This window comes from Benincasa hispida, chromosome 12 (assembly GCF_009727055.1).
Source record: "Benincasa hispida cultivar B227 chromosome 12, ASM972705v1, whole genome shotgun sequence".
NCBI lineage: Eukaryota > Viridiplantae > Streptophyta > Magnoliopsida > Cucurbitales > Cucurbitaceae > Benincasa > Benincasa hispida.
This window is the reverse complement of record NC_052360.1, coordinates 36,101,430-36,173,518: the sequence shown is the minus strand read 5'-3', so window position 1 is coordinate 36,173,518 and position 72,089 is coordinate 36,101,430. Positions and strand designations below refer to the sequence as shown.

The 72,089-nt window shown below is 30.5% G+C and overlaps 1 protein-coding gene across 2 annotated transcripts; it reads right to left on the bottom strand.

Moving 5' to 3' along the window:
* Positions 1-41,397: 41,397 nt before the first annotated feature.
* On the bottom strand, positions 41,398-48,464 carry LOC120067122 (isocitrate dehydrogenase [NADP]). Of its 2 annotated transcripts, none has more exons than XM_039018550.1 (16): positions 48,281-48,464; positions 47,186-47,229; positions 46,997-47,106; positions 46,797-46,834; positions 46,587-46,664; positions 46,217-46,270; positions 46,049-46,150; positions 45,878-45,960; positions 45,660-45,763; positions 45,471-45,539; positions 45,268-45,383; positions 45,077-45,111; positions 44,430-44,572; positions 44,212-44,334; positions 44,007-44,093; positions 41,398-41,645 (listed from the first exon to the last, which is right to left on the bottom strand). In XM_039018550.1, exons 1-15 carry the CDS (start codon positions 48,327-48,329, stop codon positions 44,009-44,011), a joined length of 1,233 nt encoding a protein of 410 aa, XP_038874478.1. In that variant the 5' UTR covers positions 48,330-48,464; the 3' UTR covers positions 41,398-41,645; positions 44,007-44,008. The 2 variants fall into 2 exon arrangements, with proteins under 2 accessions (XP_038874478.1, XP_038874477.1); XM_039018549.1 differs by having other exon boundaries at positions 44,015-44,093.
* Between the last annotated feature and the right edge of the window lie 23,625 nt (positions 48,465-72,089).

The window sequence follows — 72,089 nt, the reverse complement described above, 5'->3', positions numbered from 1 at the left end:
GAAATAATATTTAATATTGATTTAAATATCTAAAGATGGAATTGTGTAAAAAAATAATTTAATTAATTTGATATTAAATTAACTAGAATTATTTAAATTATCTAAATAATTACTTATTAATTTTATTAATTTATGAAATTAATTTTGTAAAATTAATAATATTTTCAATTTTATTAAAATAATTGATTTATGAAATCAATATTTATCAAAATTGAAAAAGAAGGAAAAAAAATAGATAATGTAAAATTGATTTTCTCCATTATCTTTTTCCAAGTAACTCACTAACAATCCACTCTTCAAGCATCATTAACTCTAAGTATGAGTTGCATCTCATGCAGCAAATCTCTTTGCATGAGTGTCTGCAATATATTGAAGAGATTGGAGTGTTTTGAAGTGAATGCAATTGATCAAATTTTTCAGAAAAATTCGAGAGAAAAAGTTGTTCTTCCATGGGGTTGTTGCAGTGAGCTTATCTCCAAATTTTCTTTATTTAAGCTTATTTTGAGTTGCAATACTCAATCTAGAGCACTAAGAGGATAGTAGGGAAGATCTTAGGGTAGTTTATAACAAGATTCAGACAAGATTAACAGCTGGTTTCAAGCTTAGATGAAGTTCTTCAAAGGTATGTCACGAAACCCATTTATTTTTGCTATAGCATACTTTTCATTTCTATCAAAATTAATGAATTAGAGTGATTATGGATCCTGGTTACTTCCGCTGCACATTGGTACGTTCCGACAGACACTGCTATGGATAACTGCCTAATGGCAAACTTTTGTTCACTTCCTAAGGAGATATTTCTTAACTCTAGATGCAGCAAGTCTTATTCTAGAATTTCTTTATTGCATAAATTGTCCTAGTTTTCAATTTTTTGTAATGGGTTTGATGAAGTTTCAAATTTTTTTGTTTAAATGCAATGAGCTCAGTTACGTACCTTCATTTTGGCTTGTCTATGCAGATATCATGCGAATCATTCAACTACGAGTAAGTGTGGTTTCAACCAAACTCTTTTCCCAGTTAGGTTTCCTTTGTGTTGACATTGAAGTTGATTATTTTTAATTAGTTTCTAAATTTTCGTCGGTAATGGTTACCTACCTTCGTTTTGGTTTGTCCGCACCGGTGTCATGTGAATCATCCAATTACAAGTAAGTGTCGGTTTCAACTCTTATCAGGTTGGATTTCCCTACGCTGATATTAGAGTTGGTTATTTTGATTTTTTTTTTTTTTTATGAAAAGAAAACCTCGAGTTCATCAAATAAAACCTCTTCCACCCCCAAATTTTAAGAGTAGCAAGGTTTTCATTATTGAAAATCAAACGCAAGATTCATGAAGAAAAAAATTTGAAAAAAGGTTTGATCCAAGACTTGCAAACATGTAAATTTAAGAAGCATATATAAATCGTGGAATATTTAAAAGTTTGCTATCAACACAATCCTAGTGATTTCTATAACTGTGGTTATGCAATGATTATCATCATAGTAGTTATTTTTGACACAATGCAAGAAAAATAATCATGATGGAAAAAAAATAAATACATAATGCGACAATCACAAGGTGATAGAGAAAATTCATTATTAGATTATATCAATACAAAGTGAGAAGTCCTCGAATACACCCTCAAATTTAATTCGGCCTATTAGTGGAGCCATCCCTTTGGGGAGGAGCTAGAGTTTTTGAATCCGTCGAAGGAAAGTTGATGGGCCTTTATAGGTACTCAAGAATGATAGGCAATGGAATGGGGGCTCTGGCATAAAGGAAAAAAGGTTTTATTGCCTGCTAAAAATATAATTGAACTCAAAAGAATGGAGGTTTAAAAGGAATATCAAAAGAATTAGATTTGAAAATAAAAATAAACTTGTAATGTGTATGCATGGATAAGGGTAAAAAGAGTTGCATTTGTTGTGATCAATTAGGACTCTCGAGAAAAGTATAGGTTGAAGGAATGAAATTCCTTGTGAAAGTGTGTAAACGCCGTACAATTTGAAATTCAATTGATAAATAGTGAAATATAGATAAGTTAACAAATTGAAAATGTAGGATAAACATTCATAAAACCTAAGCATGCAATCCACATAATGTTTAGAAGAAAGGAGACTAACCCTTGAAGTTTCACTTCTTCACGAAAATCCTCTCTGATCTGAACAGGAATACCTCTTTGCTTAAACAACAAAAACCTTTCCAAAATATGTACACAATAAGGATGAATACCGCCACTTGGACACCTTATTATTCTTTGGGAACAAGGAATTGGATTTGTAGGCTCCAATTTTGGTTTTGGCAGAGGCAATTTTACAGAGGAGAAAAATTCTGAGAGGTGTGAGAGATAGCTCTGTGCTTTTTCTTTAGGCAAGAACTAACTTACTTTGATTTCCAAAACCACATAAATAAGAGAAGAGTGAGGAAGAGGGAGATACCATAACTCCTCACGATTTTCCAATATAACTTCACTATCATAGGGAGTTATAATTGTATTTTAAATTTAATAATAGTACAATATATTATATGGTTGGTTATATAATTAACAAACGATATAATATGCATTATAATCATATTATAATGCAACTCTTTCTTATAACCTATAGTTTTAATATGAATCATATTTACATTAAATTTTAACCAATAGTTTTCATACAAATCTTATTTATATAAATAATATGTGAATCTCATTCAAATATTTCTCTCTCACATATTATATAGTTTAATTATAAATCATATTTATAATTAACTATATAATATAATATATCAATGTACATTGCACATTATATTAATCATGTTAATATAATTAATTACTTCAATTCTCATAAATAATTTAAAAAATTCAAATTATTCCAAAAACAATTATTCCTTATTTTTATATTTAGTGAGCTAACAAAGGGACCTTATGGACATATATATTAAAAGCTCAAATGATACGAGATTAATCAATTAAACTCTTTAATTAGATTAATCAACATTCATTAACTGTCTGCCACTCCACTAAATACTGACAGTTGTACTTTGTACTGTAGATATATTTATGCGTCCATGAATATAACTAATCAACAATAAGTTGACCCTTCACAAATTGCCCATAACTATAGCTGGGTAAACTACCATTTTACCCTTATAGTTACATCTAACTTCTTAAATGTCATTGATTTCTCTAATGAACAGCTAATCTATAGTCCAACTATAAACTAACCCCTCTCAAGCCAATGAGAGGGTGAGGCCTCATTGGTCAAAACCCAAAATCAGCTATTATGGGAGCAATTTATCTACTTTCCTTAACTGTGGGAAGGAGTGAATTTCATCTTGTGTAGCCGTGTTCTCAGCTCCCTACTTGGATGAACCCCCAAAATGGTAGGCATATTGAGTCAATAAAACTGACCACTCTCACCCATATAGATCCAAGGATTGCCTTCATAGACAAGAGTTCACAACTCATTCAAGATTAAGATCTAGTCACCTATGGTCATCCTAGTGAAATGTTAGTTTCTTTAAGTAACAATGTACAGAGAAACCAATCATTTCGCAGTTCGATCTTATATAAACTTTTCATATAGGCTTCTACTCACATGTTTTACATGGACAATATGGATCATATCATCTGTAACACTTACAAATCATATAACAGTTACAAAATAGGTTGTATCTGCAGTGTCACCAGGATAAGGTATCCAGCCTTAACCATGTATTGCAGACCTTTTAGGTTATTACTTGAACATGATCCACTTGTATGTCTACCACATACTGTTCAAGTTACACTAAACAACCTTAGATCTTAGTTTATTGGATTGAGTTAATGCTACCTAAATGTCAAATAAAATAATTCTTATTTTACTAAATAAATAATTTGTATTTATAAATTACAAACTACAAGAGCCACAAGATTTAGGACACTAAATCCAATATAGGTACGGGTCCCTATGGTGAATGTGTGAAAGTTAATGCCGCTAGATAAAAGAATGTAAGTTTAGGATGCCCTTGTGTGTGTATTTCAAGCATCTTAGTTGATATATTACCTTCTTAAGTCTTTTATATGCTTGATGATTGGTGCATGAGCTAGAGTAGGAGAAAATTAATAAAATTCTGTTAACTCTAAAGTTAAGTCTTAAGTTTTGAATTGAATGTGATTAGCGCACACACATGGGGGATGAATAGATTTGACCTTAACATTTAATAACCAAAGAAGTGCTTGGATGTTATTCTTATTATTGAGGCATGAATCAATTACATGTATATTTGTAATCTTTGCTACTCGAGACTAGCGAAATTCTAAGTTTGAAGTAGTGAAACACACTAAATTTTTCTTTATTTACCTTAGATTTTCAATGATTTTAATATAATTATATTACATTTAATATTGCTTGCTAGTGATTTCTAGTGATTATGTTTGATATGGAGATTCAATGTCAAAATGAGCTAAAAAGAACCTAAATTTGTCCAATGAGGTCAAAATTTGAGCCATACACCAAAATGAGGGGGAAAATAGGAGAAAAAAAAATCAAGTTGCCTAAAATCAGGGTAGCCTTGCAGAGTTGGACCTAAACGCTAAAGCCCAATAAATTCAACATTTGGGATTATTACAGCACAATGAAAAATGGAAAACAGGGGCTTCCGGATGAAGGCAGTCCCACGACACCGGTCTATTTAAGGAAAAAAATATTTTGTTTTTGGAAGGTTTTCTCTATATATTGACCTAGGATTTTGGTTGCCGATTGATCCTATTACTGTTGAGATGTAGTGCCCCAATACCTTGTAGTTAATATGTTATTTGAAATAATGGTTGATTATTTTATGCAATAATCCATGAAAGAAAGATTTGAGATTATTTGTGTAACTTAAACATGTATATAATTGACATACAAGTGGATCATGTTTAAGTAATAACCTAAATGGTCTATAGTATATGGATAAGATTGGGTGTATTATCTTTGTGACATTATGGATACGACCCACTTTGTAAAGTGTTACCGACGATTTGATCCTAATAATTCATGTAGAGACATGCGAGTGGGGGTATTCTATAAAAAGAGTTTCTATATGACTAGACTGCGAAATGATTAGTCTCTCTTTATAACACCTTTGATGAAAGAGATTAACATTCATAATATGACTATAGGTGACTTGACCTTAATCTTGTGTGAGTTGTGAACTCCAGTCTATGAAGACAATCCTTTAATCTGTATGGAGAAAAATGGCCAGGTTCGCCGACTCAATAAACCTACCATTTTGGGAATTTTTTTGAGTAGGGAGCTGAGAACATAGCTTCACAAGATGGAATTCGCTCATTCTTGTCTTTAGGGTAAGTAGATGAATTTCTTTCTTAAGGGTTGATTCTGAATCTTAAACAATGAGGTCTCACCCTCTCGTTGGCTTGGGAGGGATTAGTTTATAATTGAACTATAAATTGTTTGTTCATTAGAGGAAATAGTGGTACTTAAGAAGTTAGATGTAATACAGAGGTAAAACGGTAAATTGACCTATTTGTTATTATGAGCTATTCTTGAAGGGTCGACTTATTGTTGATTGGTTATATTCATGGACATAGAAATATATCTACAGTGCAAAAGATACAACAATATGTCTTTAGTAGAGTGACCTACAATTAATAAATACTGATTAATTTAATTAAAGAGTTCAATTAATTAATCTTATATTATTGAACTTTTACTATAGGTCCATTAGGTCCCTTTGCTAGCTCACAAAGAGTTAAAACAAGGAACAAATGTTTTTGGAATAATTTGAATTGGTTCAATTTATTTAAGGGAAATAAATGTATAGTTTATATTAATATGATTAATATAAAGTATAATATATATTGATACATTATAATATATAGTTAATTATAAATATGATTTATAATTAATAATATATATATAAGAGAGTTAAATATTTGAATAAGATTTAAATTAATATAATGTATATTGATACATTATAATATATAATTAATTATAAATATGATTTAGAATTTTTACTATATAATATATGAGATAAATATATTTGAATATGATTCAAATATTAATTATATGAATATGATTCATAAAAATTCTATATGTTATAATTAGTGTGAATGAGATGTTTATTTGAATATGATTTAAATTAAATTAAATATATGATATTTAATTGTTAATTAATTGATGTTATTTAACCATATATTAAATTGGATTTAATAAATTGTTTAAATAATTAAAGTTTGAATAACTTCGTTAGGAGTTATGCTACGCATAATGGAGAGGAGTTATAACTCCCTCTCCATCCATCATTCCATGATACACACAATGTAATTTTTGTGTGAAGAAGTTACAGAAATATTTTTTTTTCTCATCATACAAATCTTTCAACCTCTCTACTCATCCATTTGAATCTCCAAAAATAAAAAGGATCTCACCATCCTGTTCCTTATCCTAGGAATAGTAAGGAAGACCCAGTAATGGTATATGTTCGTGTTCTTGGAAGGAGTATCAAAGTTCGAAGGAGATGTTTGTGGTACAAAGTGTACGTGACATGAAGAGGAGAGCATCGAAGATTGTCTTCAAGGGTTAGCTTTTCTAATTGATGGGATCGAATCCCATGCGAAAGCGAATGGTCGTCTATGTGTCAATGAATACATTTTAGGAGTAGATTAAAAAAATAGAGAAATAAATAAAATAGAAAGATAAATAGAACAAGGACAAACGCCTAAGCATGCAGTTTAATAAATTTCACAAAGAGGAAAGGGAAGAGTAGACACTTACCCTTAAAGACACTCTTCTCTAAGTTTCCTCTTCAAGCCACGAATAACCAAGAACAAGATCTCCCTCTGAACTCTATGTACAGTAATTCTCCCCTCGAATAGGATAATGCAGTTATGAATTTCCTTTGACACAATCACTCGACGCTTTTGCTATTCTCAAGAATAGTGATGAAAATGTATGGCTCTTTTTTATATTCTTGGGAGTAGTGAAAGCAAAGTGAATTGAGAGAGATTGAGAGAGAATTTTTTGTGGAATTGTTTTACATTTTCTAGTTCACCATATCTCTGTCTTCTTCATACAGAAAACCGATACTATTTAGAAGAAGGAGGAAGGAGGAGTTAATTAACTCCTACATGAAAAAACCACCCAAAATAACTCCCTAGAGAGTTATTAATATTACATAAAAATAATATTTAGTGTCATATAATTAATTAACTAACCCTTGGTTAATTAACTATATAATAGGCATTTTATTCATATTAAAATGCAATTCTCTCTTATAACCTATCGTTTTAATATGAATCTCATTCATATTAATTTTAATCTATAGTGTTTATATGAACATATTCATATATAATGTATCAATATACATCATATTAATTTGATCCTATTCAAATATTTATCTCTCTTATTAATTATGAACCATATTCATAATTAACTATAATGTATCAATATACATTACATTAATTCCCTTATCCATTAATTATAAATCAGATTCCTAATTAACTATAATGTATCAATATATACTATACTTTATTCATATTAAATAATTTGAACAATTGAAATTATTTCAAAAAATAATTATTCCTTGTTCTATCCTTATTGAGGTAGAAAATGAGCCTTATGGACCTATAGATTAGAAACTCTAATGATACGAGATTAATTACTTAAACTCTTTACTTAATTAATTAACATTCATTAACTCTCAGTCACTCCACTAAAGATCGACAGCTATATTCTTCGCAATGTAGATATATTTCTGTCACACCCCGTCCCAGACTACTCTCTGGGTTTGGGAAAGGGCGTGATTGCAGCAGTTATCAACCCTTTTGTTGACACTTACTGCCTAATAACTCTTGCGGAAATAACTCTGATACCAATGAAAAAATTCAACAATCAACTGATTAAGTCAAGGAGACAAACAACAACTTATTAGGTAGACTCATTTTATTTCAACAATGTAATGTTCATACAACTCCAAGACTTAATTACGAAGTTTAAAACCATTCTTAAAACCCTCCGGAAGTGTAATTGTGGCTTGTGGCAGACTTTGACCTTAGTAGCACCCTGGAACTCCTCACCTTTCGCTACCTGGGAAGAAAAATATTTGGAAAGCAAGATGAGCTTGCTAGCTCAGTGAGTGACCAGAAAACTGTTTCTTATGAAATAGCAGTACCCCACACTTAGATACTTCTGCTCAGATACCTTCTCAACTGTGTTCTTCAGTATCGAGCTACTCGGATACCTTCTCAACCGTCCTTTGGTATCGAGTTTCAAGTAAAACTAGTCATACAATGACTTTCTTTAATAAAACATAGAAAACATGTCTTCATCTGAAAGATCTTTATTTAGCACATGGTTTCTTAAAACATTGTAAATATTTTAGTCACTTAACTTGATCGTTTAGGAACCTTTCTCTCTCTAGAAGTTCCTTGGTCACCTCAGGCTCCCTTTTGAACCCTACGATCCAGATTCAAATTATAGCTCAGACTAATCATAGTTCTAAGCTTTATTTCGAGATACTTCTTTCTATAAATATGCTCTAAAATATCTCAAGAATATTACCTCAAAATATTAGCTCATAACGTTTCGTGGTTTTTCCGGAAACATCAAAACATCAAGACTGGTCCCCAGCTTATCTAATAGCTCGACCCCTCTGTCTTGTCCTCAATTTTCAACTCGATTCCTTGGAGCTTCTTCTCCAACAGCCCTACGCTAAAAACTAGACTCTTTTAGCTTTCAGATGGCTTTGAAATCGCATCAAACGCACGAGTATTTTGGGAGAACTCCTTGTCCCAAATTGATGCTACTTCCTGTCATTTCTGTCCGATAGAATCTCCCCTCTTAGAACCTCTTGACCAATGCATGGACTTGCTACCAACGCATTGTCTCCTCCCAATACACTCTTCTTTATGTCCTTTGAAGAGAATTTAAGTTCCCATCTGAAGTCCTTGGCCCTATTTATATGTGTCCAAGATTTCTCTAAGGCCAGCACCTTCTACTTGGCCGCATGTTCAAGTGTCTTTTCCTTACACTATCAACGCAATCTTGCGTCAGCGCAACCCAAGGTGTCTTGCTCCCCTTTTACCAATGTATAGCCCTCAACTTTACATGTCTTCTTATGCATCTACTTCATTTGCTTATGGCTTAAGATTTCTTCCCAACAAGCCACATGTCTAGATGACGTCCTTGAATGCGTTCATCCTTCATATGCGTTCATCCAACTTCATATGCGTTCAACTAGGATAATAACCAACACCCTTTCAACGCATAGTACTAGCCTTGTCCTATGCATCCATATTCTCTCGGATGTCCAACGCATAGCACATCACCAACGCATAGCAACTTTTGTGTTGGCTTGGTTCTCAACTTAACACCTCAAGGCATAGCTCACCATCACCTAGGTTCTTACTAACGCATCCCTTATGACCAACGCAACCCACCTCATTAACCTTATTACCGCAAGCCTTAACAATGCAAGGACAAATCACTATACGTCCACCTTAGCTCGTTACATCGCATAGCTTATACCTTATCAAGGCCACACTCTAGCGTAGCAAGCCTGCTGCAGACTACCCACGCATAGCACTGTCGCATGACATCAATGCATAACACCGCCGCATGTCATCAACGCATAGCTATGTCGCATGACATCAACGCATAGCACTGCCGCATGTCATCAACGCATAGCTCCATCACATGACATCAACGCATAGCACTGCGCGCATGTCATCAACACATAGTACGGTCGCATGACATCAACGTATATCAGCACGCCCATGTCATCAACGCATCCCTTCGGCCGCAAATCGTCGTCCGCATACTCTCGCGTCCAACGCATCCATCGTGTTAGCATGATAACAGGTGAGAAAGTTTCTTCATAGTCTACTCCCTCAACTTGGATATAAGTCTAGCTTTAAAAGTCTGTACCTTTCCATCTACACCCTTTTTTTTCTCTTGTAGATCCATTTGTAACTTATAAGTTTTACCCCCATCAAGTTGATTTTAAAAGTTCTCAGATAGAATTGAAGTACATAAACTCCATTTTGAGATCCATAGCCTTAACCCGTTCATCTTTGTCCATATCATTCGTTGCCTAATTATAGGTCAATGGATCCTCAACATCGACATCTAATATGATGGCTAGGGTTTTTGTTAGTCAAAAATAGCAGTGTTATAAAGAAAGACTAATCATTTCGTTGTCCAGTCTTAAACAAACTCTTTGTATAGCATACCCTCACTCACATGTCTCCACATAAACGATTAGAATCATATCATTTGTAACACTTTACAACTATTGTAACAATTACAAAGTGAACCGTATCCGTAGTGTCACTAGGATAAGGTATCCAATCTTATCAATATACTAAAAACCATTTAGGTTATTACTTAAACATGATCCACTTGCATGTCAATCACATATATGTTTAAGTTACATAAAATAACCTTAGATCTTAGTTTATTGGATTGGGTTAATGTAAGCTAAACAATAAAATAACTTCTTATTTTTATTAAATTGATCCGTGTAGAAAAATTTACAAATTACGAAACCTCAGAGATTTAAGGCACCAACCCCAATACGATGTATGTTAGGTTAGATAATCAATTTGAAAGATTGCATGTTTAATTGGATTTATAATAGTGGATCATTAGTTAATCTATCATCCGAATAGTTAGGTTGTTAATGAAAGTTGATCATGATTGTTCTTATTGTCATGCTTCTTAATTTAGTTTCAAGAAATTAGTAATCAATTATGTTTTCATGAAAAAATATTGTTATTCGAAGATAATAATTCAGAAAATAGTTTCTAGACTTAAACACATCTTTAACACAATATTCATAGGAATCTTTGCATGACTTAATGAAATAATTAAGGAAGTAGGCACGCTTGAACATCTTTGTCTCTTGAATTTCAACGATTGTCATTACTTTTGTTTTATTTTCCAAATTTAAAATCAAATCATCACATGACCAATCCTTAGATAAAATCAACATAATTCTACTATAGCTAGCATAATCCGGACATTTGATCTCCAGAGAACGATACTCGATCTCTTGACTGTTTTATTATACTATTAATCAATACATGCGCTTGCATTTATATCAGTGCTTCGAGACCACTTAGGTCGTGTGCGTCTAACTGGCTAGGAGGTGAAGTTTCTTGAAGCTACGGGGATATGCTCTAGAATTGAGAACTTGTCTTCCATCCTTGTATCAAATATCTTAGTTGTGTTTGAATACTTGGAGGTCATCAATATGCTAAATGATGTTGCTGTTAGTTTTTCTAAAGTCTCATTTATCATTGAGGATGCTAAAGATGGGGGTGGTAAGTTGGGAGTTGTCTCATTCTCTCATGTTCGTCGTAGTTAGAATGTGTTGGCGCAATGTGTTGCACATAAAGTTTTGTAGGATCGTGAGTCTTCAATTCTTTCTACTCCTTATTTTGAGTGGTTTACATTAACTATGTCTCATGATATTCTCGCGTAGTTGTTTGGTTTTTATTGTATCTTTATTATCCTTAAAAATAAAAAATAAAAAATAAAAGTTGGAAAAATAAAATTGCATGAAGTACATTATTGTATTGTCTCATTTAGATTCACATACAAAATAATATAAGAACAAGATATCACAAATCAATTGTTAGTTGCATTTACAAATACTAAAACCCCATTTGGTAACCATGCATTTTGTTTTTGAAAGTTAAGTTTATTTCCTCTCTTTGTTACAATGATTTGCATCTTTTTAAGTACAATTGTTACAATTTGGAGATATTTATATCATCCAATGAATAAATCTCATCATATACGTAGTTTTCGACCGAATATTCAACCTTCTACTTACCGAACAAACTTTCCAATATCATGAGATATTTATTTATGGTTTCATGTGAGGAATTTATGGCTTTGGGCCAGTTTGATGTTGATTTTCCTTTTAAAGTATTGGATGGTGTTTCATTGTTTACTTTTTTTTAATCAACTAGAGGAATGGATATTAAAATGGATCTTCAACTAACATAAATTTGGATTTTATAAATATAATTAAATGTATTTAAATTGAACTACGATGAAAAAATTCCTATCTAAAATTCCTTTTTATTTTTTTTTTATTTTTTAATGAAAGCAAATAGCTCCAAATACAAAAGATGATTTTTTTTTTTTGGACAACTTCATAAAATTAGAAATTATTATAACATAAGACAGTAGAAAATAACACCCTATCAAGACTTTTTTTCCATAGCAATATAGCTACGTGTAAATATTTCCCTTTTTCTTTTGAGTTTCCTTTTTTTTTTTTTTTTTTATGTATCTGTCTTTTTAATTGATTATAATTTCAAATGTATTATTTAAAACTAATATGAAAACTTGTCATGTGCAACAATAATAATAAAAAAAAAATAGAAACAAAATTTGATAACTAATTTGCAGGCTATTGTTTTTATTTTTTTAAAAAATAATATAAATGGGATCCAACCTTTTCACATTTAGAGAGGAAAGTCATATCAACTAGATGACAATATTAATCTATACCACTAATTACGTAATAGCTACTTTTGTTTCTATAAATACATCGTTCAATAATGAATAGTTTTGAAAACAAAATAAAAACTAATTATTTTCTCTAAATGTTTTTTTTTTTATTTGATCAATGACATGAAAGATGTGGATTCGAATCATTGACATTTTGATCAACGTTATAATGTTTTAAGAATAATTGAGCTAAATTTTAGTTGGACTCTTCCGTTATTTCTAAAAGAATGATTTATTTAACGAAAATAAATTTTTATCATATAATATATGCACCTATGCAATGAGCAAAACTTGGTCTTAAAAACATTTACTTTGTGCAAAACCTTATTTTTGAAATTTTCTATTTTAATAACAAAAGAAACCTAATTAGTTTAGTCTCATAACATTTATGACCTTTAATTATTAACCATTTTTGCAACCCACAATAATTTTTTGACATTACAAAGCCATAGCCATTAGTTGTTGAATAATTTTGAGTTTGATCCATCCTTTCATCTTTTTGGAGGTTCTTTATCTAATATTTTTTATTTAAAATTCCAAAATCTTTATTTCCCTCCCTCGACTAATCCATCTACCAATAGTGTGGACCTTTTTAGAAAAAAACTACTTTATATTTCAAATTATAATTTAGATAATTGTTTTAAACGTCAAACCTGCTCAAAATATTTTCATCAAATATATATAGCAAAATGTCACTGTCTTTTCTATCAGTGTCTATCATTGGTACACAATGACATTTTACTATATTTATAAATAAATTGTCATATTGTTTTATATTTGAAATCAACTTTTATAATTTTCATAATTTATTTATTTAGATGTGTAACACATATTTCTACTTATATGAAATGTGAGTAATAAATAATTTACAATTTGATCATTACAAAAAAAATATTATAAAATTTGATAGATTTATGAGTTATAAACTAACAAATGAAAAAGAAAAGAAAAATTCTACAATAAATGAAAGTTGAATAATTCTTATCCTTTTGTTTTGAGTTTTCAATTATATTACAATATGAAGAGATATTTATTTATTGTTTAGTTGGAAGAGTTTATGATTGTGGTCCAATTTGACGTTGATTTTGTATTTGCAAAACTACTCTTGATAAGTCTCATTTCTTGAGATGTAGTTTCAAAGGTTGACTTGATAATTAATTATTTTTTTTATTTCTGATTTTGAGGACTATTTGAGGGAATAAAATTGTTGAAATTAATTATTTTCATTGTTTTCTTATTCTCTTGTTTTTTATTCTTACAAAAATAAACTATTTATTCTATTTTGTCAATACATTTATTTTTGTTATTTTTTTCAATTGATTTGTGATTAATTAGTACATTTAAAACATTATTTTATCAATATGAAATTTTAAAAAATACAAACAAATGTATGATTTTATAATTATGCATATTACATGAAACAATATTGTAAAAATAGTTTGATTTTATATATATAACTAACAAAGTCATCAAAGGAAATATCAAATGAAATAACATGGTAGGGTTTAAACACATGATCTTCTGAACTAATCTGCTCTGATAATATCTTAAAGACTTACATAGGACCTTCCTGGATCATCTATTCTGATATCATTTAAAATCACCGATGGACTCAAAAATTTAAGTTAATAGGTGAAGATAAATTTAATTATATCATCTAATAAAACCAAAAATTAAAAAGTTATTTAAACGGAGTCTAAATTATTGATTAGTTTCCACCTACTTTTGACTTTTTTTAATTAGTTAATTAGTTCATTTTTGTTTAGTTGAAGAAAAATCATATGAGCATGTAGAATAGACTTGATTCTTGAATTTGAAATTTATCTGGGTGTTTTTCACATTTTGATGTTGGAAGAAGAAAATCATGGAATAGAAATGACATGCAAAGTTCTAGTTTTATAAAAGAAACGTCCAAAATATATATAAAATCATGGCAATCCATCATTGTCTCACAAAGTTTTGCTCATATTTATTAGGTGAAGAATGGGAGTATATAGTAAAATTTTAAGTTGTAATTAGAAAAATGGCAAAACTAAAATTTGATAAGAATTTTAGCAAATCTATTGTGGAACACGTGATCTAACTTTTCTAATTCTATATTTTTCCTCAATCTGATTTATATATACAGTGTAGTTATTAACTATTGAGTTAATAGTTTTCATTAGAATCTGATTAAATAAAACCAAAAAACAATTATATATTTTAAACGAATAGTCCTTTCTAATTTTTCTCCTAAATATCTCTAATTTGATTAATATTTTTTTTTCATTTAAACAAATAAAACCTTCCTGATTTTTCTTCCCAAATATCTCTATCTTTTCTTTGCACATTCCGTTTTATCTAACTAATTTTTTTATTTCTTTTTGTTACAAGATTCAATGTTATCTAAATTATTTTTCATTTATTTTTTTCATCTTTTTCCAATGTGTTCGTTTGTATTCTTATCATGTTTTATTTCATATTATATTAATATGAAGTTATGAGATTTAACTAATATATATCTACACATTAGTATAATTGTAGTGTGAAGTTATAAGGGTGGGTGTTGACCATCATTTTTCATGATTCCTAATTATAACGCCATATTGCATCGTCCTAAAAATCTACTAATATCAATATAATATGGTAATTAGTTAGTACACCTTTATAAATACAGTGTAATAATAATATAAAGTTATTAGATTTAACTAATTTACCTTTACACATACAGTGTAATTATAATGTAAAGTTAAGAGGTTTTACATGATACCCAACCTTTAAAAAATAGTTATTTTCAATCAATTCAAATTTAATTATGGATTTTTTCTTTTTATTTATTTTTGGAATAAGTGTGGGTTCGATAAAATCAAAATTTGGCTTAATTTGACTTTAATAGATGTCTAATATCCAATAAGTTGAATTTACAATTGATTAAATTAAAATATTTTAATTTTCAAAATTTTGAATTGGAGATTTTGAATGTAAGTTTCATAATTTTGGAAGTTTAATGTATTTATTTAAATTTTTAATTTTTAAAACCAAAATTGAGTTTATTAGAAAATATTATCTTATAAAAAGTATGAGAAAATAACGATATATTTGGAATTTAAGATGGAAAGAGAATATTTTTTTATTACTATTATTATTATTATTATTATTATTATATTTAAATAAGTTTTTTTAGGTTAAAATAACATATAAAAATTAAATTAAATTAAAAAATTGAGGGAAAAAACACTAGTTATCTAACAGTTGTACAAAACCCTCCCCCCTCCCCGCAAGCCCCTGTCTTATTCTCCTCCTTCGCATGAAGAGCAACACTCTGTGCTGCCATCATCCCTACCATTCCACTCGACTGTAGTCCACCACATGCATCGACCGTCTCAAGCCGTCATTTTTGTTAAGACCACCGTTGTCACGGAAGTTAGCTTTGATAAGTGTCATGGATCTTTCTATCTTATTCATTCTATTTTTCTCATTTCCTCTCTCACTCTTCAAATCTCTTTTCCAACGTTATTTACCAGACACCATTGCTACTGCTATCGTGTGGTCGTAAGAGGAATCGACCAACAATCTTTAGGTGATATTTAAGTGAGTATCAAGGGCTTTTTTTTGTAGGTTTTTGTTAAAGTTTTGGTTTTGCTTTCATATGATTGGCTTCAATTAAATTAAGAATTATTTTGGAGTTCAGTGGTAATTTTGGCTGTTGTCTAACAAAGGGTGTTCGAGGACGTCTGAAATAAATGTAATGCAATATTAAAGTGTATTTGCATAATAGTACAGTGTATTTGCATTGAACTATTTTTTTTAGCTTTGTTTTTATTTGTGAAGTATGATTTTATCAGGTTTAGTATGTAGGGGTAATTTGGATATTTGCTAATTAGTATTTTTTTATTTTAGAAAATCATTTTTCTATTTTTCCAATTTTGAAAACTTTTTTGTTTCCAAATGAAAATTTAAAATTTGCTAGTTATCTTATCAGCCCGACTACAACAACATTTTTTTAAACGGATAATGTTTGGAAGTTTTCTTTCTCCAAAGGACTAAACTCCTTGAGAAATTAAGCACGTTTCTTGCAAATGAAATTGCAATTCAGTCAATTTTCTTCTTAGTTTCTTGTTTTTCAAATTTATATTTGTTTTCTCTCCATTTTTTGTAATTATGATTTTTATGTTAAAGAAATATTGCAATTCTTTATCGAATTGTAAAAACAAAAAATATTTTTTAAAAAATATCTTTTTGTTTTTTTAACATTAACAGAAAGTGATAACAAAATAAAAAAGCTTAAGGGTGAAATAGTGTTTACAAGTAAATTTTAAAAAATAAAAATTAAGGTCTGATTTGATAATCATTCGATTTTTAGTTTTTAGTTTTTTTTTTTCTTGAATCAAGCCTATAAACACTCATTCCACCTCTAATTTTTTTTTTTGTATACCTTTAATCAATATTTAAAAAAAAAACCAGTCAAAATTTAATAACTAAAACAAATCATTTTAAAATGTTGTTTTTGTTTTTAAAATTTTGCTAAGAATTCAATGCTTGTAATTAAGAAAGATGCAAAATATGTTGAGGGTATATAGATGTCCTAGTTTATTGTATTTTCTCTGTGTATCTCAGCATTGTGTACATTATATATTTGTATATATTTGTAACTCACTGGAGTATTAGTCCAAGTGGGAGATTGTTGGAAATGTCCTAAAACTCGCAGTTCGTGAATATTGGAGACATATTCTATTTATCAATAAAAGTATTATTGAGTTGTTCATTCAATAAAATGTTATCGATATTGCATTTTGTTATAAAAATCCGATAAACGAATTCATGACTATAATATGAATGCTTTAACTTTATGTAGAGACATAAATGTGGATCAAGTTTTAATATATAGGCAAAATGGTCTATAAATATATGGAAGAGATTGGGTATCGCATCCTGGTGACACTATTGGATGCGGCCCACTTTGTATAATGATAGAAATAATGTGATCCCAAAATCATTCATGTGGGGACATGTAAGCGGAGGCATCCTATGCAAAGGATGTTTGCATAAGACCGGAGCTCGAAATAGTCACTTTTCTTTATAACGACAGTTTACTATTAAAACTGACTATTTCAAATTCCATGACCTAGGGTAACTCGATCTTAATCCTGAGCTAACTATGAACTCCTGTCTATTCAGGATTATCGTTTGATCTACATAGGTGAGAGTAGTTCAACAGTACTGCTCAATAAGCCTCCCATTTTGGGGATAAGGCCGAATAGATAGCTAAGGACATAATCCTACAAGATGAAATTCACTCCTACCTAATTTAAAGTTAGCAGATAGATTATTTCCTTAAGTACTGAATCTTAGTTTTGAACAAAGGGGCCACACCCTCTCATAGCCGAGAGGGATATGGTTTATTAGTTAGACTATAAACCAATTGTTCAATAGAGGATCCGTGGGAGCTTAAGGAGCAAGATGTATTTACAGAGGTAAAATGGTAATTTGACCTAGCTATAAATACGAACAACCTGTGAAGAATTGACTTACTGATTATGGTTAAATTGAACAGAAATATATCTACAGTCAGGAGAGTGCAACTATCGAGCTATGGTGTTGTGTCTCGATAGTTAACGAATATTGATTAATTCGGTCTAAAGAGTTTAGCCAATTAATCTCAAATCGTTGGAGCTTATGTAGGTCCATAAGGTCCCTCTACTAACTCGTAAAATTACTTATTAGATTGGTGAATTGAGCGAATTTGAAATGTTCAAAATCAAAATTAGGATTTTGAACTTGCAATGTTCAAATTCAATTTAGTGTTTGATTAATTATATTTGATATAATTAAAACATTTAAATTTGTCGAAATTAAAACATAAATTAGAGAGATTAAATATTCAAAAGCAAGGAAAAATAATGAATTTTTGGTACATTATTTAACTTTTGCTAAAATTGAATTTAAAATTGAAAAGTAATTTGATTTTAATTAATTAAATAAATTAAATAATAATTTCATATTAAATATTAAATTAATCAAACACCTAATTCATACATGAATCCTATTCATGTAATTAATATTTAAATCATCATTTAAATATTTTTAAACACTCCAATTACGTTTAATTTCGATGAATTAAACATTAATTATATAGATTATAATTATCTAAACCCATGTTTGAAATTGAACAATTCAAATTCAAATCCTAATTTGAAATGAAATTTGAACATTTCAAATTAAATTCCCAAATTGAATTTGAAACTCAATATACTAATCCAAGATTTACGAGCTAGTAGAGGGACCTTATGGACCTACAGATCATGAGCTCCAACGATTTAAGATTAATTGGCTAAACTTTTGAAACCAAATTAATCAATATTCTTTAACTACCAAGACACACCATTATAGCTCAGTAGTTGCACTCTCCTCACTATAGATATATTTATGTCAATTTGATTTAACCATAATCAATAAGTCAACCCTTCACAGGTTGTTCGTAATAACGGCTGGGTCAAATGTTGTTTTACCCTTGAAATTACTTCTTGCTCCTTAAGTCCCATTGGTCCTCTAATGAACAGTTGGTTTGCGATCCAATCACTAAACCGAGTTCTTCTCGGGCCAATGAGAGGATGGAGCCCCTTTGTTCAAGACTTGGATTCAGTACTTAAGAGAACAACCTCTCTACTATCCTTAAATCTGGTAGGTGTGAATTCCATCTTGCACCCTGGTAGGTGTGAATTCCATCTTGCACCCTATGTCCCCAGCTATCTACCCAGTCTTACCTCTGAAATGGGAGGCTTATTGAGCTGACGCTGTTGAGCCAACCCTCACCTATACAAATCTAAGGATAATCCCTAATAAACAAGAGTTCATAATTAGCTTAGAAATAAGGTCGAGTTACCTAGATCATCGATTTGAAACAGTCAGTCTTAAACAGTAAACAACGTTATAATGTAAGAGTGACTTATTTCTTGGTCCGATCTTTTGCAAACTCATTGCATAGGACGCCCCCACTCTTCATGTCACTACTTGAACGAATCAGGATCACTTCATCTGTAGCACTTTACAACAAAGTGAACCACATCCGATAGTGTTACCAGAATAAGGCACTCAACCTAATTCATATACTATAGACCATTTTGGCTATTTACTCGAACTTGATCCATCTTTATGTTGCCACATAAAATTCAAGTATTCATATAATAGCCATAGATCTTAAGTTTATTGGATTTAGTCTTTACAAGTGCAATTAACATATTTAACAATAGTTTTATTGAATAAATGTCATAAACATCTTTATTGATAATAGAAAATGTTTAACATTACAAACTTCGGGTTTTAGGACATATAACCCAACAAAGTCCTACTTTGACTAAAACTCCAATGGATTTTACATATACAATGTTGAGTAATTAGAGAATAGATACAATAAACTAGGTACCAAGTATTTCTTCTACTTGCCCTAGGTCTATCTATCTCACAGTCCTAGTCCCACTAGGTGACCCTCAAATACTTTAGTCGAGAGGGCCTTTGTAAATGGATCAACCCAAGTTGTCTTCAAAGACAATCTGCGTGACAATCACGTCTCCTCAGTGTACGATCTCCCTGATGAGATGGTACTTGCGCTCAATATGCTTTCCACGCTGATGGTTTCTAGATTCCTTTGAGTTGACAACTGTTCCACGGTTATCACAATATAGGATGATCCGTAGATGCATATTTGGAACTACTTCCAAATCCGTCAGGAACTTTCTGAGCCACACTGCTTCTTTGGTTGCTTCACATGCAACTATATACTTAACTTCCATGGTAGAGTCAGCAATTCAACTTTGCTTTATACTCTTTCACACTTAGCTCCTCCATTCAGAGTGAATACTGACCTCGAAGTAGACTTCCTAGAATCTATATCAGTCTAGAAATCAGAATTAGTGTATTCAGTAAGGATTAAATCCTTAGTATTATACACGAGCATATAGTCCCTCGTTCTCTGAAGATATTTGAGGATTTTTTTAATGGCAATCCAATGATCATATCTAGGATTGGACTGATATCTACTGACGATTCCAATTGCATAGCATATGTCGAGATGAGTACACAACATGGCATACATTAAACTCCCCGCTACTGATGCATACGAAATTCGTTTCATTACCCAATCTCTTGAGTTATCTTAGGACACTGTTCCTTAGACAAACGAATTCCATGTCTGAAAGGTAACACACCTTAATTCTGCATTTTATATCTAGACAACATCTTGTCTATATAAGATGTTTGAGATAATGCTAAAGTTATATTCCTGTTGTTCTGAATTATTTGGATCCCAAGAACATATTGCGCTTCTCCCAAATATTTCATTCGAAATTATGTAGCAAGCCATCTCTTAACATCAGCCAAAAATTCTACTTCATTTCCTATGAGTAGAATATCATCAACATATAGAACCAGAAAAGCTACAGTTTTGTTGACAATCTTATTGTGAACATAAGGTTCATCAACATTCTGTTGAAAGCCATAAGATTTGTTCGCAATATCAAATCTCATATTCCATGATCGAGATGCTTGTTATAACCCATAAATGGATCTATTAAGCTTACAAACTTTTTGGTATTGGCTCTATTCAATAAAACCCTCTGATTGAGAAGTATAGATACTCTCTTCAAGATAGCCATTCAAAAAAGTTGTCTTGACACCCATTTCTAGATTTCATAATCATAAAAAGTGGCAATGAATAAAAGTATCCTAATATACTTGATCATGGCAACTGGTGAGAAGGTTTCTTTATAGTCTACCCCCTCTTTTTGGGTAAATCCTTTTGTCACGAGTCTAGCTTTGTAGGTCTGTACCTTACCAGCTTGGTCTCGCTTTTTCTTATAGATCCACTTGCAACCAATGGGTTTTACCCCTTTTGAATGATCTACAAGATTTTAGACTGAATTGAAGTACATTGACTCCATTTTGATGTCCATGGCTTTTATGTACGAGTCCTTATCCACCTCTTCCATTGCTTGTTTGAAAGTCAATGGATCCTCTAATTTATCATCAGGTATGATGATCTGAGTTTCAGTTAAACCCATGTATCGGTCAGACTATTGCACAATACTCCCACTACGTCGAGGCATACTCAACTCAAAAGAAAGATATGAAATACTAGTTTCATCAACAACTCTTCTTGAAGGACCTACTCGATCAACAACTCTTGTTGATCTATTTGTAGTTTCTCTGGATATCTCATTTAATACTAGCTTATAGCGAGGTTGATGATTTTTAATGTGGTCTTGCTCTAGGAATGTCGCGTTTTTTGATATAAAAAAATTTATCTTCTTGAGAATCATAAAAGTAATCACCTTTTGTCTTTAAGATAACCTACAAATAGGCATACTTTTGAACGGCATTCCAGCTTCTTTGGATTTTGCCCCAACACATATGTTAAGCATCCCTAGATCCTGAAGTGACGTAAACTACCTTTATATTCTCTCCATAACTCGTAAGGTGTTTCTGAAACACTTTTTGAGGAAACCATGTTCAATATATACACCACAATCTCTACTACGTGACCCCAAAAAGAACTTGGCAACAAAGCATAACTCATTATAGAACGAACCATGTCCAACAGGGTTCTATTTCTCCTTTCTGCAGCACCATTTTGTTGAGGTGTGCTAGATGTTGCGAGTTGTGATTGAATTTCATGTTCTATCGAATATTCCTGGAATTTTAAGTCCATGTACTCACTACCCTGATCTGTTCGAAGAGTTTTAATCTTTTTACCTAATTAGTTCTCAACCTCTACCTTATATTCCTTGAACTTTTCAAGAGTTTCAGACTGTGATGCATTAGGTAAATGTAGCCATATCTTGAATAATCATCGATGAAGCTGATGAAATATTCATACCCTCCTCTCGCTTTAACATTCATCAGACCACAAAGGTCTGACTGTACGAGCTCTAGGGTTCTTAGGCTCTAAAACCTTTTCCAGTAAAAGATCTTTTAGTCATCTTACCTTCAAGACAAGATTCACATGGCGGTAAGTAACTATCTTCTAACTGCTTTAGAAGCTCATTCTTAACCAATCTCTCAATTCTATTGAGATTGATGTGACCTAGTCTTAAGTGCCAAAGATAGGCATTTGGAGAAAACTTTCTTTTCTTATTGTGAGTTTCAGTTGTTTTAAACATCTCTATATTCAAAACAACTTTTACTTCAGTCAGTTTTAACAAGTCTAAGTTATTTTTCAAATTTACAGAACATATCTTAAGACCTTTCAAAATAATGAACACTTCATTATTTTCAAAAAAAACTTTATAATTATGTTCTAGCAAACACGAGACAGAAATTAAATTTCTTTTCATAGAAGAAATATAATAAACATTTTCAAGTAAAATGTATCTATCTCTAACAAATAACTTCATATCTCTCACTGCTTTAGCTGAAACAACCTCCCCGGTCCCTACCTTAAACGTTGCTTCTTCTTCTGTAAGCTGTCTCCAAGAACTAGTTTCCTGAGTGAAAGTATAGATATGATTAGAGGCACCTGAATATATTATCTAGATCTTTTTATCATTTTCCACTAAGCATGTCTCAATGACAAGCAAATCATATTTACTTTGTTGTCCTACTTTCATATCCTCATCTATGAAGTTCAAAACTTTATTATTTGATGATACGTTGGGAGATAGAAGACATTCCACTGTTAAAAAAATTTCAAATCATTGTCTACTAGTATATTTGATTTCCATGTTGAATAATTATTATCGTTAATTAAACTAGAAACATGTAATTTTGAAGAATTCAACATGTTGAAATTTTAAACAAATTCTAATTAGTAAATTGCTTTTAAACCCGACATGCTTTGATACCAATTGATAGAGTAAATATACATGCAGTGAAAGAAATCAGAATCAATAAGTACTCTAATTACACTTAATTTGAGTTTAAAAGCATGCAAGCAAAACATTTTCATAGAACAGGGTTTCAAAATGTTATACCTTTGATGAAACTCTATAATACCAGCTCCTCTCCACTAATTGATTCGCCAGAATACCAGTAGACCATCACAATGATCTTCTCTACTATCTTCTAACTTGGCTTGTGTGGTATAAATGCTAAATTGAAGTCAATTGAGTGAGGGAACCAATGGGGTTTGAGAGAGAGTATAGAGTTTCTGCAAACTTTTAAAAAAAATTCAGCAATTCATCCCTTCAGTCTCTGAAATTTGATGTATTTATGCATCTCCTTCATGCAAGCAATAAACGAAGCAGCCATATGACACTTCAATTGGCACCATTATAGTGGGATTGGTGTTGATCAATTGATTAATCCACAATTAATCCAACAAAAGTTGGATTAATCCACTAACTTGGCTTTTTCATTTTCAAAATTTATTTTAAATTTAATTAAAATTAAGATTAAGTTTAACCAAAAAATTCAAATCAGAATTTGAATTTTATAAAATTGAAAAATGTTTTATTTAAATAAATAATTAAACGAATTTCATTAATTAATCAAATAATAATATCAAATATTAAATTAATTAAACACATATTTGATACATGAATCCTATTCATGTTAATCAATATTTAAATACTTTAATCTCTCCAATTTACATTTTAATTTCGACAAATTTAAACGTTTTAATTATATTGAATATAATTAATCAAACCCTAAATCGGATTTGAACATTTCAAATTCAAAACTCTAATTTCAATTTTGAACATTTCAAATTCACTCAATTCACTAATCCAATGAGTAATTTTACGAGCTAGTAGAGGGAGCTTATGGACCTATAGATCATGAGCTCCAACGATTTGAGATTAATTGGCTAAACTCTTTAGACCGAATTAATCAATATTCGGTAACTATCGAGACACACCACTGATAGTTGCACTCATCTCACTTTAGATATATTTTTGTTCACTTTAATCATAATCAATAAGTCGATCCTTCACAGGTTGTTCGTATTTACAACTAGGTCAAATTATCATTTTACCCCTGTAAATACACCTTGCTCCTTAAGCTTCGACTAATCCTTTATTGCATAATTTGTTTATAGTCCAACTAATAAATCATATCCCTCTCGGTCATGAGAGGGTGAGGCCCCTTTGTTCAAAACTAGGATTCAGTACTGAAGGGAACAACCTATCTGCTAACCTTAAATTGGGTAGGAGTGAATTCCATCTTGCATGATTATGTCCCTAGCTATCTATCCAGCCTTATCCTAAGAATGGGAAGCTTATTGAGTAGTACTGTTGAACTATTCTCACCTATGCAGATCAAAGGATAATATCGAATAAACAGGAGTTCATAGTTAGCTCAGGATTAAGATTGAGTTGCCCTAGGTTATTAAAATTGAAATAGTCAGTTCTAACAATAAATGGTCATTATAAAGAAAAGTGACTATTTCAAGGTCCGATCTTATGCAAACATCCTTTGCAAAGGATGCCTCCACTTGCATGTCTCCACATGAATGATTTTGGGATCACAATATTTGTATCATTATACAAAGTAGGCCGCATCCAATAGTGTCGCCAGGATGCAGTACCCAATCTCTTCCATATACTTATAGACCATTTTGGCTATATACTAAAACTTGATCCACATTTATGTCTCTACATAAAGTTAAAGTATTCATATTATAGCCATAGATTCGTTTATCGGATTTTTATAACAGAATGCAATATCGATAACATCTTATTGGATGAACAACTCAATAATACTTTTATTGATAAATAAAATGTTTCCAATATTTACTAAGTGCGAGTTTTAGGACATTCCAACAATCTTCTACTTAAACTAATGCTTCAGTGAGTTACAAATATATATAAATATATAATGTACACAGTGTTGAGATATAGAGAGAAAATACAATAAACTAGGGCATATATATATCCTTGATATTCTCCCACTTACTCTAAATTATGAAGCTCGTAGTCCTAGTGCAACTAGGTGTCCTGCGATCACTTTAGTCGAGAGGGCCTTTGTAATGGATCATCAAGATTATCCTCAGAGGTTATCATTGTGACTATCATGTCTCCTCGATGTACTATCTTCCTGATGAGACAGTACTTTCTCTCGATATGTTTTTCGAATTTGTGAATTCTTGGTTCCTTTGAATTGACAATTGCTCCACTGTTATTACAAGACAGAGTGATAGAAAGATGTATCTTTGGAACCACTTCCAAATTTGTCAGGAACTTGCGTAGCTAAACTGCTTTTTTAGCTGTTTCACATGCAACTACATATTCAGCTTCCATCGTGGAGTCAGCAATTTAAATACATCAAATTTTAAAGCATGATTTAAGCGCTCAATGAATTTTAATTTGAGTTTGGTGGGTAAATTTCTATAGATGCATGTTTGGTTGACTGATATGGTTGAAATTCAACTTTGGAATTAGATTACTCTTTGATTATGTTGTTAAATTTGTAATTGATTCTTGTTTGATGAGCTTATATGCACACTCTAGAGCCTGTAAATTTATTGGAGTCAATAGAGTTGAAACTAAGTTGTAATCGAAGATTGAAGAAACTGGACTGGAGCTATTGCCCTCACAGCATCGCAACATTGTTCACAGAGCATCACGACGTTGTTCATCTTGGAGCCTGAGGTGTTGCAATGATGGGATGAAGCGTCGTGACGCTGTTCATCCCAGCCCAAAAAGGCGCGTGTTTTTTAGCCGGTTCACAATAGTTGATCGGTTTGACCGATTCAGTTGTCTCTTGGTCTGATTCAGCCGAATTTGGTCTAATTCAGCCTCATTTGGAGCCTTGGAGAGTCGGTTCAGGTCCGGTTTGGGTCTAGTCGAGCGGTCCATAGTCAAATTGGAGTTGTTTTTAATTATTATTTGTAATAATTAGTTTGTTTTGCTTGCTTAAGATGCCAAAGTTGAACCATATTAGTGTTATTTAAATATTGATGCATGTGATGTATGTTATATTTAAATTGAAACATGTATGTACATAATGTATGCCATGTAATTTAAAATCCCACCATAGGAAGCATTTTACATGAATTGAAAATGTATTATAAAGAGTTACAATATATAGTATGCATGTCTAGGGTTTCTAAAGTTTAATATAAACGTTATATTAAAGTTTGAATGCCTTTGATAAATGTTATGGGTGGAAAGCATGTCTATTGTTTTATAAGTTGTTATAAAATTGGATTAGACATTAAAATCCATAACAAAGATAAGTTGCATGCTCATTTAGGTTACTAACTTATTTTAATAGTTAAAATAGGTCATTATCTTATAAAATACGGTCACAAACTCAACCAATATATAATTATGTCTAAGGCTAGAGGTTTTTAATTTGACGGACTATGGAACACCTCCTACCTAGGGATTATGGTCAAGTAATTGAGCGTTGTTAACCGATTTTATGAGCTTGCGAGAGTGGTGTGAGGTAATAAAATGGTTTTATCAATTAGATATCGTAGGTTAAATCCAAATATAAACATTATACTTGGATAAACAACATGAACTTATGTTTTTTTTTTTAGCCGAAATATACCTAAGTAAATGTATACCCAATATATTAGAACTTTTCAATGGGAGATCAATAATGTATATGATATACCATTTTTTTCTCTCACGTCCTTAAGAGTTCACATCGTGAGATCCATGCTCGGCTTCGTGTCGATTTTCACTCGACTGTTCCATCCGAAAAATGTGTCAACATATCCTACGGTCTCTTCCATTAGTTTGAACCGTGAGATTCCTATGTTGCGTTTGCTATCGTTTTTAGGCAACATTAACTAATCGTTAACCACGGTGATCCCCTTGGAGGTTTGTAATAAAGAATTCGGAAGAACCCAAGCTTCAATAATGAATAGTGTTTCATAGTTTTGTCTTGATCATTGTCTTCCAGATCGAGGGCATATTCATACTGTTCTATGAAATCTGAAAATGGAGGGTCACACTTAAAAGAGTTACTAAGTGTTAGTAAGTTCTTGACTGAAAGTGGTAGCTAAATGACTATAGGAATAAGAGTTATTTTGGAGATAGTATTTGGTCAAGATTGTCTTACTTAGTGAAGGAATATTTGACTGCCCCTCAGTAGCATCTACTCTGATTCACTAATATATTGTTGCAAATAAATAAAGAAATATGAGTACTTTATTACTTTTTACTAAAATTGGGTTTAGATGCATAAGTCTAATAGAATATTGTTTATTTTTCAATAATGTCGAACTCGATTATACAACTATTAGCTTCCAATAAATTCAACGATGAAGGGTTTTCAGACTAGAAATCAAACATAAATACAATACTAGTGGTTGACGAATTGAGGTTTATTTTAACAGAGGAATCTTCTCCTCTTCCTAGTTCAAATGCTAACTGAAATGTTTGGGAAGCCTATGACAAATGGGTTCGGGCTAACGGTAAAGCCAGAGCCTATATCTTAGCAAGCATATCTGGTGTGCTTATTAAGAAGCATGAAGCCATGGTTATTGCACGTGATATCATGACGTCATTGCAAGAGATGTTCAGGCAACCGTCTTTTCCGGTATGACATGATGCTATTAAGTACGTCTATAACTCCCGCATGAAAGAGGAGACCTCTGTTAGAAAATATGTCCTGGACATGATAGTCCATTTCAATATTGCGGAAGCTCATGGCACTGCCATAGATGAGAGAAAAGTTAGTATGATAATGAAATCTCTTCCGAAGAGCTTTCTAACATTTCGTACTAATATTGTAATGAATAAGATTAATTACAATTTGACAACTCTTCTGAATGAACTACAAGCTTACCAATCCTTAATGAAAAATAAGGAAAGTGAAGCAAATGTTGTTTCACAGAAGAAAAAAAAAAAAGTATGTTTCTTCTTTAAAGGATAAGAGTATCCAGATAAAGAAGAAAGGAAAAGGGAAGAAGGAAGCCCCTGCAAAGAAAAGCAAGAATAAAGCACCAAAAGAAAAATGTTTCCATTGGAATGAAAATGGTCATTGGAAATGCGATTGCACGCAATATCTTGCTGAAAAGATAGCTGAAAAGGAAAACCAAGGTAAATTTGATTTACTTGTGATGGAAACATGTTTAGTGGAAAGTTCTCACTTAACCTGAATACTAGATTCAAGCGCCGCTAACTATATTTGCATTTTTCTTTAGGAAACTAGTTCATGGACACAACTATTAGAAAATGAAATGACTTTCAAGGTTTTACCCAAAGAGAGGGGGATAGACTATGAAGAAACATTCTCTCCTATTTCCATGATAAAACCTATAAGAATACTTTTATCCATTGTTGCATTTTATGACTATGAAATATAGTAAATGGATGTCAAGACAGCCTTTTTGAATGGCCATCTTGATGAAAGTATTTACATGGCTCAACCAGAAGGGTTCACTGAACAGGGTCAAGAGCAAAAGGTTTGCAAGCTTAAAAGATCCATTTATGAGCTAAAACAACCATCTAGATCCTGGAATATAAGGTTTGATACTACGATCAAATCTTATGGCTTTGAACAGAATGTTGATGAACTTTGTGTTTACAAGAAGATAGTCAACAAAATTGTAGCTTTCCTAGTTCTTTATGTTGATGATATCTTGTTCATTGGGAATGAGATAAGTTTTCTTGCTGACGTAAAAAGATGGCTAGCATCGCAATTCCAAATGAAAGATTTAGGAGATGTACAGTACATCTTTGGCATCCAAATTGTTCGAAATCGCAAGAACAAAATGTTAGCGCTATCTCAAGCATCTTATATTGACAAGATGTTGTCAAGGTATAATATGCAAAATTCCAAAAAGGGTATGTTACCTTTTAGACATGGAATTCATTTGTCAAAGGAACAGTATCTTAAGACGCCTCAAGAAGTTGAGGAAATGAAAAGAATTACATATGCATAAAAAATTAGAAGCTTGAAGTACGCTATGTCGTGTACACGTCCTGACATATGCTTTGCAGTTGAAATTGTCAGCATGTTCCAATCTAACCCTAGACACGATCATTTGACTTTTGTTAAAAATATCCTCAAGTATTTAAGGAGAATGAGGGATTATATACTCGCGTATTTGCCTAAGGATTTGATCCTTACTGGATACACTGATTCTGATTTTTAGACTGATGAAGATTCTAGTAAATCTACTTCAAGATTAGTTTTCACTCTTAATGGAGGAGTTATAATGTGGAGAAGTATCAAATAGAGTTGTATCGCTGACTCCACAATGGAAGTTGAATACGTAGTTGCACGTGAAGCAGCTAAAGAAGCAGTTTGGCTATGCAAATTCCTGAAAATATTTGGAACTGGTTTCAAATATGCTTCTGTCTATCACTTTATATTATGATAACAGTGGAGCAATTATCAATTCAAAGGAACCAAGAAGCCACAAACGCGAAAAACATATCGAAAGAATGTACCATCTCATCAGGGAGATAGTACATCGAGGAGACGTGATAGTCAAGAATATAGCCTCTGAGGATAATCTTCCTAATTCGTTTACGAAGGTTCTCTCGACTAAAGTGTTCGAGGGCCACCTGGTTGGACTAGGACTACGAGCTTCATAATCTAGGCAAGTGGGAGAATGTCAAGGGTATATAGATACCCTATTTTATTGTATTTTCTCTTTGTATCTTAACATTGTGTACATTATATATTTGTATATATTTGTAACTCACTGGAGTATTAATCCAAGTGGGAGATTGTTGGGAATGTCCTAAAACTCGCAGTTCGTAAATATTGGAAACATATTCTATTTATTAATAAAAGTATTATTGATTTGTTCATTCAATAAAATGTTATTGATATTGCATTCTATTATAAAAATCCAATAAACGAATCCATGGCTATAATATGAATACTTTAACTTTATGTAGAGACACAAATGTGGATCAAGTTTTAGTATATAGCCAAAATGGTCTATAAGTATATGGATGAGATTGGGTACCTCATCCTGGCAACACTATTGGATGCAGCTCATTTTGTATAATGATACAAATGATATGATACCAAAATCATTCATGTGGAGACATGCAAGTAGAGGCATCTTATGCAAAGGATGTTTGCATAAGATCAGACCTTAAAATAGTCACTTTTCTTTATAACGACTGTTTACTGTTAAAACTGACTATTTTAAATTCGATGACCTAGGGTAACTCAATCTTAATCCTGAGCTAACTATGAACTCTTGTTTATTCGGGATTATCCTTTGATTTGTATAGGTGAGAGTAATTCAATAGCACTACTCAATAAGCCTCCCATTTTGGGGATAAAATCGAATAGTTAGTTGGGGACATAATCCTACAATATGAAATTCACTCCTATCCAATTTAGGGTTAGCATATAGGTTGTTCCCTTAAGTACTGAATCCTGGTTTTTTAACAAAGGGGCCTCACCCTCTCATGGCCCAGAGGGATATGGTTTATTAATTGGACTATAAATTAATTGTTCAATAGAGGATCAGTGGGAGCTCAAATAGCAAGATATATTTACATGGGTAAAATGATAATTTTGACCTAACTGTAAATACGAACAACCTGTGAATGATCGACTTACTGATTATGGTTAAAGTGGACAAAAATATATCTACAGTGAGAAGAGTGCAACTATCGAGCTACAGTGGTGTGTCTCGATAGTTAACAAATTTTGATTAATTCGGTATAAAGAGTTCAGCCAATTAGTCTCAAATTATTGGAGCTCATGATCTGTAGGTTCATAAGGTCCCTCTACTAGCTTGTAAAATTACTTCTTGGATTAGTGAATTGAGTGAATTTGAAATGTTCAAAATCGAAATTAGAGTTTTGAATTTGAAATGTTCAAATTTGATTTGGGGTTGATTAATTATATTCGATATAATTAAAACGTTTAAATTTGTTGAAATTAAAATATAAATTGGAGAGATTAAAATATTTAAATATTGATTAACATGAATAGGATCCATGTATCAAATAGGTATTTAATTAATTTAATATTTGATATTAAATTATCATTTAATTAATTAATTAAATTTGTTTACTTATTTATTTAAATAAAATATTTTCAATTTTAAAAAATTCAAATTCTTATTTAAATTTTTTTATTAAACTTAATCTTAATTTTGATTAAATTTTAAAAGAAATTGAAAATGAAAAAGCCAAGTTAGTAGATTAATCCAACTTTTGTTGGATTAATCAATTGATCAACACCTATCCCACTATAATGGTGTCAATTGAAGTGTCGTATGGCTGCTTTATTTAGTGCTTGCATGAAGTAGATGCATAAATACATCAAATTTCAGAGATTGAATGGTTGAATTACTAAATTTTTTTAAAATTTTGCAGAAACTGTATACTCTCTCTAAAACTTTCTTAGTTCCCTCAATCAATTGACTTCAATTTAGTGTTTCCACCACACAATCCAAGTTAGAGGATAGGAGTCGGTATTATAGAGTTTCATCAAAGGTATGACACTATGAAACCCTTTTATATGAACATTTTTTTTTTTTTTTGTGCATGCTCTTCAACTCAAATTAAATATAATAAGAATGATTTTTTATAAAGAGTTGAATTTTAGTCAAATTTCAAAAACAAAAACAAGTTTTCAAAGACTATTTTTTTTTTTTTTAGAACCTTGCTTGATTTTTTTATAAAGAGTAGATAAAAAGCTAGAAATTTAGAGGTGAAATAGGTATTTATAGGCTTAATTTTTAAAAAATAAAAATAAAAAATAAAAAATAAAATGGTTACAAAATGGAGCCTAAAGTTATGTTGTTGATAACTTTTTGCTTTTGCTTTTTTGTTTTTCTTAAACTTTGTTTGTTTTTGCACATTTTTTTTTATAAGTTTTCCAACTTCCTAAAAAACACATTTGAATTCTAAGTATACTTTCAAAAAAAAAACAAAACAAAACCAAGTTTTAAAAAAATGCTTTCAAAAACTATAGGTAGCACTAGCAATGGTGATTGTATACTTAATTCTTTAAAAAAAGTGACTTTTTAGCTTTGGTAATAGATGTTGCATGAGAAAGGGTGCATTTATAGATCAAGAGAATAGACTTTAAAACTGCAAAATAATATGTATTCGCTTTCGAATTTCATTCCATTCAAATTATCCGAATTGACCTGCGTAAAAGATCCTCGCATCAATATGATGATGAATTTATTACACTATGATGCTTAAGTTGGTATAAAGGGTGAATGATAAAATTAAACACTAAAACATTTAAGGTCGGCTCTCTTCTTATAAGATTATTTACCATTCTCCTTTAGAGTAGTCGAATTAAGCTATTTATATGTCTATCCTATGACACATGTCCACAATTTTGTATGACAGTAGGACATATCAAGAACATTTCAGGTACTCGAGGTTGAGAGTATCAGTCTGGCCTCGACTTTTTTATTTTTTGATTAGTATATAAATACCAACTCGACTGGTCAGCCCAAATCTTAAGGCATTGTCATTTTTATTTTGGGGCGCGCAATCTCCTATGCCCTTTTCCAGATACTCTTTAAGCATAGGCCTGCCCATAGGCTTTTATTCTTATCTCAAGCAATCTTCAACGATATGCTTTAAAAAAATGCAAAATAATAATAATAATAAATTTCAAGCTTAGTCTATGAATTTTTAGGTTTTTAAACTTTATAAAATGTTTAATAAATTTATTGCATTTTTCATGTTTAAAATGTCATGAAAATTTAACCTTTTTTCAAATAAATGAATCTTGATAATGTTAATGGATCCTCCACCTATCTCTCTATATGACAAATTTTGTCTACTCTAAGTATAAATCTTCATGGTTTTATTTTTTACTTCACCCAAAAGCTTCAATGCCAATGAAGATATATTGTTCATTATATACCCATGATCTTCTTCTTTTCTGGTTAACATTGGACTTTGATCCATTCTCAACAATCTTCCCCTCAAACAAAAAGAAAAACCACATATTGATAGTCTCCCCTCAAATAGTTTGTTCACCTTTCTAGCTTCAAAGGGATCGTTTGCTCTTATCTAAGCTAGCTATTCTTATTTTGGGATTACTCTACCTATTTGATAGAATTTAACCACATATTACAATGACTATGTCATCAAGGTTTATAACCATTATTGTTCATCACTCAGAATTGTGAATCGGTATTACCAAGTCTAGAGAGAATAGCTTTGGTACCAAATTGATAAGAACAACTAATTCCACCTATCAGCATTGATATGATATTGTCCCCGTGGCTTTGTTTAAATAGATGTTGTAATTTTTACCCCGACTCAATTTCGGCTAATCCTAATTAACTAAAAAAAATACAGTAAAAATCTTTATAAACTCATTATTTTCACCAAAAAAAGCTTCGCACGAAAGTAACCTTTGTCGGTGTAAAAATTAACCATTGAATGACTTTACCAAAATTCATGAATTTCAACCAAATAAAAATAATTCTAATGTCGTTTTCTCAAGTAATTTAATCAATTTCACAACATACATATATTTTATAATTCATTGAATATATATAAGAGAACTTTTTCTTAATAATGTTTGGAGCGAGAACTTATTAGATAGTTGAAATTTCAAACATCTTTTGAAGTTTAAGGTTAATATTGCAATATTTAGTTTGAGATAGAATTTAATGAAATCGAAAATTTTGAGGTTAAAATTTATATAACTTCATGAGTTTGGGTGAAAATATTAATTTTAGTTTATTTTAGATGACAATTAAATTAACAATGGCCTCAAAATGTCAGAAAAATATCAATTTATACCCTTAAACTGTAGGGTTGTATCAATTTAATTCTGAACTTTTATAAATATATCAATTTGCATCTTTCATTAGGTTTTGGTTGGATAAATATGATGGGAGATTTATAATTGTATCATTAACTTCTAAATTTTCTTAAGCGTGAATCACCTTAGATTTTCAATTAAGATTCTTTTTAAAAATTTCATGCTTAACTCTAATTGTCCATTTTATCAATCTAAAATTTGAAGAAGCTACACATATGTAAGAATTATTCCATAGACGAGTTTCAAAGATAATCTTAATAAAAGAGTCCAAAATAATACACTTCTCACGATTTAGAAGTTTAATTTAATTGAAATAATTATATATTTTATAAGATATTTTTCGAACAAAAATTTTAGGTTTAAGATTATACACATAAGATTTAGGGACTAAATTGAAATTCTCCAAATTTTTTGTTATTGGAAACTACTATCACAAGCAATTTAATAGATAGTTGAATAACTAATTGTTGCTTAGTTGTCATCTTTTACCTGGGATGATAGTGAAAATTATATAATCATTCACTTAATTTAATAAATCTAGAAAACTTCTATGAATAATATCTTTTTGGTCCTAAGTTTTGGCTTTAATTTTTATTTGGTTTTTAGATTTTAAAATTTACATATTTAGTCCTTAAATTTTGAGTTTTGTTTCAATTTAGTCCCTAAGTTTCACAATGTTACAATTTTATCCTTGAAATTTGAATTTTGTTTCAATTTGGTCCATGGATTTCAAGATTTTACATTTTTAACCTCAATTTTTCATTAAATACTTACTTTCAATCATTGACGTCAATTTCTATTGATTAATTAAAAATAATTAGAAGTGAAATTTTAAATTTAATTTTAAAAGTGATAAACATAGTAAAATTTAATTAATAATAACAAAAAATATGTATTTAATAAAATATTAAGGTCAAAAGTATAAACCTCGAGACATAATGATCAAATTGAAGCAAAATTCAACAGTTAAGGGTAAAAATTGTAGCATTTTGAAATTTAAGAACTAAATTAAAATCAAATTCAAAATCTAAGATTTAAATGTGTAACATTTTGAAATTTAATGACTAAATAGTAATTAGACCTAAAATCTAAGGACCATACAGATATTTTTTCCGAAACTTTTAGCATAGTGAAAGGGAAACCAACAAGTTGGAATTTTCTAAAAGATGAGAGGTAAAAAAGACTTTATACATTATAGATTATAAAAGGTGGAACAACCAAGTTGAAATGTGAAATCTAAAAAGGTCAAAAAGTAAGACCAAGATAAAAATATGATTTTCATAATAGTACAAAAAAAAAAAGTAAGAGGCAAAATAAATAAATAAATAAAAGCCCCCATTTAGTGGAGCATTTTATTTCTTCCCATGATTTTGTCCCCACTTTGATATTTTGATGGGTTAGCTTGTTTCCCTTTAGATGGGGATAAGACAATTTAGATATTTTTCTTCCCATGTGCAATTTAACAATATTCTTATTTAAAAAAAACAAACAAACAACAATAATGTCTTTTCTGTATCATATGTAAATTTTTCAAAAAAATTATTTGAGGTGCTGTCATATCATTTTGATTACCATACATATAAAAAAAAGTGTTATAACAAGTTAGACTATTTTCTTTTAAAAAAATTGTTATTGAGTAACAGTTATGAATTTGTCGGTCTTTTTTTTTTAATTTTCAAAAATAAAACATAAACTATTTACACGAAATATCAAAATTTTAATCTTCTCTAGATACTGATAGAGGCTAATAGAAGTTTATCAATGTCTATTAGTGATAGAAACTTATAGAAATATATCACTGATAGACTCTGATATGCTGATAGAAATCTATTAGTATTTTTCCGTTCATACATTCTATTTAGTTACCATTTTGTTTTTAATTTTTGTTTTTGAGTATTGTGTGCTTGATTCATACAAATTCTTTAATGTAGTTTTCATGAAATATTTGATTTTTTAGTCACATCCCAAAATAGAAAGTTTTCAAAACTTAAAAATACTTGTAGTGTGCAATTAACAATACAAAAAAACTATTCTCCAAAAAAATAATAATAATAAACTCAGAGATAAGAACAATATTTCATGAATTTAATTTAAAAAATGCGACGTCGGACCTCATTTGGTTACCATTTGATTAATATTTTTTAGTTTTTGAAAAAGTCTATAAATATCTCTTCTACCTTTAAATCTTTTATTTTGTTATCTACTCTCTACTAATGTCTTCGAAAACCAAGCTAAGTTTGGAAAACTAAAAAAAAAAAAAATTATAAACTCGTTTTTGTTTTTGGAACTTGGCCAAGAATTCAACTCTTTCACTTAAGAAAGATGAAAATCATTGTAAAAAATAAAGAGAAAATATGCTTAATTTTCAAAAATCAAAAATAAAAAACATAAAATAATTACCAAACGATGCATATGTTTTTTTCATTTTCTCCTTTAAAATAAATTATTCAATTGTATTTCTCAACTTTTAAAAAATCTACTTTCACATAGACTAATCGAGATGGGTATTAGGTCCCATGCAATTGAATTTTCGTACACATATCAACAATTTTATCAATAAGATCAACATCGATATGAGAGGTGAATAAAAAATTTTATTACATAAAAAATCCATGAAACATAAAAAATAAATAATAGAATGTTAATAATTTAAACATGACATAGTTAATAAATATGTTAACTCATTTTTAAAATGTAAAATGTTTATTTATCAATTTAAATATTTAAATTTTTGGTTTTTGTAATACTTTCTAAAATATCTATTGATATCGATATTTTTGTCGACATTTCCATAAAATTAAAACTCGACGTTTTCATCGACATCATCATAAACGTTTTAAAATTTATAAATATTAGAAGGTAGAATTAGAGAGTAAGGATAAAGTAAAATAGACACTTTAGAACTTATAACATTTTGTGTACTATGTAGATATATACACACACGAAAGCAAAAGCATACAAAAAGATATTGTTCCTTACTATGTTTGATGGACAGGTTTATTATTATTGTTGTTATTGAAAATTGGATAGGCTAATTATTATTAATAATTATAAACATAAGTGGATTCAAATTAATATCTTAATCCTGTCGGTTTAGTTGAAATTCAGGCTACAAAATTTTCTTTTTGTCTAAATATCAATTTATATCCTTAAATTTTCAAGTTATACCAATTAAAATATTGAACTAATAATTATATCAATTTAAAACATTTTCGTAAATGTATCAATTTACACTCTCCAAATTTTAATCAACCAATATCATGAGGAACTTATAATTTGAGTCAATTATAAACTCTTAAATTTTCATAAACTAATCAATTTAAATTTTTCATTATGATTACCTTCGAAAATCATCTACGCATGTGTAGACTTCTTCAAATGTCAGTTTCGCAAAATGACAACTAAAGTAAATACATGGATGATATTCAAATTTATCGATTCATGGTTTAATTAATAATAAGTCCCAAAGATTAAAGGTTTATAACTTAATATTTTCTCAATTTTTTAAGTCAGCTTTGCAATTTTATAATTCTCTTCTTTTTTTATTTTGGGAAAGTTCCAATCTAATCATGCAACTTTTTTTAAAGAAACCATGTAACTCTTTTTAAATGATAATATTAAAAATTAATGATTCTATCCACTAACTGCATTTGATTACTGTTAAAGGAAAGGAAATTAACATAAATTAGGACAAATATCAATTTATATCTTTAAATTTTGGAGATTGTATCCATTCAAATCTTAAGCTCAGATACATAAATAGGAGTTGTATTAATTTAAACCCTAAATTTTGGGATTTGTATCAATTTAAACTTCAAACTAATAATTATATCAATTTAATCCCTAAACTTTTATAAGTGTATCAATTTAAACCTAAACTTTCATAATTATATCAATTTAAACTCTGAATTTTTACAAATATATCAATTTAAATCTTGAAATTTTATAAGTGTATCTAAATAAAACATAATAAACGGTTTAAGTTGATACAATTATAAAAATTCAGAATTTAAATTGGTATACTTATAAATGTTCAGGGTTTAAATTAATACAATTATTAATTCAGAATTCAAGTTGATATAATCCTCAAAGTTCAGAATTTAAATTGATACAATTATTAGTTTAGGATTTAAATTGATATCACACTTAAAGTTTATACAAACTAACCACTCGATGGCTTAAAAAACAAAAGAGAAAATGCTGTAGATCACATGCCTTGGCAGTTAAACTCCTCTTTTAGTTCAATCATTGAAGGTTTGCTATGTCAGGCTTGGATGCATGCATCAATATTCAATGGAATCAAAATAATACTGAAAATGAGACCCCATATAATATTTCATTGTTTTGGTATTAAAATTAAGTAATTGAAATGGAATGAAGATTAATTATACCAGCAACAATCTGAAAGGATAACTTTTGTTAAGGATATTTATATACACCCATCAATAAAAGTTGGGTATATATTTATGATCAAACATTATCATTTGATTCGACAACCTTGACCATTTTGGATTGCATTAGGAGCCTCTACTTAATCTTTCTTTTATTATTGTTATTAAAATAAATAAATAAATAAATAATAAAAATTAAAAACTTTTTCTTTTTTAATTTAATTTTAAAGTTGCATGAAACGGAATGGAGAATCCAACTAATAAACACACAAACAAAAATTAAACACTAGAAAGCGAGCTCTTAGACCAAGTCAACAATTTTAGAGTGGAACTGTTTAGGCGGCCACACAAGAGTTTCAGTTTTAAAGGACCACCTTAGCCAACTTCAACCTCCCGCTTGAACCAGTCTTTCCAAGAACATTGACTCGGTGTTTGACCAAGGTTTGATGAAATCTCATCGCTCGATTTCTCTTAGTCACGACCAAGTCTCTACTTTAGTCGTGATCAAAGTTTTAAATGTCAGATGAAAAAGATATCAAAGTGTCACTTTTATAAAAGTATCTAAAAATTGTTGAGGATTGCTCTAGGTAAGGCTCAAAATCCATGGACAAGTTCAAGCCCTAGGAAAATTGAGAGACAACATGGGAAAGGTACATCCAACAAGAAAAAAGTCGGACACTCAGATTCTAACCCAACCAGCCAAGCTAGAAAATATGTATAATCAAGAAATAATCAAATCAAGCTTGGTCCTAACACTATGCAACCTGAAGGTCACAATCACCCTAACATCATCATCATTACACATAACCACAAGCAATTGAACTATACTACTCCATGTATCTAGATATTGACACCACACTGATGCAAGTACATCCCTCCACCGGCAACACCAAGTAATATATCCCAAAAGCAAGATACTTTAGTTTTGACCAGTGTCTATATCTGACACGTATCAAATGCTTAGACAATCCCAACACTTGTTCGTGCAACAAATATGTTAGATATACACAAAACATTTCTTAAGTAGACTAAAAAGGAATATATATAATTAATAATAAATTTTGGATGTGTAATACATCCTACTAATTTTTGAAGCATATAAATACTGTCCATTTACTTTAAATTTTCTTCTAATATAAAAATCGTATACATTTTAATAGATATGTTGTTTCCGTGTCATGTCCTAATTTTAAAAAAAAAAAAAAAAAACGTCGTGTAAGTTATCTGCGTTTAGAAGATATCTTATAGATATCTTATAGATTGCTTAAGATGCCCCATTGCCTCCTTTGTGGCTCTTTTTAGAGACTTGTTTTTAATGGCAGCCAATCAACCAGTTTGTGTCGTGTATAAATAGCTTCAAGCCCTAATTAAAGTCACTGGCTACCTGAACAGTGCCCTCCATATGATAAAAAAGACTAGTAAATCAGAAACATCTGATTTTTGCTCAAGCTCAACATGTTGAGAGAAAAATGACTCAACACTTGGAGATTCTCATAGTTTTCTCATTACATCGACCTAATGAGAAAAGAAATGAAGAAAAAGTTTGGAAGTAGAGGAAAGAAATATCATATCATTATCTACCCTCACTTTCTTAGTTCTCAGACAAAATTCAAGTTCAAGCTTGATCATCCTCCAAACAGCATCCTGTGAGAGTTTGGCATGAACGAACTTTGGTGACAGCGACATCAAGGAAATGAACAACCACCCGAGCTTCCAAGTTAGACTCAAATTGGAGGCATGGGAAGTAAACTCTCACACACTGGGTTACAGGTCCATCTCGTAACCGAACTAATTCTTCTAGAACCAAAACCTTAATAATACAAATAGAACCCTTAGGCAAACCAGCCCACTCAAATGGGTTGGGTTTTTTTTACAAGCTAATGGGCTATCTTAACAAATTCAACTCATCCTTCTTGGGGTGGTCTTGTCTCAACTATTCTTTCCTGGGATAGTAGACCGGAAACTAGAGGCCCTCATTGCAAGGACCAGTCACCTCACCAAAGAAACGAAGGCAATGCTAACAGAATCACCCTTCATCCTTACCATTTAAGTCAATGTCTAATGCCTTTAAGTTTACTCAATAGTTCAACAAGAGGCTCAACGCAGGATTAAGCAAATGCGCTCAAGAGTCCCTTCATACTACAGAAACTTCAGTAACATGGAAGACGAAGATCACCTGGCTCCAACCTTACTTTGCCCCATTTCTCCCAACTAAACCCTCACTCAAGCTTTGTATCAAAACGACTTTTATTGAGGAAAAAAAAAATTGAAAGAACACGCATGCATAAAAAACCCAGCCCACAAGAAGGCACCTCCTAGGAACTCCAACTATGCAAAATAACTCCTATAGAATAGTTACAAAAAGTCTTCGAAACCGAAGCCCACAAATAAACATGAAATTGAAGAAGGAACCAAACTTCATTAGGGTCCTCTTATCCAACCCCTAAAATCCTACTATCCCACTCACCCCACAAAACCCACAAGATCAAACACACTCAAGCTCGCTAATCTTTCCAGTCACAAACACTCAGGAATGCTGATTTCTATTCAACATCTGAAAGCCAATGGAGAGCCTCTTACGGGAGGATTAGAAAGGAACCTGGAACAATAACTAATTCAAATATTCACATAAGGAATGTGAAGAAAGAAGGCTGTAAGAACGGCTAGAGAGAAATTGGGATTGACATAAAGCGACTATTTTCTTTGTACGCTCCCATGGCTATCTGACAAGCAGCACTGCAGCCGCTAGTGAGTAAAACATAACATATTTTCCTGTAACTACTAAAACCCTTCAACCTTCGATGACAAAGCATACGATGAAACAGTGATTATATGATGAGAAAACAGCCAAATAAAGATCCATTTCCACTGAAGTGAAACTCAGAAAACTAAGATGATTACTTATTGCAGCTCACTAAACTGAAAGACAAAAAATACACATTCCATTTTCTGGCAAAGCGTAGAATAGGAACAGATTATGACAACTGAAGCTTAAGCTGTCATTATTTGACAATTAAAGAAAACATTTCTCAAAAACAGAACAGAACAGTAACCTCATAGAGCTCCCAGTTCCCATTTCCTTTAGTACGTCTCCTCTCTACTTCATTTCAACTATTTCAGCCGCCAGTCTTCAAAGTCTAGCCTGCAAGGTCAGCTCTAATGAGTTGGGATCACCCCAAAACAATAACACGGGTGAAAAGAAAAAGGTAACTGTGACTTTGTAACTTTTATTTGACACAACATTGTCAAATGGCTAAAAAGTTCAATGAGAAGACCCCCAGGAAGTAATCGAATGTCCTGAAAGTCTCAGGGGCCCACTAAATACTCCCCGTGATTTTTCTAAAGAGAAACTAACAAGGAGGAGATGGAAGATTTAAAAAGTAACTGTAACTTTGTAACTTTTATTTGACACAACATTTGTCAAATGGCTAAAAAGTTCAATGAAAAGACCCCCTTGAAGTAACCAAATGTCCAGAAAGTCTCAGGTGCCCACTAAATACTCCCCGTGATTTTTCTAAAGAGAAATTACCAAGGTGGAGATGGAAGACTAATTTATAATAATATATTCTTTCTTGACACTCCTTTTCTCCTTCCACTACAGGGCGGTGATAAAGATTTGGGATAAACTACAAAGTTTCCAGTCGGATCATTTATAAAACAAAAAATTTGGCACTTGGTAGCTTAGAATCTCCTAGCATAAATAACAGATCGCTATGAGTAGATCAGTTCAAACTAGCTGATACACAATAAATAAACTCCGCTAAACCTCTGGAAGGGAAACCTTAGTGTTGAAGAGAAGTGGAATAGTATAAAAGGAGCGAATGATAAGACATCTCCTAAAACGATATAGGAACAGGAACAACTTTCTGATTTATCTAAAAGAGATAATAGAACAAAAGAAATGAGCATTTTCTCATAGAAGAAGCGCTGCACAAATTCCATAAAAGGAAAACAATGTTACATCCCAGGAACAAACCACCAGCATCCTCTCAGGAGAGAACTGCTAGTTCTCGATGGACTGAGGCACATTCAATTATTGTGGGCAAAAGCGGGAACAGGAACATGTGGTTATTCTCCTCAGTCCTATACTGACCATTGATACATAATTGGGAGAAGAGAGAAATATGAGCATTACCTTTTCAGATCTCCCACTCGTTAATAGAATTAAAAAAACAAGGGAACGAAGGAAAGAGTTGGCATCTTTAGAGCTTTATCGTCCAAATTTTGGAAGCAATTTTGATAATTCAAGGAAAAGAGATCTGCAAGAGAAACACTCTCGGACAATTTAAGGACCACAATTTAGAATCTTCACTACGGTGATTAAGATGTATGTTACTCACCTGGATTCCCCCACTTAATTCCACCCCGTGAATCCACCACCTAGGCTTGAGATACTGACCTACGCTTATTAGGGAGACCAACAATCCACAGCTATGGACAATTATACATCAGAGATAGCTCAAAGTCTAAGGAATAGCACCCTTTAAAAGTCCCCTGTTGAAACAATTATCTAACCAGAATCCTAACTTTTTCCACTTCCCAAATTACCAGAGGAAAACAGTTCCAAAAGAGGCCTGCACTAGTCAGACTGGAAATCAAAAGGCAATGAAACAGTAGTCTCTTTGTACAAAAACAAAAAGGGACCATATGGCTTCACAATGGCCCGAGAAAAGTCAACAAATCCTTCATAATTGTTGATTGATTCGACCAGCATCATAATGGCCATATGACTATTCAGAAGAGTTAGGATTTAAACAAGACACGTCTTCAATAGGAGTGAATGAGTATGCTAACTTTTCTAGACACTTAAATATCCAATTTGATATTCCTCATTCAACAATTGATTATAGAAAATACACAAAATACCCAACAAGTAGAAACCGGGGATCATGTTCCAACTAGTAACCTACCTAACAGGTGTCCTACACCTTAGAACAATTCCTACGAGTATGCCAATGCATTTCAGTAAGAGGACTTCTAAGTCCACAAAAAAAAAAAGTAGGATCCTACATCAGGATGGAGTGAACATCTCAAGTTCAATTACAATTACAAAGCATGTCACCATACTTCCAACAAATTCCACCACAACAGTTCATTGCCAAATTTATCCTTGGGAGAAATTGTTCATTATCTTGATCAAAACACAACAATTTCCACATAAAGAAAAAAGAAGCATTAAAAAGTTGAACCAAGAATGCAATTGGCATTTTCAGGATAAAATCTTGAGATAAATTGTCTTTACAAACTTATTTACGCAAAAAACAAAATGGTAGTGCAATTACCTAAAGAAATGAAAATGACATGTGGGTGCCTTAAGAGAAAGGATTGTAAAAGAAGCAATTGTATAACAACCTCAAGTTGACTAGCCTAGTGGACTTGATATCAAAAAGAAAAATGCATCAATAACATTCTTCCCACTAGACTGATTATCGAGGAAAGAAAGAGGAAATGAGAGATATTCTTGAGACTTCAACAATTATTGACCATTGAACATCTAAAATACCACTATGCCTTAAGGAGTCTGGATTTTAGTTCCTCAGCTACAGCATCAATGAACTCTTCAGTATTCAGATAGTGCTCACGAGAAAGCCTGCACCAACAATGTTACAAAGATCAAATTTTCAATCTTAATGGCTAAGGAGTGGAAAGAGGCCATTCATGACTGAATAATATGGAACTTGAATGACTATGAATAATATGAAACTTACTTAGATCCATGAAGGATAAGAGCAAGATCCTTGGTCATCTTCCCAGATTCCACAGTATTAATACAAGCCGATTCTAGTTTCTCGGTGAAATCTAAGAGACTAGCATTGTCATCTAGTTTTGCCCTATAAAAACAGTGATACATAGTTAACATGTAAATATTCCTTTGACTCAACAATGTGCAGGGGGGCCAAAGAGATATAAACCAAATGATATCTACCTGTGAGCAAGGCCACGAGACCAAGCAAAGATGGATGCTATACTGTTTGTGCTGGTTTCACCTCCTTTTTGATGAACCCTAAAATGTCGTGTAACAGTACCATGAGCTGCTTCTGCTTCAATTGTCTTTCCATCAGGGCAAACCTAAATTCAAAGTCCAGACATACTTCAAATTTCACCAAGGATACATATTAATACTGAAGCCTTATTTGATATAATACTCTTTATAAACTTCAAAGCTGAAAAAATTGGATAATTTAATAGCTAAATAAATTTTGATCGTCAAATTGTACATCCACATAACAAGTTGGAGCACATTAGAAATCACTTTTTTTGTGGAGGCCTGCAAGAATGCAGCTCTATATTTCTTCCAATACTCTCCAAGGTACTTCATTTCTTTTGAAGAATAACCAAACAAAAATACATGGGTATATAAAATACCAAGACCACAAAAAGGGATTACGGTAAGTAAAGCAAACAAATGTAATTGTTCGATTTTCCATTTTTTTTCTTTTTCTTAGATATCAATAAAGTTCATAGAAATTAAACAAAATATAGAAATCAAACTCGATCTGCTAACTGAAGGACTTGCAGATCATAAATCTTAGTCTGGTAATATAATCTATTGAAGACTTGAATGGAACATACCAATACAGAAGTCATCAACCCAAGGGATCCAAATCCTAAAACCATATAGATAAAAGTTAGAAATTAAATGGAGAAAATGCAGGCAAGTATAACTTTTTGAGTGATTTACTAAACCAATAAAGCAACCACATGAAAGAAATTTTAAAACCAAAAAGCAATGTGCAGAAGGTATGTGCTCAATCTTCACACACCTTGAGCTAAGAAATCACTCTGAACATCTCCATCATAGTTCTTGCATGCCCAGACATAACCTCCTTCACTCTTAAGTGCATAAGCCACCATATCATCGATGAGACGATGTTCATACCTTTTGGATCCAAAATAATTAGTTGAGCAGTTCAAACTGGGAATAGCTTAATAAGCATTTATCTAGATATCATTAAAAGCTATTCACCATATGCCAGCAGCCTCGAACTTTGATTTCCACTGGGATTCATAGACTTCTTGGAATATATCCTTGAATCTTCATTCAACACATAAACAGAATGGAAAAAAAAAATTATTGGTACAGGGTGCCAAGGAAAAAGTTACCATAAAGATTACATATAGCAATCCATATAAATAAAAAAATCGAAGTGTATACCTTCCATCATATTTCTTAAGAATAGTATTTTTTGTGCTAAGGTAAAGAGGCCATTTCTTCTCATAAGCAGTGTTCATTGATGCCTCAGCAAAGGAGCGGATGGACTACAAGGCAGCATTACATTGAGGGATTAATTTGGGAAATTTGTTGAAAATTTAAAGGGATTCATAATATTTTCTTAAGTTAATTAACTAAACCATGAGGATACTGTAACAAACCTCATCAGTGTTATACATGGCTAACGCTACCCCTCCAGCACCAGTAAAATTGAAAACCTCTATCTCTTGCGTCTCTTGCCCCTCTACAACAGCCAGCATGTTAAGAAACTTCCAAATAAAAGCGATTGAGGACACAGTAAACAAGAGATGTGGTTTGGAGATTTCAAATACCAAAAACCAATTTCAGTTTTCCAGGTCCTTTGATAACTGTATCAGTTGCTCTGTATTGATCACCAAAAGCATGTCTTCCAATACAGATAGGCTTCGTCCAACCTGACAACAACCACAATCAGTACAATTTTCGAACCTAAGTATGAAATCAATCTGGACAGTAATTACCTGGTACAAGGCGAGGAACATTTTTGCAGAGAATTGGTTCTCTGAAGACAGTACCTGCAGAAGATACCAAAAGGTAAGCCTGCAAGTAAATGTAAATAACTACAGCAATAGACTGAAACAAAGAAATTTATTTTGAGACAAGATTCTCACTTCACTGTCAAATAGTTACAAACCATTTCAAACATACATAGAAAATACAGTGGACTGTTACAAGAAACACCAATAATATATTTCCAAATCTGCTTTGATTTTAATCAATATGATTGATAGAGAAAAAAACATATATTTTAAAAAAATTCAGGAGTCTTGAAAGCTTTTTCAAATAATTTGACAAACCAGAACATAAAATACATAGGGTGGGGGCTCTGACCATTCAGAATATTCCTGATGGTCCCATTTGGACTTCTCCACATCTGCTTCAAGCCAAATTCCTTAACACGTGCCTCATCTGTCAATCATCATTCTTACAATATAAGAACTCCAGATGATCTTTAAAAAATATAGTAATGTAAAAATCAACAAAATCCAGGATAAGCTTATATATTGGATGCCCTTTTCCATTGAGTAAAGGAATTTATACCTGGAGTAATTGTTGCACATTTGATTGCTACATTGTACCTAGAACAAAAGAGTATTTCCAAATAAAATAAGGTCATGGTTAAACCACACTGAATTTTTAAAAATTCAAAAAAAATAATGAATCCGATACTTCAATCAAAAGAACTTTAAATAATTCTCGCCAGTAACACCAAATACACATTGAGAAATGAGAATACATACTTTAAAGTTGCTTCTGCACTTTCAATTGTAACTTTATCATCTGTGGCATCACGGTGTGGAAGGCCAAGGTCAAAATACTTGATGTCCAACTCCAAGAAGGGAAAAATAAGCTGCAAACAAGACAGGAAAAATATAAGCAAAATTACTTGCAACAAGAATACACATATATACATTTATGTTGATCAATACCTTATTCTTAATTGATTCCCAGATAACTCGAGTCATTTCATCTCCTGTACAAAGGATCCCAAGAGTAACATTATGCAGAATAAAATTAAAAAACAACTAAAAAAATACAGGGGAAAAAATAAATAAAATAAAAGATATAATGCAGAAGACAGGAAAGTTAATAACATCCACATCTCCCAGTTTCTGGAAATCCAAAGAAACTTTTAGGAAAAACTTCTACCATTCCACATCTGAACAAGTGATGCACCTAATCATGCATTACCGTGCATACATACATATACACACACACACATACATACATATGTGTGTGTGTGTGTGACCAGGACTTCATTGGCTCAAAAATCATTCAACTGTTTGCTAAAATATGACTGCAGTATTTAGACGAGGAATTGGCAGTTGTCTCATAATTAGAATTCAAGAATAAAACTATTTTTAAAAAACTTAACAAAAAAAGAAAGTATGGCACTAAGTGAACCAAGTACATCATGCCACGAAGTTATTTATGATGATAAAGATCCAGAAGTTACTTCCACCAGATTCGTTCCAGTTTAAAACACATGATGTTTAACGGAGAAGAAACAGACCACTGATCCATATGACAGGCAAAACAGGGGAAAATTCCACAACTTCCCATTTGAACATAGGCACGAACCACCACCAAAGAAAAAAAAACAGAAATGCTCAGTTCTTAAAAATCAAACACCAAGAGGAAACAAATTAAGGTTAAGCCTTGGCTTCGTGGATCAGGAAAAGTGAACCAACAACATAACCACTTTCCCTCAGAGCACAACGCAACAAATCAAGTGTACTCACAGATGCAAGAAACACCAACTCGTACACCAAAACAAAAATATCTTGATCTAAAAAATCACACATCGTCCTTCACAGATCTAAACGCAGTAAGAAGAAACACGAACTCCCTCCAAACAGATGGAAAACAAAAACCCCCATTCCCAATGATATTTAGAGATTAAAAAGCAATCAAGCAGCATGAATATCATAAGAGAGAAGGATCTCAAGACGAAAAATGATAAAAACATGAACATATAGCAATAGAAAGAGTTTGAAATCAAGGTGTAAGGTGATCGGTCTCACCGTCCATCTCAACGATGGGATTGGCGACCTTGATCTTCTGGAAAGCCATGGTTTGTGTTCTTCTTCCTCCTTCCGAATGAAGTAATCAAAGAGAAGATCGAAAATGGAGAAATCGAAAATCGAAGCACAAAAAAATGGCGAAAATGGAGAGTAGTTGTAGTAGGTGGAACTTGGAAGGAACCGGCCGTAAGCGGCACCTTTTTTATACTTGAACATAAACATTTTTTCTTCTTTTCTTGTTTCTTATATTACCCTTTAGTCCGCCTTTTATTTACTCAAGTGCCATGTGTTAGTTCAAACTTGTCTCACAAACTTGTCTTTTTGCAATTTTTTTTAAGGAAAATACTTTTTTGTCCCTACGATTTTTGTTTTTTGTCTAGTCTGTGTTTGGAGTGCAGTTACCTTTCTCGCAAACATAATAAATGAAACTTAATATTTTGAGGTTGTTTACAAAAATCTATAATGGAAATCGATTGTGGTCCTACATTTTTTTATTACCTAATCAATTAATCTGATTCATCTCGAGATAGGTGGTATTCTTATTACGATTGCATATTACATTAGGACTCAACATTTTTTTTCACTTTACATCATTTGCTCTTCTCCTTTGATCTTTTATTACTTATGTTATGGATGAATTTTGACGTAATGAAATAAACCAATACTTGGAAAAGGTAAGATGAGATAAGATAAGATAAAATCTAACCTAACTTATATAAAATAAGGAAAGATTCACCTCATCCTTATCTTGGAAAGGTAAACTTCATCTCAATTCCCTTATAATAAATATATCATCATAGTTCCATAGGAGGTGTCAAAAACGTATAACTTCATCTATATTATAAAGTCCTTATAGTGACTTTGGCATCAGAGCCATTTTTCTTTGTTATGCAAATCTTGTTTTCTCCAAATTATAAATTTACCCTTACTGTCACGTGAATATCTAGTACATTTTTCCCTATCCAAAATTTGGCATGACAAGTTTTTATTTTTCTAACCCTCCCTCTCACCTCCCTCTCCCATTCTTTCGCTTTCCTCCTCTATCCTCCCTTTCTCCGTCTCTTTCTCTTGCTTTCCTTCTCTCCTCTCTCTCCTCTCCCTCCTCTACAATCTGAAGACAAATAAGAAAGAAAAAAAAAATCTTAGACAACTTATCAAATTTTATATGCATTTTGCTTACCATCCTAACACTTTTCAGGAATCTCTCACTTTCTTTCTTTTCAATCCCTATATAGAACTCCTCCTTTTTATGTCTCTTTTCCATCCAAATTCCTCATCAATGCTAACTATTAATTTAATTTCTTGATCACATCACTGGAATTCAATCATGGTTGTCCAAGATCTTAACACCATCAATAAACCCATAAAAAATAGTTTGGGCTTTCAATCTCAAATCTAAGTTCCAACCGGTTCGTGATTACATTAATCAATTCCTTTCTTGCTTTCCATTCCAATCTTGCTCATTCTTAGGATTGGCAAAAATCCATGCGGAATCGGGTCCCCACAAGGGAATCCCTAGTTTGACCGGGGATGAGGGTCAAATAGGGGATTATAACTGGGTCCCTGATTGGGAATGGGTTGGGGACAGGGAGGGTATCCCCTCCCCGTCCCCGATTAACTTTTTCTCGTTTTCCCGCACAGGGATGGGGAAATACCCCCTGCGGGGACAGGGATGGGGGGCCCTCCCGTTGCCAACCCTACTCATGCATGCTTAATTTTGCTCTCACTCTCCATCTCTCTTGATCTCACTCTCACTCTCACTCCAACTTTTGTTTATAGCTAGAGTAACGTAACACGTAACGAGAGATTTCCTTCGCTCTCCCTCTAATTATTTTTGCTCTTGCTTTGGCTTCTCCCTCTCTATTTTTCTCTATAATTTTAAACTTTTTCAAGAGGAAGTGCATAAAATTGATAACATAAAAGTCATTGGTAACCCAATATAAATAGAGATACCAAAACCATCCCCACCAAGTTACACTTGGAATTCCAAAATATGAAATTAAAGAAAAAAAACTAAAATTACCCTAGAGGAAGAAGAGTGTGGAATACTTGGACTGTCTTGGCCACCAAAACCAGACTCGCTAACTACAAGACTTTTTTCTTTAAACCATAAGTATTTCTTACAGCCGAGACGATGAAGCTTAGAATGGAGATTGGCACCTTCAAACAAAATGAAAGTGAAATGTTGTTCAAGGTGTAGGGGAGGTATGAGGAACTCTTGTGGATGTGTCCACGACATGGGTACCCAGATTGATTACAAATTGAATTGTTCTACAATGGGTTATCCAGTACAAAGAATTCCTTATTGGATGCAGCTATATGAGGTTCTATCTTTTCCAAGACAATACATTGTTGGAGGACATGGTCACTACAAGCTATAACTAGCCATTAGAGAGAGCTACTACTAGAGTAACTAGTTTACATGAGTTGGATGAGATAATGACACTTAACACCCAAATGGCCAATCCAACTAAACACTTTGAATAAACTTATGGTATTAGGTAATCCTCAATCAACTGCGTCAACATCGACATGCAGTTCGTGCCCAATAGTAAAGGTTCCTAATGCTCGGTAGGTAAAATAAATGCATAGGATCCAAGACCATTATGAAAACTATGCTCAGTAACAGTTCTTTCAACTCCCTTCTCCTCAAAGCCAACTACCCACACATTATCATCTTGGTTTACACTTTCATGAAAAATTCTCTTATGCTAATATTAGGAATGTTTTGCAAGCTTCTTTCATGAAAAATTCTCTTATGCTAATATTAGGAATGTTTTGCAAGCTTCTTCAGGTTTTGCGTTGGACATCCCAACCTCAGATAAAGAATAAGCCCTCGATTGAGGAGTTAATTGGTAATTTCATTAGGGAGTGCAGGAGCAAGACAACCCAGCTAGAAAGTGTGGTGGCCAGTCATAGGGATGCCATTTAGAACATCGAGGTTCAAATAAGCCAGATTGTCACTATGGTCAATGTCATGCAGAAGGGTCAATCTCCTAACTGTTTTGGGGGAAGGTCATAAGAGCAATGTAAGGTCATGACTCTTTAAAAGTTAGCCCTTGGTAGATCTTACGGTGAATCTGATGCATATATAGGATGAGTTAGATCTTGAAAAATTGGAGAAAGAGAGAAAGAAAAAGAAAAAAAATGAAAAAGAAAAAAAAAATGGAAAAAAGAGAAGGATGGGAGAGAAGAAGATGGTTGAAGAAAGAAAGAGGGATGCACCAATCTTTAGGGAAATTATTTAACCCTGATTCTTCTGTTCTTAAAAACATCTCTTACCCTTAATGATTTCAAAAGAAAAAGTTGGATACATGATTCTCTAACTTCTAGGTATTTTTAAGAAACTTCATGTTAATTTACCGTTTGCTAATTGATGTAGCGCAAGCGCATAAGTCAAGTGTAATATAGTCAAATGGTCTTGAAAGACTGAGTATCATCTTTAGAAGATCAAACCCATAGTTTTTGTAAAGCTATTCTAGAATTGTGTCGATTTTATCTAAGGATTGGAAACTAGGTGAGTGATGTGATTTTTAATTAAAAGAAAACTATATAACAAAGATTGAACTTTTGGATAATAAAGGCTCATAGGGTGTCTATTTCATTATTTACTTCATTAATTCATGCAAAGGTTCTTTGAAATTTTGTGTTATTGATATGTTTAAGTCTAGAAACTAAACTCTAGATTATAATTGTTCAACAATAACTTTTTCTCATGCAAACTTAAGCGATCACTGATCTCTTAAAACCAAATTAAAAAGCATGGCAATTAACAAAGTCATAAACAACTTTTATTATTAATCTAGCTATTTTCATGAGAGATTAACAATGATTCAATGCTATAAGTCTGGTCAAACATGCAATCTATCAAATTGAACATTCAACCTAACATATACCAATGGCCAACCAATATAAACATAAACACGATAACATTGAAAAACATTCAGTTCCACAATATCATAAAAAATACTATGCATTACTTAAATCCATGAATAAGTTCATCAAGGACACCCTAGAACAAATGAGTTTATCTACATATTATCATATAATTTGACAAACATAAATAGTAAAGAAAGTGAAAAGAACAAGAAAATACTATTGTCAAAGTGATTATCCGTCGTCGAAAAATTGTCAATCAAGCCTCAATTTGTACCTTGGGATCATAAACGACCTCCAAACAAATTCTCTCATTCTCTCAACTCTATTTTGTAACAAAACTCACTCTTAAGGTTCCAAAATTTCGTGTTAAAGGATGCTGCAAAACCCCAGGTCTTATAGAAAAAAATTTCCAAAAATAATTTCAAATTGGGGAAACTGGAGCAGCGGTGTCGTCCAACGCTACTTCTCGATGGCTTCATCCATGCGTTTGTCTTCATGATGCTGCAACACTCTCCTTCAACATCATAGTGCCATCGCCCAACGATGCAATGTTGTCTCAACACTTGCTCCGAAATTGGGACACCACGCATAGAAAATATAACCAAATACATGAGTATTTTTATTTTAAATAGTTTTTATTTTTTAAAAAAGTGTGTAAATGAAAATTGACTTTCTAAAAAAAAAAAAATTCTCTAGTAGATCCAAATATGTCATAATATACAATTTGTTCATGATCTCATTAAAGTTTAAAACAAGAAAACAGTATGTATATGGGGAAAATCATTCATAAAACTGAACTAGAGAATAAGATGAAAAATCTCCCAAAGAATCTTTTACGACGATTTATACATTTTAAGTCAATTCATATAATAGAAGAACTTAGTCAGTATTGTGAACTCCTCTTCGAAAAACAAATTTAATTATTTCTTCTTCCTAAACTGCTTTGAATAATAACCTACCATCATTTCTTTTGGCATCATGTATCTAAGATTGACATATTTTTTTGTGTGTCATCGTGGTGGTGACCTATATTACTTAACAACTACCACTCCTATTATGGAGTTAGAGAATTAATTGTTTTTGTACACATTTAAATATGGAGCTTTCTTATTTAATTAAGGATATGAATTTTTAGTCTAATCTCATGTATTTTGTACATGTTGAACAATATTGATACATCCAAAAAATGATCAAATGGATGGAGAATAACGTAACTTAAAATCTAACACATTATAGAAAATGGTGGAACAAATCTTTTTGTTTGTATTTTTCAAAATATGATATTCAAGGGGTACCCATACTTATATAATAACACACACACAACAAAAAAATAAATATGAAAGCAACCTTAAGCCCTAAACTCATACATAAAAATCCAACATAAAACTCCACGATAAATAAATCATCAACCCAAAACACATAAACCCTAAACTTGGACTAAGATGATTTGCACCTCAAACACAAACTTTCTAAATTCATACTAAAATAGTATGCATCCCAAACACATACTATTGAACATGTACTATAATAGTCTACACTCTAAATACAGACTATTAATTCCATAAATTATAATAACTACAAACTATTTATGCATATGATTATATACAATTTTATGAAATTAATCTCATAAATATAAATTGTTTTTGTTAGTATATGAAATGAGAATTCTCAAAATGTCAAACCAAGCATAATAATATATGATCTGTTGAGCCATATTATTCCAACATCTTTTATTTTGTGCATGCTTGTGAGTGATTTTGAAACGGTTAAAATCACTTTTGTCAAAATACCGTTTTAGCCATTCAAAATTAATTTAATTTTAATTTTACATTTTTAAAACATCAAAATTGGTTTTGAATTATTTTGAAAATAACAAAAGTGATTTTTAGCTATTTTAAAATCACTCAAAAATATGTTCCTTATTGACATTTAAAAAAAAAAAAAAAAAAAAAAAATCTCATCCCTAATTTGGTTACTTAAAATTTTACACCTAACTTACAACACAAGGAGCTTATAGCACCTTATTCTTTAAGTCATGGCATAGTGTTTGTTTAAATAACCTTTTGGCTTGTTAAGTAGTTTGATAAAGTAAAGAAAGAAAGAAAGAACGAATATAAGTATCAAAGATCTATTCCTTCCACAAGCAAACCCGTTTTTCTTTTTTTCTTTTTTACATCTAACCTAAAAATATGAACCCAAATGAAATTTCGACCTTTTAAAAGTTAATGTTATATAAACCTTACCAACTGTATTTTGAACTTTCCTCTCGCTTCTTGCTCCAAACTTTAAGGCTCTCCCACTTGAAAGCTCTTATCATATGTTCTCACCTTGTAAGTTATAGTTTTCACTCTCGTTTTTTTGCTCGTTCTAGATTTTCGTTACTTCCTCTCTTTTCTTGCTTAAAAGCCTATAGAAAAGAGATGTCATATTTCAAGCTCCCAAAGACGATATTAGTAGTGATTTCAAATTTCACGAGTTGAACGATAATCAACTGTCACGATGGTTGGAGATGAAGATGAAAAAGATAGGAGAAAATTTTTGTATTTTTTATGAACAATACGATAATTTCAATCCAAACAATTTATTAAAATATTTCAAAAAAGAAATAAGAAGAATTTTTCACATGGCAATTTGATGGGATGCACAAAGTCAGTGTTATCGGAATACATCTAAATATTTTTCTTCTTATAAATACTTATATTATGACATATATCCCTTATCTTTCTTTTCTCTCACATTATCTTATTTAAGCTACGTTTGACATTGCGTTAATTGTGTCAAAAAGTCATTTGAAAAAAATCTTAATCATGTTTTGCGTTTGGTAAAAAAAAAAAACTAAATCTATGAAAATCACTTTTAAAAACACGTTAATTTCATGTTTACTTTAAAATTAGTATCTTACTAGTTTTTAGATTCTCCTAAAATCAGGTAGAATTTTTAATTAACATTTAATTTTCAATTTTATACTTTTAAAAAAGACTTTTTTTATATATATATTTATATATTTATCATCTAATCAAATCTATTTTCTATTTTTCATGAGTTAAATGCATCATTTTTTTAAAAAAAAAAGTATACCATATTGATATATATTTTTTTAAATAAAGCTATTTTTCTTAATATTAAAAATTAATCTATAACAAATAAAATTTATCATACTAAAAAAATTTCTAAAATTTTAAATTGCAAAAAAATTAAAAGAAATTAAAGATAAGACTATTTTAGTTATTATATCTAAATAAGATATTTTTGTATTTATTTACCAAATAGCTGAACCTACTTTCAAGTTTAAGTTAAAATTTACTAAAACACTATTTTACTTCTTTTCATAGCTAATTTTTCTGAAAGTACAACTGCGAGTAATTATTTTAAAAGCTACAACAATTCTAAAGGGAGCGTTAATACCACACTCTATCAATTCACTTTCCTTGGGTATCACCCTCCTCTCTCTCATCATTCCATCTCTCTAACATGCAAGACCACCTCACTCTCTCTCTCACATGCAAGAATACCCCACACACTCTCTCTCTCACATGCAACATCATTATATCTTTAACATATGATAATATTTTTCTTGCCTTCTTTCTTTAATGTGTAAGACCACCTTATCTCACACTCACATTCATCATCCACACAACTAAATAAGCTGATTTTCTAAATGTTTAGAAATACTTTTTAAGCATTTAAAAAAACTTTTTAAATGGATATCTTAAACCCATGTATATGTTAGCTACTTTACTTTAAACCATGACATTTTTAACAAGTTTAAATTTAATAATTCACAAAAAGTAATGTATAACTCTTATCTTTAATACATTGATTATTCTCATTTGAGGCTCGAGATGGATGACTCATTGATATGTATTACGTCAAGTTAAATATTTGTGCATGTGACTCAATGTTAATGAGTACATAAATCATACACATCTGTTCGGAAAATCTCTATTTTCTACCATAGAAATAAGCAGAAATATAATAGATAAATTAAAAGAAAGCAATAAAACTGGAAACACATGAATTAACGTGGAAAAACTCCAAATTGGGAAAAAATCACGAACTGAAAAACTCCAAACCGGGGTTAAAATTGGAAACACATGAATTAACATGGAAAAACTCCAAATCGGGGAAAAAACCACGAACTGAAAAAAAAACCACGGATTAGAAAAAATCCACAATGTGAAAAATTATTACAATCACACAGAATAATTCTCTTAACGATCCTAATTACAAGAGCACCCTCTCAAAGTTTTTATACTACTCACACTCTTTAATCACACTCTCAAACTAGAGAATACAAAAGAAAATTTAATTAGAGTTAACACACCTAAGCTTAAAGTATTTCTAACTGGGATAATTTGCAACCAAAGGCATAAACTCCTTTTATAGTGCTTGGAGCCCATAACTTTTGTTAATTTTGTATATATTGTTGAAATAATTAGCTTTTTTTTAGAATAACATTACAAAGGTGAATAAATAGACACCAACACACCTAATAAAGGAAAGAAACCAAGAAAGAAAAAAAAATACCAAAATGAAAAAACTAAATAAGGAAAAAATACAAGAAAACAATGATTGGAATAAGTTAACTTTAACACCCTCCCTCAAACTTAAGGTGGTAGAGTAACAACCAACTTGAGTTTGTGAAGTGACCGATTAAAGTTGATGACGAAAACTGAAGAAAACTCCTGAGTCAAATCATGACAAGTCTAGGTTGGTGACAAAATCCATGAAGAACTAAAACACATAGAACTTTTGGATTGGAGACATAATCCACGAAAAACTAAAACACAAAGAACTTCAGAGCTGAAGACATAACCCTTGAAAAACTAAAACACAAAGAACTTCCGAGCTGGAGATATTGTTGGGGTTGATGCCCTAAATCTCGTAGGGTCCTGTAGTTTGTAATTGTATTGTACAAATATTTTAATTATTTAATAAAATATGAGATGTTTTATTTGACATTTAGTGGTATTAAACTCACAAACCAATAAACTGACATTCAAGGTTATCATCAGTAGCTTAAACATGTATGTAGAGACATACAAGTGGATCATGTTTGAGTGATAACCTACATGGTCTGTAATAGATGGATAAGGTTGGGTACCTTATCCTAGTGATACTACGAATACGACCCATTTTGTAGATGTTACAAATGTTGTAATGTACTACAAATGATCTGATCCTGATCATTCATGTGGAGACATATGAGCGGGGTATTATATACAAATGAGTTTATATAAGATTGGACCATGAAATGACTAGTCTCATTATATAAGTTGTTCATAATTGAGACTTGCATTTCACCGAGATGAACAAAGGTGACATGACCTATGGTAACTTAACTTGGAGATCAAATATTACCTGAAACTTGTAAAATGTCTATTTTAATCCTTTCAACTCTAGAAAAAAACCAAATCAGTTTCTTATTTTATTTTTCTTTCATTGGGAATTGTTAATGTAGCTTTAAGTATGTGTATTTAACTAACATGAACATTTATACAAATTACATAGAGAACAATATTGGATGAAGAGGTATTATAAGTTACAAAACAATAAAGCATAGAGGACAAAACATGTACTTTTTAAAAGTTCGAGAAATTGAAAATAAACATTTTAAAAATTTGAGGACCAACGACGTACGTTTGTTTGTTCTAAAATTTTAAGCTACCGATAATATATTAAAAAGTGAGGATCTTAGATTTTTTTCTTGACACTTTTATCCCTTCCTTAATTTACTTATGTACAAGAGATGCAATTAAAGATTAATTATAATAATATATAAAGAATTAATTAATATTTATCAATAAAGTAAACAATTAATTAACTCTAAGCATTATCTCCAAGTCTCTTCAATCTTCACCTAAGAGAATGGAAAATTTTAAAATTTGTGTGAAACAAGAAAAAAATTCAGTGTAAGGCTCTTGTTTGTTTAGATGTGGCAATTAGGTGAAATTCTACTTATTTAATGCTTGAACATGCAATTAAATTTGAGAAGAAACTTTAGAGGAGGAGAAAGAGGACTCAGATTTTGTTGATTACTTGAAGATGACCGTGGAAATAAAAGATTGGGCCCCCAAGTACATCGGATTGGTTTGTGTTTATTAAGTTTTTTAAAATGTTTTATGAAACTACCATGATAGGTGGATCTTCATATGTGACTTCTAATGTTGGTTATAAAGAAATTAATAAAATTACAATACCAACTCTGTTCTAAATATGATGACTATGAATATGAAGACAAAATTTGATAAGTATTGGGGTTCACTTGAAAAAATGAATAAATTGATATTTGTGGCTATGGTGATTGGTCCTCGGTACAGGTTAAAGTACTTGAATTATTGTCTTTCCAATGTTTATGATAGTGATGTGGTTAAGGATATGGTTGATAGTGTAAAATTATATTTGTATCGTCTATATGACTTTTACAAATCACATGACACTTTGCCTCGAGATAGTCATAGTACCAATGATTCTCAACAATCAAAGACTGTCACTATAAATGAAGATGATCATGGGATGGATGAAGAAATAGATGATTCGTGGATAATTTTTAAGAGATTGAGAGAAGAAGAAAGTTCATTGGAAGTGGAGAATGATTTGAATTCTTATTTGTAAGGTTATAGAAGATAAAGATGATTTTGAGATATTGTACTGATAGAAAATGAATGGCTACAAATATCCCATTTTATAAAAAATTGTTCGAGATATTTTGGCAGTTCCAATATCTACCGTCGCTTCTGAATCTGCGTTTAGTATAGGAGGAGGATTCTTGATTCCTTTCGAAGTTCTTTGACTCCAAAAACCGTGGAGACCTTGATATGTACACAAAATTGGATTCGTGGCGGCTCAGTGTTACTAGATCTCCATCCACAATTTGAAAGTTAGAGAAATATGAAAATATTGAGTCAGGTAATTAAATGAATTTTTTATTGTACATATCTAAACTGTTTATTGTACATATCTAACATGTATTATGCTCAAATAATTAATATATTTAATTTTGTATGATTTGTTTTGTAGAGAGTCCATCATCTTCTGTCCTTTCGAAATAAGGAATTGGATTTGGAGCATAATGATGATTTTAATGGTAAGTTTTGCTACCATAAGATCAAATATTATTATTACCTATAAATGGTCCTCTTGGTTTAATGTATTTGTAATTTTTTCGGACATTGAGAATGAGAAGTGAAAAGACTAAAGATAAATAAGAAAACTCACTCAAGTAATTCGTCATGCCTCATTGTGCATTGGTGCTTTTGAATGTTATTATTGAACGGAGCTTTTGAATGTTATTATTAAACTTGGAATCTTATGTAATAGGCCAATAGTCATTATTAAATTTGGACTTTTTGTTTCTATTTTGGATGTAGACTTTGAATATTTTGAGTTGAGACTTTGAACTTGAACATTTGAATTGAATTATTTGAGAAAATTTCTTTTGAGGTGGTTGTATTTTAATGTAAATGTTAAAATTTCGCATAGATTATATATTTTTTATTATTAAATTTTTATTAATTGGTAATATATTTAGAATTAGTTACTTTTGTAAATACGAAGGTTTATTGACCTACAAAATCAAATTGTTCAATAGAAAATGAAGTAACAGAAAAAAATAGTCAAAATTAAAAATAAAAAAAAAACCGGTGACCCAACCCGACCCAACCCGAAAATTTTGGATTGAGTTGACTATTAAAAATGAACCGATAGGGTTCATTATTAACCAACCCGAATTTTTGGGTTGGTCCACAACCCAAAATTTCTTCCAACCCTGCCCAACCAAGACTATGTACACCCCTACAAAACATGTACTTTTTAAAAGTTCGAGAAATTGAAAATGAATATTTTAAAAATTCGAGGACCAACGACGTACGTTTGTTTGTTCTAAAATTTTAAACTACCGATAACATATTAAGAAGTGAGGATTTTAGATTTTTTTTTTGACACTTTTGTCCCTTCCTTAATTTACTTATGTACAAGAGATGCAATTAAAGATTAATTATAATAGTATATAAAGAATTAATTAATATTTAATCAATAAAGTAAACAATTAATTAATTCTTAATTATCAATAATAAGTGCAATAGAAGCTCAAAGGTTGGAATGTAAAAAGTTATGGTTCTCCTACTTGATTATTTTTTCCTCTAATTTAATTCAACAATAAAAATTCAATAGTTTTAGAATTCAAAAAATTTTGTAACTCTTAATCTCTAATACTATAAAAATGAGTTTTCTCAATCACCATTCTCCACCAACACCTAAAGCTTCGATTTTTCTTTTTTGTTCTCTCTATCCATTATTCTCCTAGTCTCTTCAATCTTCAAAGCATCTCAAGATGTTGGTAAATTTAAATTGTAAATTGTGCACTTCAATTCAATAGATTTGAATAAGAGTTTTTGTCTAACTATTATTACGAAGAAACCATTGTTTTTAGCTAAGATTTTTTTTTTTCTTTTTGTGTTGTTGTATTTATTCAAAGTATTTTTGTTTAAATATTTGGTGAAAAAAATAAACATTTATTGGTCTATCTATTTTGAAGAATGTGTATAGTTAGCATCTTGAATTTTCTTAGTTACTTTTGTTAGGGATAATGTTTTAATTGTATTTTTTTTTTTATAATTAGTATATTATTATTTTATTGAAAATGATGGTTGAAAAAATAATAGATCGATCTCTAAAAAAAACAATAGATCAATTTCTTACATGCTTATGTTCCTTTTGTTTTAAATAAAAAAAAAATCATATAATCTTATGTCCGAAGAAAATTTTAATCAATTATAATTAGTAAGTTAATTAATCATCAAGAATACATTAAAAAAAAAGTTGTAATTAAGAAAAAAAATGATAGAACATAAAAAGTTTTATTACTTCATACACAAAGAATAAAGAATTTTCCTTTAGTTATAAGAAATAACTTTTGGTATATATGAAATCAAAATATTAAATTATTTAATGAGTTTAAAAGGTTCTATAATATAACCTAAAAAAGTTTAACAAGAATCTATATAAGTTTTAATAAACAAGCCAAGTAATTAGAAAAGAGAAAAATGATGAGGGTAACAATATTTTTTTTCTTAATTTAGACTAAATACAACAAAATATAATTATAATTTATTAAAAATGTGATATGAGATAAATTAATGTGATTTTCATAAACTTATGAAGATTGAATGAACGAAATATGAAAAGTTATAAATAAATTAATTATTAATTAAAATTTATCTAATTATATTTAAATTTTTCATATGTCAAAATTTTTTATAATTCTTTACCTATTTCATTAGCTCTATTTTTTTTTATTACATACATTTTCACAAAGATTTTAAAACTTTGTTTTAAGATTGTTATAAAATTAAAGCATGTGATACTAAATAAAACTTAGATGATAGAATAATTTTTTATATATATATATATAGAAAATGACGAATTAAAAATATATATCCTAGATGTTTTAATCCTAATAAAAAATTTCATATAATTATTTATATATGAATCAAAGCTAAATATAGATATTTGTAAATTTTAAAATTTTAACATTGTTAATAATAATGATGATTTTAATATTGTATTTTTATAGTTATACTATATATTGATAATAAAAATATATTTATTGATTTTATAATATATAATGAATATAGTAAATGAAAATATAGTTTCTTGTTATAAAAGAAATAATAAGTAAAATATAACTCATAGAGTAGTTTAAAACAAAAATGTATACTATTATAAATATTAATTTCTACTTAAATTTTAAATAATAAATATATTCCTATGAAGTAAAACTTAAGAAATGAGAGATTTTACTCCATAAATTTAATATTTATTTTTATAAATTTAAAATTTTTAATTATTAAATTAATTTAAAAATTGTTAGTAAATTAGTTAGATTAAGATTATATTCACACAAGCCCTAATATATTAACAATTAAATAGTAATATGTTATAAGAACATATATGATGAATCTAACTCATTTTCAAAATAAACTTATTAAAAATATTTTATCCAAATTAGTAAAAAAAATCTCTATTTTGATTTTTTTAAAATTAAAACACACGTGCAATAAAACACTAGTATGATTAAAAAAAATTAAACTAAAAAAAGTTTATGGACTATAATAAAATGCAAATTCTTTTTTTTTTTTTTTTTGTTAATTACAAATATATTATTTGTTCATCTATATATTCAAGAAATCAATAATATTTAACAAAAAAAAAAAAAAAACATGAGATTGAATTATTATTAGATTTTATATTGTTGTCTGACATATATTTATCAGTATTATCTTAATAAATTATAAAACATCAGTCAACACTTGCTGCAAACAATGTTCTTGGACATATTCTTAAATTGACATATTGAAAATCCCATAACCTTTGTTGTAATAAAGACAAAAGTGATGTGGATTACAGAATAACTTAAAATCTAGTTTTCTTTTTATAGTTAAAAAGAAGATAAAATTGAAGTTGTTGTCAAAGAGTTTATTTGATAAAATTTATAAAAAAAAAAAAAAGAGGGAGAGAAAGAAAGAAATAGTTAGCAAGTTAATAATGTAATTGAGCAAGTCATATAAGAACAAATATACTAGAATCTACCAATAATCATAATGATTATTGTCTATAGTGATATATGTTATGAGTTAAATGAAGTCAATTTTTTCTTTTTTCTTTTAGAAATAAATTAAGTTTATTATTGAAAATGACTGAGTTTAATTTTTGTTTTTGTTCTACATTGCAAGATTTACAAGCGATTAAAATGTATATACATTAAAACCTTCATGTGAGTTTATAAGAAAAAGGTTTAGAGTGGTATTAAGATTTCTCTAATACGTGTGTTGTCATCATTGTCCGTCTAGTGAGATGAACGGGTATAGGTAACTTTACTTGCATGAGAAAAAAAATACTTTTTTTATTACATTTCTTTTTATTATTTTTCTTATTGCAGCTTTATTATTGTTTGTAAATCTGGAAAAGCAACGTTTAACGTTGAAACTAGCATGCAGTTTTTAATTTTCATATCAAAAAATACTTTTTATTACCTTTCTTTTTAACTTTTTTTTTTTTTTTTTTTTTTTATTAATAGTTTCAGTTTCTTTACCGTTTATAAATCTGAAAAAGCAACGTTTAAAGTTGAAATTGATATGCAACTTTTTATTTTCACCTCCTACAAAAATTGATTATGCACAGGGAAGATTCTCATGGTTTGTATAGGATCCTATTTCTTTTATAAACATTCCGAGCAAGTAGTTTTTCTTTCAATTCCAATCCTTCCCTGACGACTGCACTTTTGAGAAGGATATTCTGTTAACTTGGTGAGCAACCAACATGAAACAATTTAGCACTGAGGTGGTGCCGCAATTGTTTTCAAGATAATGATTGATGTTCTTGCATACAATATTTTCTTATTGGTAGTCAACAATCATGATTTTTCCTATGCTAATGAGAAGTTTTTTTTTTTTTTTTAAAAAAAAAAGTATATAAGGTGTGAGGTAATTGAATCTCTAACTCCAGAATGATAGTATAATGCTAGTTGAATTATGCTCATATTTACGATTTTTTTTCCTTTCTAGCTAGTTATGGATGATAATTATACCTATTTTTTTCACCCGAGATACTATAGAATTTTCTTCTTCCTTTCATAATTTAACATATCATTAAGTGATTACTCAAAAAAAAAAAAAATACATTTTTTGACATTTGTATTTTTACTAAAAGATGTCAAGTAATAGGTGATTTTAATGAAAAATATCAAGAGAATGGTAAAAAAAGCGAAAGTTGGAGTTTTTTTAGATTTTTTTCATGCTGACACAGTTCTTGATATTTTAAAAATGTCAAGTTTAAGCAATGTTTTCTTGCCATTTTAAAAATGTCAAGAGTGACTAAGATTTCCTCAATTTTTATTTTTCCCAAAATTAAACTTAATTTAATTTTCAGTACGCGTACGAGACCACATTTTTCGTTCTCCCTCTCAAAATAATTTTCCCAGACTTTCGTTCGCCGCTCTTTTCCAGATTTTCAGTCATCACTCTTTTCCAGATTTTCCCCGATTTTCGTTCTCGGTCAGTTGACCACATTTTCGTTTTGCCCTAGCTTCCCTTTCAAACGAAGTTGATCAACCAACTACCCTTTACTCTCAAACGAAGCTACCGCTCTTTCCTCCCTATTTCCCAATCTTTGGTTTTTTGTATTTCAGAGGTTCATTCGGTATTTTAGGGTTTGAAGGTTTGTATTTCAGAAACTCAACATTCCTTTTTTGTATTTTAGAGGTTCGTTAGGGTTTAAAGGATATTTGCGTTTTGTCGACAACAAAGTTAGCGTCCCTCCGTTGTCGGCTTGAGGTTGTCCATCTGCTGTAAGGTGAGTTTTATCTTGATTTTGAATTTTGTTTTTCGCCTAAAAAAAAAAATGTATGTGAATTGAATAAATTCTCAATGAGAGGTTTTTCTAGTTTTGAAATGAGGCCTTGTTTCCATGAATTTAGAGGACTTTGTGGACTTTACAGATGGGACATAGAACCTTCCTAATGTCTAAAGCCTTTTAGTTTTTTTACCTTAAATAGATGAATGATAAGATCTATTGGGTTTAATCAACCAACTCATTCAATACTCTAATTTTGTTCTCTTCAAGTTTGGTGAAGAATATGCTAATTTTGGGCCGATAATTTTCTAGTTCAACATATATATCTAATATATGAACTCACTTATGGGGAGACTAAAATTTAGCAATGTATAAACCACTGTACTTTCGACTAGCTATTGAAGTGTATGAGCTCTGATATGGCAAACTTGATTATTGACATCATATGGTTGAAATTATAAGTTAGAGTGATGGTAAATTATTAATTTGTGTTTCAACTAAACGTACAGGCCAATTAATTTGTAAGTATTCTCCTTTTATGATTTTTATAGAGCAAACCATTTGTTGATATAATGTGATTTTTAATTTATTACTATCAAAGTAGTGTATTTTCTCTAAACTGGAGAATTTGAGGAGGTATATGAACTTGACATTGGGTCCTAATGAATTTTCATTGTATATGTTATCAAAACATATATTATTAGCTTCTGTCTTTGACAAATTTGTTACTGACATGGACAAAATTTGAGCTAAGATATGTGATTGGCATACACGTTCAATTAAATGGACATAATTTGGTTACTAAGAATAAATTACAGACTTGTTATGTACAACTAAATTTTGTTTTGAAGTTTTTCTGACATGACCTTTGTAGTTTTTGCATGTAAATAATGATTCTGTTAAGCTTGATTCATCAATCATGGGAGCTCAACAAGATGGAAAAACATATCAAATTTTCACTTAATTCAAGGTTTCTACTATCTTTGCTTGATATGTTTAGCCATCCTTAGTGGCAAAAATTATATATTGATTTCTCACTAAATTTTATATTTGTTGGTCTTTTTTCTTTTATGTCAAACGAATATACTATAAATTTTTATGCTCTTTTAACTTTATAATTCCCTTAACTTGTCTAACTTCTTTGATGAATTAGATTTGACAGTTTGTTATACAAGATTGTAAAAATCAATATTTTTTACTTGTAATTCTAGTAACAAGTTGTATAGGAAGACAAGAAATCTCAACTTTGAAGTGATTGTTCAGGTTGATCTAATTTTATCAACTCTACTTAGTGAATTGAATTTTTAATTAACTTCCTTTTCTCCATCATCTCTTCTTTTGAAGTTTGCATGTAATATTGTTATGACTCCATTCTTGAAGTTCCTCTTCCTTAATTGTTTTCTTCAGCATAATTGTAGATTCTACGTCAAAAAGCTATAAACATGAAGTAGGACTATGCAGAGATGTCAACTACTGTAAGTTGTTTATCGTCAACATGCACATCTATTTCAATCTCATATAATTTAAAAGGAAAAGCTTTTGCAACAAACTCTAGTTGGTACAATCAGTTTCTGAGTTGAGAGACTTTGTTAAATCGATGTAGGTGCTAAAAGTGATGAGTTCAAAGTGGGCTATATTATTCTTGTGGAGGTAGGAGCATAGTGACAACTCCTTTTTCGTTATTAGATATAGTTGTAACTCTTGAATTATGAGGTTGTTAGTGTTGTAATCTTGATCAATAGTTGTAACATATGAGGTTGTTAGTGTTGTAAAAGTTTATAATAATAATGTTGAAGAATGTTATATTTTGTCATATTGGAGGAAATTTTGGTTCATAAGATTGAAAATGTGTTTCATTGTTTATTTGATTTGATGGATATTTGTCATAATATAATATATCATATGTGATTATTGGATCAAAATACAGGAACATTTATAGGTAAACATTCATGTTAAAAAAAATTTTAAAAAAATCACAAACATACTTAACGAGTTAAACGTGTCGATATATAGATATATTTGACAAGTGAAAACTGTCAAAAAGTTTTGCACTTGACAGTTTATTCTTGTCAAGAACACATATATTCTTGACATTTTTTGTAGTATCAAGTAAAGTATATATTGATATTTTTCACATGTCAAGTGAAACTGTTCTTGACGCTTTTTATTTGTCAAGAACATCAATATTCTTGACATTTCAAAAATGTCAAGTGTCACTGTTCTTGATATTTTTTCTTAGTCAAGAACATCTACACTCTTGACACTGGATTCCTTGACGTTTTTTAAAACGTCAAGAAAAGTGACACTTAACATTGAAAAAACGTTAAGAAATACCGTTTTTGTAGTAGTGAATATATTTTGTTTTTTTATTTCATGAATCTCACACTATTTTTACATCGTGTTGGCATTTTCCCATCTTTTAATTTTGTAAGTGCATGTTCAGGAGTAATTTTGAAATAGTTAAAATTGCTTTTGTCATGTTCAAAATCACTATGAAATACATCTTTGATCACTCAAAATTAATTCAATGTTTAATTTTATACTTTCAAATGCAATTTTCATACTATTCAAATTGAAATTAAATAATTAAAGACATTTTTTGAGTGATTTTGAAAATGACAAAAATGATTTTAACCATTTTAAAATCACTCTCAATACCGACTAATAAAATGATTTCATTTTTTAAATGCATGACAAATTGAATCAAGCCATCTAGATTGCGTGGACATGGGTCAACTTTTAAAACTCTAACCAACACTCTTAATTATTACCCTTCCACAACACATTAAGGAGAAATTAATTAATAGAAAAATACTAATTTAAAATTGACACGTATGAAATTTTTTTCAGAAAAAATTATTAAAAAATATTTATTTTTACGTCGGTAGAGGAAGAGAGCATGGAACTTAGATGTCGTCTAGACTACACTTAAGTATTGCTCTAATTAATATGCTTTAGAGGTCTAATGAATATATTTTAGAATCATCATCTAATACTCGAGTTCAGACAGGTACATGAATAAAGTGATATCATATTTGAATGAGAGTGGACCTTGAGGCTATGAAAGCATAGTTTAAATAAACTTAAAAGAATTGATATTTACCATCTATTGTCTATGCTAACAATGACACTTTTCATTTTTGTTCCTCCACAATTATAGAAACTCCAAAGTTAAATATGCTTAGCTTAAATCAATTCTATGTTGGATCCTTTTCGAAATTCTCTTAAGAAACACTTGAGTGGAAACAAAGCATCAACCTGTTGTACTTACTCAAGCATAGAACTTCAAAAGTTAAGCGTGCTTAGATTGAAAAAATTCTATGTTAACTCTAAAAATTTTCTTAAAAAGTCGTTGAGTGAAGATAAAACATGTTGAAAGAATCTATATCGATTTATGAAGATAGTTTTTACTCGAAGAAATAATTTAATGCAAGTAGATAACGTGTCCAGATCACAGCGAAAATAGAGGAATTGTTGAATCACATCAAGTAATTCTTTTTTGCGATTATGACAACAAAAATGGCTCATCGCATTACGTAGGGGCAAAGATTCTCATCGTTGTCTCATGGTGCAATGGAAGGCAAAGGCAAGAAAGGTGAGTTTTGCCATTTTTCATTATTCCAAAACATTATTGCTACATTTAAATTTCGAAATTGACACCATTTGAAAATGAGATGTCGGTTTGATGGATTTTATGGGAAAAATAATGAGGAATTTTTTTTTAAAATATCCTATTAATAAATCTTAAAATTAATACATCAAAATTAATTTTTTTTACTAAAATGGATGATAATAATAATTTTTATATAAGAAAATATAATATGTGAATAGATTTTCAAAATTTATAGTAAAAATCCTGATAGATGACATTTTTTTTTTTTTTTGAAAAATCCAACAATAAACTAAGAATGAGACAACATGCATGAATTGTTTGAGAGGCTGAAATGTAATCAGGATTACTGATAATTAGAGGATGGTTGGAATGCGTTAAAATTGAGAGTGGAACAAAAATGAATTCGTAAAGCATGAAAATGGTGGAAAAGATAGTTAAGTTGAAAATATAGGAATGAAATGAGTTTGATATTACAAATTGGGCCCAAAACATTCAATCCAAACATGGATTTTGGATTATATTACATTACAAACTTATCGTCCCCCAAACAACCCTTTAAGATTTATTGAAAGTACATAAACTAAACTTGAACAATTAAAAATATTGGGACTAAAATTGCACCAATTTTAAAGTATAGTGGCAATGATTATTAAATAAATAAATAAATATATATATATATATATATATATATAGTGGCAATGGCAAAAATGGTATTTTAAAAATAATGATAAGTTGTATGAAAGCAAAAGGCAATTTGGGGTTGTTAGCCGCCGGAAGGGCAATACGGTCATAAAAGTTGGAAAAAGTCAACATCAGCGGCCAACTGCCTATAGAGAAAATATCTAAACTCTAGAAGGGAGTCCTTTTGTTTCTAAAAATATATGATGGTGACATGATATCTCAAATCCAAAAACTTCAAATTTCATATCATAAATTTTATTTCATAAGATAAGTTGTTGGTTTATGAACTTTTTTTCTTCAAATTAAGAGAAATATCAATATCTGTCCTTACATTTTGGGATTGTATCCATTAAAATCATAAACTAATAATTATATCAAGAGAAATTTTTATATATAGAAAAAATATCAAACTATTTACAGAAATAGTAAACAAAATACTGATAGATACCGATAAATTTCTATCAATGACAGACTTCTATCAGTTTCTATCAGTGATAGTATCAATGATAAACTTCTATCAATTTCTATCATTGATGGACTTCTATCAGCATCTATCAATGATAGACTTGTATCGGTTTCTATCACTGATAGACGTTGGTAGACTTCTAACAGCGTCTATCTGTGATAGACATTGATAATAATATCTATCACAACTATAATTAAATTTTACTACTTGTGTAAATATTTCCCTTGTTTTTCTGTTTTTGAAAATCCCCCAATTAATTTAAACTCTAAAATTTTGTGCATTTAATAAATTAAACTCTAATCGTCCATTTTGTGAAACCGACATTTCGAAGAAGTCTATACACAATTAAAAATTGATGCATGAATGATTTTCAATAGTAATCATGACTAAATTTAGATATTTGAAAGTTCAATATCTCAAATAAATTGAAACACTTGATAAAAATGGTATTTCTTAACCTAATAATAATTTTCATACCATAAAGGACCCAATATAAAGAATAACTTGCCAAAACTTATACTTATTTATATATATATATATATATATATATATATATTATAAAGAAACTAGATAATCCTTTTTTAAACGTTGACTAAAAACTTATAAAGAAAAGAATCTAGAGAACTTTTTGAAATGTATATATAAAAATAAAGAAACTAGATAATCCTTTTTTTAAAAAAAAAAGTTGACTAAAAGCTTAATAAGAAAAGAAACTAGAGAATCTTTTTTTAAAAAGTTAACTAACGAACATAGTGAAATATTTTAATAATATATTGGAAGTACATGGACTAATTTTAGGCATTTGAAAGTAGGACTAAAATAGAAGCTCCAAGTAAAACAAAGGAGTATTTGGGTTCCAACTTGGAGTGAGTTGAATGGGCTATAATGGCCTACTTAGTATCTGAGATGTGTGTTAAAATATAGGGAATAAGAATTATTTTAACCTCCATTTTGTTATAGTAAAATTGTTTATAATTCAGTGTTCTCTCTCCCCAATGTTTTTAATAACTCCATCCACCAATAACCAATTCTGACGATTACCTCTAATGACCAACTCTGTCGACCACATATAACGACCAACTCAGTGATGACGACCTTCGATGGTTAGCTCCAACGATCACCTCCCACAACCACTTACACCAACTCCAATGATCACTATGGTGGCCAACTCTAGTAAAGACCATCTTTGATCCCTAATTTTGGCAATGACCACCTTCAACAATTAGCTCCAATGACTCCTCTCGATGATCGACTTCGACGACCATCTCCAGCAACCAATCCTGGTGATCACTTTGATGTCCAACTCCAGTGAAGACTAACTTCAATACCCCATTTTAACGATGACCTCATTTGGCAACTACCTATGGTGACCAATTCTGATGGTCACCTTCGGGGACCACATATGTGACAAACATCTGTGATCAATTTGGCGGTCAACTCTAGCAAATACCACCTCCAATCTCCCAATTTTTTGGCAATTACCTTAGGCGACTAGCTTTGACAACTCCCTTTGAAGCCAACTCTGATGACCACCTCCGACGACAAGTTCATAGTGTTTAATATTTAATAGTCTTGTTTATAATAATTTGACATCAATAAAAACATTAAGTATAGAAAATCAAAGAAACTTGTGTATAAAAACACTATTGAGACCAACTGTGTGTAACATCTTGAAACATAAGGTCCCAATGGAAACTAGACCCAAAACTTATGGACAAAAAAAGTAGGGATGTACATGAGTTGTGTTGGGAAGATTTTTTTGACCAACCTTAAACTTCAGGTTGGTCGGGATGATTACCCAAAGACCTGAACATGGTCTTCAACCTAACCCTTAAAATTTGGGTTGAGTTGGGTGGTTAATTTTATTTTAATTAATTTAAAATACTTAAGTTTATTTACAACACATAACTAATAACTAAAATCTCGTAAATTCCAAATCAAGTACCAATATCCATGAAATTATTATAAATTTTAAACAAAGACAAACATCTAACAATCCTAAAAGAAAACATTAAGAATTCAACCTAAAACTATGGGTCGGGTCGGGTCGGGTCGTGTTAACCCGAGACCCGACTCAAAATCTAGTCCAACAAAAGTGAAAAAAATTCACCTAACACAATCCAAGCTAAGAATAAAACTAACTCAACTTAATCTTTACAATTTGGATTAGGTTGTTTGGGTTGTTGGATCCTTTTAGCATCACTACAAATAGGTACATTTTTCCTTTCTTTTTCATACTTTTGCATTTTAGGTCTGAAAAACGAAATCGATGTTCCATCAAACTTATATGCTGTAATTGTTATAATTGGCCTCAAACTAGTTTATGAACAGTTGAAAAAAAAACATTAAAAAAATGTAAGAAAATGATTATTTTCAGGTTTTATCTAATTCTATGGAGGAAGAAAATAAATTTTGATACAAACAAAAATTTTAATTAAAAAACAACACATTTTAACCATTATGTAACTAATTAAAAGTTTAAAGGCCAAAAATTATATAAATTTATAAGTTTTGATGCCCAATTTTAATAATTGTATAAGTTCGAATGTCTTAAAATTTTTTCTCTTGACTATAAAATATATACTTTAATCAATTGAGCTATACACAAATTAAGAAAATAAATTCGGTTAATTTATGTAGTTGACAAAATATGATATTTAAGTTACCATTACTTGTATAATAAAAAAAAAAAAAAAAAACCTAAATCCAAATTAAAATAACCTACACCTTAAACACAAATTATTATAACTTGACTAAAATTGTTTGCACCCAAAACGTAGACTATTATAATTCATATTATTTTAGCATGTAATCCAAAC

What these genes read in the sequence shown, in the direction of transcription:
- LOC120067122 (XM_039018549.1), bottom strand. Translation starts at nt 48,329, where the DNA reads ATGGCTTTCCAGAAGATCAAGGTCGCCAATCCCATCGTTGAGATGGAC. An exon ending in TCCCATCGTTGAGATGGACG is followed by an intron (nt 47,230 to 48,280) that starts GTGAGACCGATC and finishes TCCTTTGTACAG; the next exon opens with GAGATGAAATGACTCGAGTT. An exon ending in GGTTGATGACTTCTGTATTG is followed by an intron (nt 44,573 to 45,076) that starts GTATGTTCCATT and finishes CTTTGAATTTAG; the next exon opens with GTTTGCCCTGATGGAAAGAC.